This window comes from Somniosus microcephalus, chromosome 8, assembly GCF_052327205.1.
Source record: "Somniosus microcephalus isolate GS21.2 chromosome 8, FLI_Smic_1.0, whole genome shotgun sequence".
Taxonomy (NCBI): domain Eukaryota; kingdom Metazoa; phylum Chordata; class Chondrichthyes; order Squaliformes; family Somniosidae; genus Somniosus; species Somniosus microcephalus.
This window is the reverse complement of record NC_140994.1, coordinates 260,175,930-260,248,018: the sequence shown is the minus strand read 5'-3', so window position 1 is coordinate 260,248,018 and position 72,089 is coordinate 260,175,930. Positions and strand designations below refer to the sequence as shown.

General features: G+C 43.8%; 1 protein-coding gene, 1 long non-coding RNA gene and 3 pseudogenes across 2 annotated transcripts in view; all 5 read left to right on the top strand.

Annotated features, from left to right (window-relative positions):
• Nucleotides 1–5,178, top strand: part of LOC147114336 (uncharacterized) — a 29,321-nt gene extending 24,143 nt beyond the window's left edge. Inside the window, exon 2 of the long non-coding RNA XR_015079167.1 lies at nt 3,790–5,178. This is a non-coding gene — a long non-coding RNA (uncharacterized LOC147114336). The remainder of the gene's footprint in view (nt 1–3,789) is intronic.
• Nucleotides 5,179–33,330: 28,152 nt separating this feature from the next.
• Nucleotides 33,331–35,719, top strand: LOC147114335 (protocadherin alpha-C2 pseudogene; annotated as a pseudogene).
• A 4,553-nt stretch (nt 35,720–40,272) lies between these two features.
• LOC147114334 (protocadherin-10 pseudogene) lies at nt 40,273–42,856 on the top strand (annotated as a pseudogene).
• A 4,685-nt stretch (nt 42,857–47,541) lies between these two features.
• Nucleotides 47,542–49,925, top strand: LOC147114333 (protocadherin-10 pseudogene; annotated as a pseudogene).
• Nucleotides 49,926–50,730: 805 nt separating this feature from the next.
• On the top strand, nt 50,731–53,702 carry LOC147114332 (protocadherin gamma-C5-like). Its single transcript, XM_085995986.1, has one exon. It carries the CDS (start codon nt 51,148–51,150, stop codon nt 53,521–53,523), a length of 2,376 nt encoding a protein of 791 aa, XP_085852112.1. The 5' UTR covers nt 50,731–51,147; the 3' UTR covers nt 53,524–53,702.
• Nucleotides 53,703–72,089: the final 18,387 nt, after the last annotated feature.

Sequence of the window (72,089 nt, the reverse complement as noted above, 5' to 3'; positions counted from 1 at the left end):
GCTGGAATTTTTTGAGGAAGTAACTGGTAAAATAGATGGGGGAGAGCCAGTGGATGTGGTGTACCTTGACTTCCAGAAAGCCTTCGATAAGGTTCCACACAAAAGATTATCATGCAAAATTAAGGCTCATGGGATTGGGGGCAAAGTATTAACGTGGATAGAGAACTGGCTGGCGGATAGAAAACAGAGAGTTGGAATAAACGGCTCGTTTTCGGAGTGGCAGGCAGTGACCAGCGGGGTGCCGCAAGGATCTGTCCTGGGACCCCAGCTGTTCACAATATATATAAATGATCTGGATCAGGGAATTGGATGCAATATTTCCAAATTCGCTGACGACACTAAACTAGGAGGAGGGGTGGGCTCTGATGAGGATGTCAGGAGGCTACAGTGCGATTTGGACAGGTTGGGGGAATGGGCGGATACGTGGCAGATGCACTATAATGTGGATAAATGCGAGGTTATCCACTTTGGGGGTAAAAACAGGAGGGTAGATTATTATCTAAATGGCAATAGATTGGGAGATGGGGAAGTGCAGAGGGACCTGGGTGTTCTTGTGCACCAGTCACTGAAGGAGAGCATGCAGGTGCAACAGGCGATTAAGAAGGCAAATGGTATGTTGGCCTTCATATCAAGGGGGTTCGAGTATAGGAATAGGGATACCTTACTACAGCTGTACAAGGTGCTGGTGAGACCGCATCTGGAGTATTGTGTACAGTTTTGGTCGCCCCATCTGCGGAAGGATGTTCTTGCCATGGAAAGAGTGCAACGGCGATTCACCAGGCTGATACCTGGAATGGCGGGAATGACCTACGAAGAGAGATTAAATAGTTTGGGCTTGTACTCACTGGAGTTTAGAAGATTGAGAGGGGATCTCATCGAAACATATAAAATTATGGCAGGCCTGGACAGGCTGAATTCAGAGAGAATGTTTCCAATGGCCGGGGAGCACAGAACCAGGGGCCACAGTCTAAAAATAGCGGGCAAATCATTTAAAACAGAGATGAGGAAGAATTTCTTCACTCAAAGAGTGGTGAGCCTGTGGAATTCCCTGCCACAGAGGGCTGTGAAGGCTAATTCAATAAATATTTTCAAGAGAGAATTGGATATATTTCTGAAGGCTAAGGGGATTAAGGGTTACGGAGAAAAGGCGGGGACGGGGTACTGAACTGGTAAGATCAGCTATGATCTCAGACGAAGATCAGCCATGATCTCATTGAATGGCGGAGCAGGCTCGAAGGGCCGAATGGCCTACTCCTGTTCCTATCTCTCTATGTTTCTCTATGTTTCTCTATGAATGTTTAAAATAGGGCTGCTCTGGCCCAGACACAGTGTAAACAAACCTAGATTTGGATTATTTTACAAATGATTATGTTAAATTGATATAATCTGTTGATGATAATACCTATTTCACAAATGTGCAATAAATGCCTCAATCTTCTCGAGCCATAAAATAAAATATTCCTTATTAATTGAGTTGGCTACTGAATTGATCCATGGGTCTGTTTTATGCAATTTTGAAGAACTCACATTCAAAATAGTTAGTGGAGTACTTTAAAATGTACATTTAAAAATCCAGAATCTTGCCAGCCCTGTGGAGGCGGGTTTGGAGGCGGGGCTGTCGGGAAAATGGCAGAATCTGGGGATGGGTGCCCATCCTGCCCCCAACCCGCTTCCGCGCCATCTTCCCAGGAGGCGGGAAGCCAACAGGTAGTTAACAGGCAGATAAGAGGATTATCCCCATTTTACCCACACAAGTGTGGGCTTCCCGAAGGCTGTGAACCCCGCCAGGGTCACCGAGGTGAGCAGTGGGTCTGCGGGGGTCTGAGGGGTGCAAAAGAGCGCTGTGAAGGTAAGTAATTGGTGAAAGTGTGGAGAGGTAAGTATGTGAGTGGAAAGTGATAGAAAATGTTTACTTACCTTTGTCTCTTCCTGCAGGCTTCAAACGTTGGGGATGCGGAGAGTCTTGCATCTCCGCGGCAGAGATGACAGATGGCTGCTGCATTCTCCAGTGCAACAACCATCTAATTTCTGCTCACAAAAGATGTTTGATGAGCCTTGAATACAAGAACTCATCAAAGATTCATCTGTCAAAAATCTTTGACAGATGAAACATCATATGCTGATGTTCTCTGTAACCGACTTCCCCTTAATTGGCCTGCTAAACCCGCTGGGCGAGCTTAACAAGGTCAACCAAGAGAAAATAGCGTGGGTTGGCCAGAAGTTGATGGAGGCGGGACTAAAACCCGACAAGTGGGAGTCCCGCCTCCAAAAGCTCCCCATTGGCAAAATCCAGCCCCAAGTAATTTCGATTTGTATTGCTTGAAGTGTGGAGCAGCGTGACATCCTGATCTAGGAGTAAAAGGTAATAATTATGTTAAATCCTACTTGGGGTTCTTGAGCACAAAATCTAGGCTGTTACTTAGGTGTAGTACTGAGTGTTAGCTATACTGTTGGAAATGTGTTTTTCAAATGCATATCTGCCCTCTCAGGTGGACATAAAAGATCCCATGGCACTATTTGAAGAAGAGCAGGGGCATTCTACCCGGTGTGCTGCCAATATTTATCACTCAACCAACATCACTGACACAGATTATCTAGTTATTACCTCATTGTTGTTTGTGGGACCTTGCTGTGTGCAAATTGGCTGCCAGGTTAGCTACATTACAACACTGACTACATTTCAAAAGTACGTAATTGGCTGTAAAGTGCTTTGGGATGTCCTAGGGTCATGCAAAGCACCATATAAATGCAAGTTCTTTATTTCTTATGTATTTAAATATATTAAAGGCAGCTGTTAGTTAAGTGGAAAGCAACATTTTTGAAAAATATTTTACCATATAAATTAAGTACTATTAGTTGCCACTATTACCTAGGTATTAGAGCAATGTTCTGAGTATTAGATAATAATTGTATTGCATCTGTAGGTTTTCTTGTAAAACACAACAGATTATGGCCCAGAAATTCGGGTCTCCACAGGTGAGTACGCACGAGGTACTCACCCGTAGGCCCAATGGAAGTGCCGATTTCCTGCATGCACTGCGCATGCACGGGAAACCGGCACTTCCGTTCCCCTGAAAGAAGGGGTTCAGAGTTCGAACACGTGCGCAGGAGAGGCTGCGCATGCGCATCGAACTTGCGTTTTTTTTGCAAGTTTTCCCGGGAGGGTAAGTCTGCAGAAGTTACACATTTAAAAAGCAGGTGTAAGGCCTGCTTTTTACAAGGTAAGTGGTGAATTAATTAAAATTAAAACATTTTTTCCACAGGTTTATTATTTTTAAATACTTTAAAGCAGGGTAAGTTTATTTTTAGCCCCGTTAGAAAATAAAATTATATTTTTCAAAAATTTAAATTATTGTTTAAAATAGTTATTTCATGTAATTTATAGTTTATTTAAAAAATGTGATTTAAAAGAAATGTATTTGAAGATTTAGTGATGTTTTGGGGCCCGTAGTATTTCTAAGTTTTGACAGCACTTCCTGTCAAACTTATGAATGGAGCATTCCCTGCTCCGATTGGCTCCCCATGGCCCACGTGATCCCAGGGGACGCATCGAACTAACTGTGCCCCTGGGATACGCAAGCACTGCACGCCGGCAGCTGGAGCAGGCCCCGGATCGGAATTCCACGGGGGCCCAAAACTCAATGGCCGGCGCGCAAGGTAAGTGCAGGTTGGGGGCTTGCACCCGCGGGAAGCCCATAACCCGAATTTCTGGGCCAATATCAATTTAACATAAGCATTTGTAAGATAATCCATTACTAATGTTGTAATACACTATTAAAATTGTTTCAGACCACGGTAGCGCATCATTATCTCTAGGAGCGGACAGTCAAGGCCAGACTTCCAGGTGTGGACCACGTTACAATCACGATCGACCAAATGAGCACAAATATAATAATACAGGAGACGTCTCCATGCTTACCTCCCCACAAGACCAACTAATGCATGGAACCTACAACTTCAAGCAATGGGGAGAAGAATGAAATGTATTAAAGATACTACCGAGAAAGCGAATGAAACTACGAGTTCAGTGGGATCCTACTTTGAGGACAGCGTTCATGGGAGAATGGTTGATGATAATACAAAAAAAATGAATGAAATTGGGAATCAGGGTCCTTCGAATATTTTTGTCTTGTTGGACTTTATTTTTTTATTAATTCTCGGGATGTGGGCGTCGCTGGCAAGGCCGGCATTTATTGCCTATCCCTAGTTGTCCTTGAGAAGGTGGTGGTGGGCCGCCTTCTTGAACCACTGCAGTCCGTGTGGTGAAGGTACTCCCACTATTTCCGGACTGACGCCTTTGTGAGCCAAACTGTTGCAAGGATATTGTGAAATAATCTCTCCAACTCCACCCTATAATATGAAACATTAGAAATTTACCAAGATGTGTTTAAACCGACCTAAGAACATCTACACATATTTGGAGAACTATCTTTTTCAGAGTTCAGCAATTTACATGTACCTAAGTTCTTAGTAACGCGCTATTGGTCATTGATATATTTTTCATCAAATTAAAATGCTATTGAAATGTAACATCACTACCGTAACATGATCTTTATAGAATGCTGTGAATTGTACAAATGGTATATTGAAAACTAAATAACCAATACTGGCTTCAGAAATATAATTATTTACCAGCCTACAATTTAGCCTCGATCGAACTGATTGTTTTTTTTTACACATTGCTGGCTCACTGAAACAAACTGAGGTTAAGTCTTCGTTATTTTGTGATCATGTTTCAGGAGATATCAATGAAGAATTTGCACTGTTACACTGATACGGAACAGACGGACTGGTTTTAAGCTTTGAAGCCTTTATGTTTTCACTGGGAGATAAACGCGTTTAAGTTCACCCAACTTTCACATTTGGGAATTGTTTTAAACAAATGGTTTAACATGAGCAACGTCAAGTTGCAAATGAATACTTGAACTAAATCATTCTATCTATCCGTCTCTCTATCGCTTTTGATTAGAAATCGAGGTTGAAGAAAGTGAAGATGACTGATTCTACAAATTAATTAGAAAAAAATAAAATTGTCGCAGTTTCTTTGCAAGATATTATTTGTGCACTGCTTTTAAGTTCTATGTTCTGCAACCAAAATAAGATGGAATTGTGGCAAGTGCTATTTTGTATGTGAGGTGCATTTTGATTCTGCTTCAATAAATGTATTCTATAACTGTGTACTTTGCTTCTTTATTTCGTGTGGCCGTAATTATTGATGGCTATAATTGGCACTACCAATACATGTGGCTAACAGTCCATTGCTCTCACAGTTTAATTTAGCCTTGTCAAATGGATCTTTGTATTGACTTTTGTGGCTTTGACTGCAACTTGTCTAACGAGCAAAACCTTGCTCTTGATCAAAATCTCTCCATCCGGCTATATTTTTCACCCTGCCCAAACTGCCACGGTGACAGGTTCCATATTGTCAAGTCACATATAGTCTGTGAACCTCCTCCTCCTTCGAGCTCCTCACTTTGTCGCCTCCTTATTCAAATCATTATTTTCTATTGTTGCCCACCCTCCACCCACAAAATTCATCCCGAGTTTCTCATCGAGACATGCTCCCTTCTTTCGTGTCTCAGCTTGTGAACTGTGACTCCTCATCATCAGTTATTTGAATCAGCTCCCCTTACCTTCTCACTTTAGAATTTTAGACCATCCTATCCTCCCGAAACACTTCCCTGAACAACAACTTGCATTTATATAGCACATTTAATGTAGAAAAATGCTTCAACAATGGATAATCAGACAAAAATTGACACCGAGCCAAAGAAGGAAATTTTAGAAGCTTGATCAAAGAGGTAGGTTTTAATGAGGGTCTTAAAACAGAGAGTTTGAGAGGCTTAAAGCTTTAGGGAGAGAAATCTAGAGCTTGGAGCCTAACCGTCTGAATGTACGCCCGCTAATCAGGGGGCAAAGGGATTGAATAGAAATGTCATTCAATATGATCATGGCTGACCTCTATCTCAATACCATATTCCTGCTCTCTCCCCATACCCCTTGATGCCTTTTGTGTCTAGAAATCTATTTATCTCCTTAAATATATTCAGTGAATTGGCCTCCACAGCATTTTGTGGTAGAGAATTCCACAGGTTTACCACCCTCTGAGTGAAGAAATTTCTCCTCATCTCATTCCCAAATGTTCTACCTCATATCCTGAGACTGTGACCCCTGGTTCTAGACCCCCCAGCCAGGGGAATCATCCTCCCTGTATCCAACCTGTCTAGCCCTGTCAGAATATTATACGTTTCAATGAGGTTCCCTCTCATTCTTCTAAACTCTAGTGAATACAGGCCTAATCGACCCAATCTCTCCTCATACGACAGTCTTGCCATCCCAGGAATCAGTCTGGTGAACCTTCGCTGCACTCCCTCTATAGCAAGTATATCCTTTCTTAGGTACATAAGAACATAAGAAGTAGGAGCAGGAGTAGGCCATACGGCCCCTCGGGCCTGCTCCGCCATTCAATAGGATCATGGCTGATCCGAATCTAGACTCACGTCCACTTCCCTGCCCTCTCCCCGTAACCCCTAATTCCCTTATCTGCTAGGAAACTGTCTATTTCCATTTTAAATTTATTTAATGTTGCAGCTTCCACAGCTCTCTGGGGTAGCAAATTCCATAGATTTACTATCCTCTGAGTGAAGAAGTTTCTCCTCATCTCAGTTTGAAAGGGCAGCCCCTTATTCTAAGATTATGCCCCCTAGTTCTAGTCTCACCCATCAGTGGAAACATTCTCACCGCATCCACCCGATCAAGCCCCCTCACAATCTTATATGTTTCGATAAGATCGCCTCTCATTCTTCTGAACTCCAATGAGTAGAGTCCCAACCTACTCAACCTTTCCTCATACGTCAACCCCCTCATCTCCGGAATCAACCGAGTGAACCTTCTCTGAACCGCCTCGAGAGCAAGTATATCTTTTCTTAAATATGGAAACCAAAACTGCACGCAGTATTCCAGGTGTGGCCTCACCAATACCCTGTATAACTGAAGCAAGACTTCCCTGTTTTTATACTCCATCCCCCTTGCAATAAAAGCCAAGATTCCATTGGCCTTGCTGATCACCTGCTGCACCTGCATACTAACTTTTTGTGTTTCATGCACCAGGACCCCCAGATCCCTTTGTAGTGTAGCACTTTGCAGTTTCTCTCCATTTAGATAATAACTTGCTCTTTGATTTTTTCTGCCAAAGTGCATAACCTCACACTTTCCAACATTATATTGCATCTGCCAAATCTCTGCCCACTCACTTAGCCTGTCTATGTCCTTTTGCAGGTTTTTTATGTCCTCCTCACTCACTGCTTTCCCTCCCATCTTTGTATCGTCGGCAAACTTGGATATGTTGCACTCGGTCCCTTCCTCCAAATCATTAATATAGATTGTAAAGAGTTGGGGTCCCAGCACTGACCCCTGCGGAACACCACTGGTTACTGACTGCCAGCCCGAGAACGAACCATTTATCCCAACTCTTCGTTTTCTGTTAGATAGCCAATCTTCCACCCATGCCAATATATTAGCCCCAATCCCGTGATTTTTTTTATCTTGATCAGTAATCTTTTATGTGGAACCTTGTCAAATGCCTTTTGGAAGTCCAAATATACTACATCCACTGGTTTCCCTTTATCCACCCTATATGTTATGTCCTCAAAGAATTTGAGCAAATTTGTCAAACATGACTTCCCCTTCATAAAACCAAGCTGAATCTGTCCTATTCAATTATGTTTATCCAAATGCTCTGTTACTGTTTCCTTAATAATGGACTCCAACATTTTGCCAACCACAGATGTTAGGCTAACTGGTCTATCGTTTCCGGCCTTTTGTCTACTTCCCTTCTTAAATAAGGGTGTTACATTAGCAGTTTTCCAATCTGCCGGGACCTTTCCTGAGTCCAGGGAGTTTTGGAAAATAATCACCAATGCATCCACAATCCCTACCGCCACTTCTCTCAAGACCCTAGGATGTAGGCCATCAGGTCCGGGGGATTTATCCGCCTTAAGTCCCATTATTTTACCGAGTACCATCTCCTTAGTGATTTTAATCGTGTTTAGCTCCTCCCCCCCCCATTGCCCCCTGTTTGTCCAGTGTTGGGATATTTTTAGTGTCCTCTACTGTAAAGAATGATGCAAAATATTTGTTCAGCGTCTTTGCCATCTCCATGTTCCCCACCACTAGCTTCCCGGTCCCATCCTCTAAGGGACCAACATTCACTTTAGCCACCCTTTTTCTTTTTATATAGCTGTAGAAACTCTTGCTGTCTGTTTTTATATTTTTTGCTAGTTTACTTTCATAATCTATCTTCCCTTTCTTAATTAATCTTTTAGTTATTGTTTGCTGGCTTTTAAATGCTTCCCAATCTTCTATCCTCCCACTAGATTTGGCTACTTTATATGCCCTCATTTTCAGTCGGATACTATCCTTTATTACTTTTACTAAGCCACAGATGGCTGTCTTTTCTTTTACTCCCCTTTTTCCTCAGTGGAATATATTTATCTTGAAAGATGTGAAATATCTCCTTGAATGTAGACCACTGCTCTTGTACCGTCTTACACTTTAATCTGTTTTCCCAGTCCACTTTAGTCAATTCTACTCTCATACCTTCATAGTCTCCTTTATTTAAGCTCAGTACGCTGGTTTGAGATCCAACTCTCTCACCCTCAAACTGAATTTGGAATTCAACCATATTATGGTCACTCATTCCAAGGGGATCCTTTACTAGGACATTTTTTTATTAATCCTGTCTCATTACACAGGACCAGATCTAAGATTGCCTGCCCCCTGGTTGGTTCAGTTACATACTGCTCAAGGAACCCATCCCTAATACACTCTATGAACTCTTCCTCAAGGCTGCCATGCCCAATTTGATTAGTCCAGTCAATATGAAAGTTAAAATCCCCCATGATTATAGCTGTTCCCTTATTACAAGCCCCAACTATTTCCTGATTTATACACCGACCAACAGAGTTGCAACTGTTAGGAGGCCTATAGACTACACCCACTAGTGACTTTTTCCCCTTATTATTCCTTATCTCCATCCAAACTGTTTCACTATCCTGATCCTTTGACCCAATATCATTTCTGACTATTGCAGTGATTCCATCCTTGATTAACATAGCAACCCCACCTCCCTTTCCTTCCTGTCTGTCCTTCCTAATTGTCAAATACCCTTGTATGTTTAGTTCCCAGTCATGAACATCTTGCAGCCATGTTTCCATAATGGCCACCAGATCATACCCATGTGTAGTTATTTGTACCGTCAACTCGTCTATTTTGTTACGAATGTTGCGTGCATTCAGATAAAGAACTTTCAAATATGTTTTCTGACAATGTATTCCTGTTTTACCCCCTTTACTACTTTACCATTATACATTCTGTCCCTTCCTGACACGCTCTGGTTTTTAATTCCCCCACTGCTACCTTGCTCTATTGCCTTCTCTGCTGTCATTTTTATTTTTCGCTCTCTTAAAACCTCCACCCCACTAATTAGTTTAAAGCCCTCTCTACAGCCCTAGTTATTCGATTCACCAGGACTCTAGTCCCAGCAGTGGCCAAGTGAAGTCCGTCCCAATGGAACAGCTCTCTCCTGTCCCAGTACTGATGCCAGTGTCCCAAGAAGCAAAACCCATTTCTCCCAAACCAGTCTTTGAGCCACACATTTAACTCTCTAATTTTATTTACCCTAGCCAAATTTGCACATGGCTCAGGTAGTAATCCAGAGATTATTACCCTTGTGGTTCTGCTTTTTAATTTGGCCCCTAGCTGCTCAAACTCCCTCAGCAGAACCTCTTTCCTTGTCCTATCTATGTCATTGGTACCAACATGGGCCACGACAACTGGATCCTTCCCCTCCCACTCCAAGTTTCTCTCCAGCCCAGAGGAGATGTCATTAACCCTGGCACCGGGCAGGCAACACAGCCTTCGGGACTCTCGCTCTCGGCTGCAAAGAATCCTATCTATCCCCCTAACGATACTATCCCCTACCACTACAACATTTCTTTTAATTCCCCCCACTCGAATGGCCCCCCGCTCCATGGTGCTGTGGCCAGGTTGCTCATCCTCCCCGCAGTCCCCGTTCCCATCCTCACAGGGAGTAAGAGCCTCAAACCTGTTGGCCAAGAGCAAGGGCTGCGGCTCCTCCAACACGACCTCCTGGATCCTCGTACCTGCCTCACTTCTAGTCACACCATCCTGACCCTGGCCACGGACTACATCTGAATTAATTACTCTAATTGGTGTGACTACCTCCTGAAACACAGAGGCCAGGTAACCCTCCCCCTCACTGATGTGTCTCAGTGTTTGAAGCTCGGACTCCAGCTCTTCAACACGGAGCCGGAATTCCTCGAGCAGCCAACACTTACTGCAAATGTGATCACCGTGAGCATCAATGGTGTCCACCAGCTCCCACATATTGCAGCAGCAACACATCACCTGATCTCCCATTCTATGTAATTAATTAAATTTATTAATATTATTTTTAAATACCCACTGCCCCAAAACTGCACACAGTACTCCCGGTGTGATCTCACCAATGCCCTGTATAACTGTAGTAAGACATCCTTGCTCCTGTACTCAAATCCTCTTGCAATGAAGGCCAACATACCATTTGCCTTCCTAACTGTTTGCTGCACCTGCATGTTTGCTTTCAGTGACTGGTGTACAACGGCACCCAGGTCCCTTTGTACATCAACATTTCCCAATCTATCACCAATTAAAAATAGTCTACCTTTCTGTTTTTCCTATCGAAGTGGATAACTTCACATTTATCCACGTTATACAGCATCTGCCATGTATTTGTCCACTCACTCAACTTGTCTAAATCACCTTGAAGCCTCTTTGCATCTTCCTCACAACTCACAATCTCACGTAGTTTCGTGTCATCAGCAAACTTGGAAATATTACATTTGGTTCACAATAACCCTGAGTTGGAGATGCATTGTAGGGCTGGAAGAGGTTACAGAGATATGGAGGGGCGAGGCCATGAAGGGATTTGAATATCATGATGAGAATTTTAATTTGGTGCTATTGAGGGAGTTCAATGAGCAGAAGGGTGATGGGTGAATGAGATTTGATGCAGCTTAGCAAATAGCAGAATTTGGGATGAGCTAAAGTTATGGAGATGGGAGGATGTGACCAACTAGGAGAGCATTGAAATCATAGAACCATGGAATAGTGCAGCGCAGAAGGAGGCCATTTGGCCCATTGCGTCTGCACCAGCTCTTTCAAATAGAAATCCAGTTAGTCCCACTCCCCCGCCCTTTCCCCATATCTCTGCATTTTTTACTTTTGAAGTATTTAACCAATTACCCTTTGGAGGCTGCTATTGAATCTGTATCCACCATCATATCATTCCAAATCCTAACCACTTGTTGCATAAAAAAGTTTTTGCTCATGTCACCTCTAGTTCTTTTGCCAATCACCTTAAATCTGTGCCATCTTGTCAACGACCCTTCAGTCATTGGAAACAATTTATCTTTATTTACTCTATCTAAACCATTCATGATTTTAAACACCTCTATCAAATGTTCTCTTACCCTTCGCTGCTCCATCTGGAGGTGACAAGGGATGGATGGAGGATTTGGGGCAGGTGGCTTGAGGCTGGAGTGGAGACGGGTGATGGAAGTGGAGGGCTTTGTAATAGAAAAGATATGGGGTTGGAAACTCAGCTTGGGCAATAAACAGTGTCAGTATGATTTTATGAAAGGGAAATCATGTTTGACAAATTTGCTTGAGTTCTTTGATGATGTAACGAGCAGGGTGGATAAAGGGGATCCAGTGGATGTGGTGTATTTGGATTTCCAGAAGGCATTCGATAATGTGCCACATAAAAGGTTACTGCACAAGATAAGAGCTCATGGGGTTGGGGGTAATATATTAGCATGGATAGAGGATTGGCTAACTAACAGAAAACAGAGAGTTGAGATAAATGGGTCATTTTCAGGTTGGCAAACTATAACTAGTGGGGTGTCACAGGAATCAGTGCTGGGGTCTCAACTGTTTACAATCTATATTAATGACTTGGATGAAGGGACCGAGTGTACTGTAGCCACATTTGCTGATGATACAAAGATAGGTGGGAAAGCAAGTTGTGAAGAGGACAAAAAGAATCTAGATAGGCTAAATGAGTGAGCAAAAATTTGGCAGATGGAGTATAATATGGGAAAATGTGAGGTTGTGGCTGAGCCACCAAGAGACACTGGGCAATTAGTAATCATCCCTTTAACTACCCTGTAGTGCAGCTGTGGACTGCACATTTAAACTGTATGTAGTTTCTTGCATTTTTGCGTGATGACGTCATGACGCCGATCACGTGACCCCCAGTTGGTGCGGCGAACGTGATGACGTCATGACGTCAGCTTCCAGTACTTAGTAGCAGTCTTAGAGAGGCTGTGAGGCTGCACAGACCTGTTTACATCTGCTCCTGTAGTTTTACCAGTTAAGTTGTTTGTTTATTAAACTTTGTTATTTTGTTTCACTGCGTCGAACTTCATTATTCGGATAGGAACTTCCGTTCCTACATTGGTGACCCCGATCTCGTCGGACAACTTTCGTCGAGATACTTATAATGAACACGAATGCCATTGCCCTTAAATTGCCGCAGTTCTGGGAACAGCAACCAGCAGCATGGTTTTTCCAGGCAGAAGCCCAGTTTGCACTCCGGGACATTACAACGGATTCGACCCATTATTATTACGTGGTCTCCGCTCTCGACAGCGCCACTGTCTCGCGGGTCGTCAGCCTCCTGGGCAATCCACTGGCAGAGGGCAAGTATGAAGCTCTAAAAACTCGTTTACTACAGGTGTTTGGTTTAAATAAGTCAGAGCGTGCACGCAGGCTTATTGCTATGCCCGGCCTCGGGGACTCAAAACCATCGGAATTGATGAGCCAAATGCTCACGCTTTTGGGTTCGGAGCCCCAATGTTTTTTGTGTCGAGAACTCTTCCTCTGCCAGCTACCTGAACCAGTTCAGGCAGCCTTGGCCAGTTCTACGATTACGGACTGTGCCGAGCTTGCTGCAGAGGCAGACAAGATTTTTACGGTCACACAGCAGAGTTGTGCAGCCATGAGGCGCCTTTCCCCTATGCGAGCAAAGTCCAGCCCTCCTCCAGCAGGCTGGTGTGTGTACCACGCCCGTTTTGGCGCCAAGGCTCGATGCTGCCGTCCTCCCTGCAGTTTCGCTGAAAAAAAATCTCCAGCAGGCCTGCAAACTTCGATGAGGATGACAGGGTCTGACAAACACACCCAGTTCACCATGGCAGTCGGTTCAGCAGGAAAACTCCTCTACATTACGGATTCCAGGACAGGGCGACGATTCTTGTGTGACACTGGTTCTCAGTGCAGTATTTTGCCAGTTTCAAAGCTAGATCTACAATCCGGCGGTTACGGTCCTTCCCTCGAGGCAGCCAATGGTGCGGCCATTCGCACGTTCGGTTAAATGCCTTCTACACACACTATTAAAATTGTTTCAGACCACGTTAGCGCATCATTATCTCTAGGAGTGGACAGTCAAGGCCAGACTTCCAGGTGTGGACCACGTTACAATCACGATCGACCAAATGAGCACAAATATAATAATACAGGAGACGTCTCCATGCTTACCTCCCCACAAGGCCAACTAATGCATGGAACCTACAACTTCAAGCGATGGGGAGAAGAATGAAATGTATTAAAGATACTACTGAGAAAGCGAATGAAACTACGAGTTCAATGGGATCCTACTTTGAGGACAGCGTTCATGGGAGAATGGTTGATGATAATACAAAAAAAAATGAATGAAATTGGGAATCAGGGTCCTTCGAATATTTTTGTCTTGGACTTTATTTTTTTATTAATTCTCGGGATGTGGGCGTCGCTGGCAAGGCCGGCATTTATTGCCCATCCCTAGTTGTCCTTGAGAAGGTGGTGGTGGGCCGCCTTCTTGAACCACTGCAGTCCGTGTGGTGAAGGTACTCCCACTATTTCCGGACGGACGCCTTTGTGAGCCGAACTGTTGCAAGGATATTGTGAAATAATCTCTCCAACTCCACCCTATAATATGAAACATTAGAAACTTACCAAGATGTGTTTAAACCGACCTTTGAACATCTACACGTATTTGGAGAACTATCTTTTTCAGAGCTCAGCAATTTACATGTACCTAAGTTCTTAGTAATGCGCCATTGGTCATCGATATATTTTTCATCAAATTAAAATGCTATTGAAATGTAACAACATCACTACCGTAACATGATCTTTATAGAATGCTGTGAATTGTACAAATGGTATATTGAAAACGAAATAACCAATACTGGCTTCAGAAATATAATTATTTACCAGCCTACAATTTAGCCTCGATCGAACTGATTTTTTTTTTACACATTGCTGGCTCACTGTAACAAGCTGAGGTTAAATCTTCATTATTTTGTGATCATGTTTCAGGAGATATCAATGAAGAATTTGCACTGTTACACTGATACGGAACAGACGGACTGGTTTTAAGCTTTGAAGCCTTTATGTTTTCACTGGGAGATAAACGCGTTTAAGTTCACCCAACTTTCACATTTGGGAATTGTCTTAAAGAAATGGTTTAACATGAGCAACGTCAAGTTGCAAATGAATACTTGAACTAAATCACTCTATCTATCCGTCTCTCTATCGCTTTTGATTAGAAATTGAGGTTGAAGAAAGTGAAGATGACTGATTCTACAAATTAATTAGAAAAAAATAAAATTGTCGTAGTTTCTTTGCAAGATATTATTTGTGCACTGCTTTTAAGTTCTATGTTCTGCAACCAAAATAAGATGGAATTGTGGCAAGTGCTATTTTGTATGTGAGGTGCATTTTGATTCTGCTTTAATAAATGTATTCTATAATTGTGTACTTTGCTTCTTTATTTCGTGTGGCCGTAATTATTGATGGCTATAATTGGCACTACCAATACATGTGGCTAACAGTCCATTGCTCTCACACTTTAATTTAGCCTTGTCAAATGGATCTTTGTATTGACTTTTGTGGCTTTGACTGCAACTTGTCTAACGATGAGCAAAACCTTGCTCTTGATCAAAATCTCTCCATCTGGCTATATTTTTCACCCTGCCCAAACCGCCACGGTGACAGCAGGTTCCATATTGTCAAGTCACATATAGTCTGTGTAACTCCTCCTCCTTCGAGCTCCTCACTTTGTCGCCTCCTTATTCAAATCATTATTTTCTATTGTTGCCCACCCTCCACCCACAAAATTCATCCCGAGTTTCTCATCGAGACATGCTCCCTTCTTTCGTGTCTCAGCTTGTGAACTGTGACTCCTCATCATCAGTTATTTGAATCAGCTCCCCTTACCTTCTCACTTTAGAATTTTAGACCATCCTGTCCTCCCGAAACACTTCCCTGAACAACAACTTGCATTTATATAGCACCTTTAATGTAGAAAAATGCTTCAACAATGGATAATCAGACAAAAATTGACACCGAGCCAAAGAAGGAAACTTTAGAAGCTTGATCAAAGAGGTAGGTAGGTTTTAATGAGGTTCTTAAAACAGCGAGGTTGAGAGGCTTAAAGCTTTAGAGAGAGAAATCTAGAGCTTGGAGCCTAACCGTCTGAATGTACGCCCGCTAATCAGGGGGCAAAGGGATTGAATAGAAATGTCATTCAATATGATCATGGCTGATCCTCTATCTCAATACCATATTCCTGCTCTCTCCCCATACCCCTTGATGCCTTTTGTGTCTAGAAATCTATTTATCTCCTTAAATATATTCAGTGAATTGGCCTCCACAGCCTTCTGTGGTGGAGAATTCCACAGGTTTACCACCCTCTGAGTGAAGAAATTTCTCCTCATCTCATTCCCAAATGTTCTACCTCATATCCTGAGACTGTGACCCCTGGTTCTAGACCCCCCAGCCAGGTGAATCACCCTCCCTGTATCCAGTCTGTCTAGCCCTGTCAGAATATTATACGTTTCAATGAGGTTCCCTCTCATTCTTCTAAACTCTAGTGAATACAGGCCTAATTGACCCAATCTCTCCTCATACGACAGTCTTGCCATCCCAGGAATCAGTCTGGTGAACCTTCGCTGCACTCCCTCTATAGCAAGTATATCCTTTCTTAGGTAAAGGGACCAAAACTGCACACAGTACTCCCGGTGTGATCTCACCAATGCCCTGTATAACTGTAGTAAGACATCCTTGCTCCTGTACTCAAATCCTCTTGCAATGAAGGCCAACATACCATTTGCCTTCCTAACTGTTTGCTGCACCTGCATGTTTGCTTTCAGTGACTGGTGTACAAGGGCACCCAGGTCCCTTTGTACATCAACATTTCCCAATCTATCACCAATTCAATAATAGTCTACCTTTCTGTTTTTCCTATCGAAGTGGATAACTTCACATTTACCCACGTTATACAGCATCTGCCATGTATTTGTCCACTCACTCAACTTGTCTAAATCACCTTGAAGCCTCTTTGCATCTTCCTCACAACTCACAATCTCACGTAGTTTCGTGTCATCAGCAAACTTGGAAATATTACATTTGGTTCACAATAACCCTGAGTTGGAGATGCATTGTAGGGCTGGAAGAGGTTACAGAGATATGGAGGGGTGAGGTCATGAAGGGATTTGAACATCATGATGAGATTTTTAATTTGGTGCTATTGAGGGAGTTCAATGAGCAGAAGGGTGATGGGTGAATGAGATTTGATGCAGCTTAGCATATAGCAGAATTTGGGATGAGCTAAAGTTATGGAGATGGGAGGATGTGACCAACTTGGAGAGCATTGAAATCATAGAACCATGGAATAGTGCAGCACAGAAGGAGGCCATTTGGCCCATTGAGTCTGCACCAGCTCTTTCGAATAGAAATCCAATTAGTCCCACTCCCCCGCCCTTTCCCCATATCTCTGCATTTTTTACTTTTGAAGTATTTAACCAATTACCCTTTGGAGGCTGCTATTGAATCTGTATCCACCATCATATCATTCCAAATCCTAACCACTTGTTGCATAAAAAAGTTTCTGCTCATGTCACCTCTAGTTCTTTTGCCAATCACCTTAAATCTGTGCCATCTTGTCAACGACCCTTCAGTCATTGGAAACAATTTATCTTTAACCCCGTTAGAAAATAAAATTATTTTTTTCAAAAACGTAAGTTATTGTTTAAAATAGTTATTTCATGTAATTTATAGTTTATTTAAAAATGTGATGATTTTTGAAAATTTATTTGAAGATTTAGTGATGTTTTGGAGCTCATAGTATTTATAGGTTTGACAGCCCTTCCTGTCAAACTTATGAATGAAGCATTCCCTGCTTCGGTTGGCTCTCCATGACCCACATGATCCCAGGGGACGCATCAAACTAACTGCACCCCTGGGATACGCAAGCACTGCGCGCCGGCAGTTGGAGGAGGCCCAGGATCGGAATTCCATGGGGGCCCACAGCTCAACGGCCGGCGCGCTAGGTAACTGCAGGTTGGGGGCTTGCACCCGCGGGAAGCACCCGACCCGAATTTCTGGGCCATTATATTCTGAAACTTCCCTTGCAGGGGAAAAACTTTCCCCTCAAGTCACTTACAAGTAGACACACACAAACTCTCAACTGCCTAGCTTTGGCCCACCATTCACCACAATAACTCTGAAGCTGTTGATTTGCTCAATCACTCTTTCACCGACATTGTCAATACCCTCATCCCGAGGAAAACCTTCAGTCTCCCATCGCTATTGTTTCCCCAAAGCAGCTCCTAACAACAATCATTCAGTCCAAGGTGCACAAATTGAGCATACCTGGTGCACAGCTGATTTAGCCACCATTGCTATATTTGGCTGAAACACATCAAGTTATATTGGACTTTGCTCTCCTCCAACAAAACTGTCCATTCCTCGACAATAATATTGGAAAACAGAGATAACACCTCGTCCCCTTTCAGTTCTACCAGTTGCTGCCTCAAGACCTTCTCTCTTGCCCCCTCCACTCTCATCTCTAACTACAAGTGCAAGAAGCCACAGATAGAGACCATCCATTCAGCTGCATTTGCTGCTTCCCCTTCCCTATGTCCTCCAAGCCAAAGCTTGCTCCAATCTTCCTCCTACCTTAGTCTTGAACTACCATATCTTTAATTTCTCCCCATTTCCTCCTTGCTCTCTCCAAGTTCGTCTTGGGCATAAGACCTATCTCCTGCTCTCTTAATCCCATTCCAACTAGATTCCTGACCACCTAACTTATATTCTTGACACACATGCTAGCTGGCATTGTAATTGGTTTGTCTGCCCAAACATTAACCCCCTCCCTTTGTAAACCACTGTCACCAAAGGCCTTCATGAAATAAGCACCCTAACCTCTCTGTGTTTGCTAGCTACTGCCCAATTTCTAACCTCCCATTCTTTGTCAAGGTTCTTGAATGTGTCATTGCCGCCTAGATCCATGCCCATTTCTTCTGCAAATCCCAGTTTAAATCCCTCCAATTAGGTTTCCACTGCTCTGATAGCACCAAAATGGCCCTAACCAAAGTCATGAACAACACTCTCTGTTATTCTGAGTATGATGCATTATCCTTCCTGATCCTCCTTAATCTTTCTACAGCCTTTGACATGTTTGATCACACCATTCTCCTCCAACACATCTTCTTTGCCGTGCAGCTTGATGGAACTGCCATAGCTTGGTTTCACTTTTACCTATCTGATCACACCTTTATTGCAAGGGGGATGGAGTACAAAAGTCTTGCTACAATGGTACAGGGCACTGGTGAGACCAAACCTGGAGTACTGCGTGCAATTTTGGTCTCTTTATTTAAGGAGGGATATACTTATATTGGAGGCAGTTCAGAGAAGGTTCACCAGGTTAATTCCTGAGATGAAGGGGTTGTCTCATGAAGAAAGGTTGAGCAGGTTGGGCCTATACTCGTTGGAGTTTAGAAGAATGAGAGGTGATCTTAAAGAAACATATAAAATTCTGAGGGGTCTTGACGGTAGATGCAGGGAGGATGTTTCCCCTCATGGGGAATCTAGAACTAGGGGGCATAATTGGATAAGGGGTCACCCATTTAAAACAGAGATGAGGAGGAATTTCTTCTCTCAGAGAGTCGTGAATCTTTGGAATTCTCTACCCCAGAGAGCTGTGGAGGCGGAGTCATTGAATCTATTCAAAGTGGAGATAGACATATATTTGAGCTACAGGGAAGTCAAGGGTTATGGGGAGTGGACGGGAAAGTGGCATTGAGGCCAAGATCAGATCAGCCATGATCTTATTGAATGGTGGGGCAGGCTCGAGGGGCCGAATGGCCTACTCCTGCTCCTATTTCTTATGTTCTTATACCCAGAACTTCTCTAGCAATGGCTTGTTTCCTTCTCTTCTTCATCTACATGCTGCCCCTTAGTAATATCATCTGCCGACATGGGGTCAGCTTGCACAGGTATGATGATGATGTTCAGCTCTATGTCTCCAACATCTCTCTTGACCTCTCCACTGCCTCTGCACTATCAGGCTGCTTTTCTAATATCTAATGATATATTTTCTCCCTTAAGTTCGTGCTGTCGTGTTTATACTTGCCACTCTGGTTCATGCTGGTAGCCTTCTTCCTCTCAGTGAGTTTACATTGGCACACTTCTCTCTGCCCTGTTTGTTCTGACACTCTTTTCTCCCCAGTGGATGTTGGCACTGCTCCCTTCTCCATTCGATTCAAACAGGCATTTTTATCTCCATCCTCAGTTCTTGTTGCAAATTCCCTCCCTTTCTTTGATCAAATGTTGGCAGTCTTCTCCCCTCCCCCCATGCAAACCGACACTCTTATTCAAGGTGATACTTCAAGGTCCTCTCCCCTCTGCAGATGTTAACACTCTTGCTCCCTGATTTCTGTTGGCAATTTCCCCCTCTCATGCCAGCACTCTTCTCACACCACCAATCTTTTCACCTCTCTTTCCAATTCACTTCACATTGGCAAGCTTCTGTCTTTTCCCATTTCTTTCCAGTATTCAGCTCCCCTTCCCCATTCCAATCAGTTTATTCTGCATTCATGTCTTCTTTCTCATCTTTTCTCTAAGTTCACACTCCTTTATTGTTTATGCTGGGATGCTCCTCCCCTTCTAGTTTATGTGGCCAAGTTTATTCCTGGTCCATTTCATGTTGGCAATGCTCATCTCCCTCACTGGCATGATACACCCCTCCGAGTTCACATTGACACTCTTCTCTTTTCCCCTTCACTGACATTCCATGATCCTGCTTGAAGCTGCTCCTGTTCTTGGCGATGGAAATCTGATGCGTACTATCAACAGGGATTCCTGATGCCATAAAACTAAAACCAACAACAGCAACAACAACTTGTATTTATATAGCACCTTTAATGTAGTAAAACGTTCTAAGGCGCTGCACAGGAGTATTGTAAGACAAAAAAATTAACACCGAGCCACATAAGGAGAAGTTCGGGCAGGTGACTAAAAGCTTGGTCAAAGAGGTAGGTTTTAAGGAGCGTCTTAAAGGAGGAAAGAGAGGCAGAGAGGTGGAGAGGTTTAGGTAGGGAATTCCAGAGCTTAGGGCATAGGCAACAGAAGGCACGGCCACCAAAGGTTGAGCGATTATAAACAGGGATGCTCAAGAGTGTAGTATTAGAGGAGTGCAGATATCTCGGAGACTGTGTTGGAACAGTTAAGTCTAGAGGTAATAAAGGCATGGATGATGGTTTCAGCAGCTGAGGCAAGGGCAGAGACAGGTGATGTTAGAGGTGGAAATAGGCGGTCTTAGTTATGGTGCGGATATGTGGTTGGAAGCCCATTTCAGGGTCAAATATGACACCAAAGTTGCCAACAGTGTGGTTCCGCCTCCGACAGATGTTAGGGAGAGGGATGGATGGAGTCGGTGACTAGGGAAAGGAGTACCAAAAGCAATGGCTTTGGTCTTCCCAATATTTAATAGGTGAAAATTTGTGCTCATCCAGAACTGGATATTGGACAAGCAGTCTGACAATTTAGAAACCGTGGAGGGGTCGAGAGAAGTGGTGGTGAGGTAGAGCTGGGTGTCATCAGCATCCATGTGGAAACTGACGCTGTGTTTTCAGATGATGTTTCCAAGGGGCAGCATATAGATGAGAAATAGCAGGGAGCCAAAGATAGACCCTTGGGGGGCACTAGAGGTAACTATATGGGAGTGGCAAGAGAAGCCATTGCAGGTGTTTCTGTGGCTACGATTAGATAGATAAGAATGGAACCAGGCAAGTGTAGTCCCACCCAGCTGGATGACGGTGGATAGGCATTGGAGGAGGATGGAGTGGTCAACCACATCAAAGGCTGCAGACAATTCAAGAAGGACAAGGAGTGATAGTTCAACCTTTGTCACAGTCACAAAGGATGTCATTTGTGACTTTGATGAGGGGCGTTTCAGTACTGTGGCAGGGGCAGAAACCTGATTGGAGGGATTCAAACATGGAGTTGCAGGAAAAGTGGGCAGGGATTTGGGAGGTGACAACATGTTCAAGGACTTTGGAGAGGAAAGGGAGGTTGGAGATAGGGCGGTAGTTTGCAAGGACGGAGGGGTCAAGGGTTGGTTTTCTGAGGAGAGGAGTGATGATGGCAGATTTGAGGGAGAGGGGGACCGTACCTAAGGAGAAAGAACCGTTAACAATGTCAGCTATCATGGGAGCCAGAAAAGGAAGTTGGGTGGTCAGCAGTTTGGTAACACAGATCCGCACCCACAGTGTATAGCAGAGATCTATCCCCAGAGCAGCAGCAACATTAGGAAGGTCCTGCAACTAGCAGTGAAGGATACAGTTGGGGGTGGTGGTGAGGGACAGTGCTAGGAGTTGCGCTGGTTTCCAACTATGAATGTGGATAAGTGGATACTGATGACATAACATAGTGCATAGTTGAGCAAAATGCCTGAGATTTTTAACGTGCATATTGTGTTTTTAGTTCTATTTTTTACCCTTCTTCTCCCTAGGCACTTTGGCTTTTGTATTTTGTATTGCTCACTGACGAAAATGAAAGAAAGTGAAAATTCAAACCTTGGTATAAGATTACTTTATATTGCATTTCAGAGCGTATTAAGAGTCCACTCCATTGTTAGACCTTTTCTTTTACAGTTCCTTTACTATTTGAATAGAAATAGCAAAGAGAAGAACTCTTCAGGAATACATTTAACATGTCACTACAAGTAATGATCAGAGGGAGATGTTCCCCACAAAGAATCCAACCATTTCACTGCAAACTGTTGCTGTTATTTATTTATGTCTACTTTGCATAGCACTTTGCCACGTTTGCTGCCAATATGAACATTCATTGATGATGCGTGTCATCATGTTGACGTCAACAAGTAGACCAAGGTCACTGGTAAGCGCATGCCCATGAAATGAGTAGCATGTTTCGGAGTGCAACATGTTCACGTGAATAAAGGGTCAGTATAACTCTGCACTCTCTTAAGTATGTACAGTGGTGAGGCATAGCTAACAGCTAAAAGGGGAATGGATAGGTTTTGATAAAGATAATGCTTACCAGATCTATATTCTAAATCATGGTAGCAGCAAGTGGGTGACTGAATAATGCTGGCAAATGTTTTAGTGCAAATTAATTATGTGTACCCCAATGTTTCCAAAGTAGTAGTATCGACCATGTTGCAGGAGCCCACTCTCCTTGGGATTGATGCGTTTGAATAATGTCACTGCATGGGATCTAGATTGTCATGACATTTTACTCATTAATTTTTGTTGAATTATCATTAAGAAGAAAGAAAGACTTGCACTTATATAGCGCCTTTCACGATCACCGGATGTCCCAAAGCGCTTTACAGCCAATGAATGACCTTTTCTGAAGTGTAGCCACAGTTGTAATGTAGAATACATGGCAACCAATTTGCGCACAGCAAGCCCCCACAAACAGCAATGTGATAATAAGAACATAAGAACATAAGAAATAAGAGCAGGCGTAAGCCATGCGGCCCCTCGAGTCTGCTCTGCCATTCGATAAGTTCATGGCTGATCATCGCCCTCAACTCCACTTTCCCAGATAATCTGTTTTAATGATGTTGGTTGAGGGATAAATATTGGCCAGGACATATAGAAGTCTATATAGTAAATTGAAAATAATGCTTTTGCGATTCCTTTCATTGTAAATCATGAAGATATTAGACCGGATTTTCCGATCGGAGACTTCCCGTGTGCGGATGCCTCTGATCTGGAAAAATCTATGAACTGCTGTCTCCGTAGGTCCCGAGATATCCACTCCTGGGCCTCTCCGGGTCCACGCGCGCAGAGGCCCAGGTATCCTGGGGGCGCAGGTGGTTCGTAAGCGTCCCTAGGATCACGTGGGCCATGGGGAACCAATCAAAGAAGGGAATCCCCCTGCACACTTTTGGCAGGTCTCTGCGTATAGATGTTAAAATTATGAATGGAGATCACTTAAAAACAGTTAAACATTAAATAAAGTTAAAAAAAATTACATATTTAAAATTAGTTAAAATTACATTAAATTACATTTTTTGAAAAAAATTAAAGTTTTTTATGGATCTAAAAATAAACTTAACTATTTTAAAGGTATTTTTAAATTATACATGAGTGAAATTGTTTTACTTTTTTAAACACTTATGTTGGTAAAATTAGGCCTTATGCCTGCTTTTACCAGGCGTAAAATGTTTTAAAGTTTTCAGCGGGCGGAGGTTGTGCAGAAAGCAGAACTCTCTACCCACAGAGGCCCTTCTCCCCGGCAGGCGGATGGTCTGTCAAGCGGATTCTTGACAGATCGGAAGTGCTGGGTTTCAGCGCATGCGCTTCACATGCCTGAAACCGGCACTTGCGAGGCCCTTACTACGGGTGCGTACACATCTCGTACCCACCCGTGAGGGGTCGGAATATCCGGCCCCATTAATGGTTCATTTTGCAGATTTCGATTGATGGAATTAATTATCTTTGGGTGGTTTATCAGACTGGGGGGAATATCTGTGGACCTCAGCTGAGGTCATGAAGAAATCACTAGCACCTATTTCTGAATGACAAGAAAGTGGACTCAAGCAATACAAGTCAATTAGTCTAACAAAAATAGCAGGTACAATAATGTATAGTATTCTAAAAGTTAAGAGATAGGAACTCCTATATAGCCAGCATATATTAGCTGGAGATGGTCGTGTAATAGGATGGAAATCCTGAGATTGTGAGTTTAAATTCCACCATTATAAAGCAAGTCTGGGGAATAGGCTCAGAGGACATAACTTTAAACTGTAAAACAATTTAAAACAGATATTAGGAAGATCATCTTTGCACAAAGATGCATATGTATTTGGAACAATGTACTGGGTAGCATAATAGAGGCAAATCATTGGACCCGTTAAAATGCATCTGAGTGCCTTTGTGGGAGATTAGTGTATTAGAAGAATGATCCCTCCGTTAGCTTTGCTCTATTAGCCTTTTTCTTGGGCATTTTTTTGCATGTTCTTAAGCTATAAGCATTATATCATAAGAATTGTTTCACTGGGAAGAGCAAAGTTCTGAGGCATGACATTCTAATTGAATTTGTCCCCTCCCCGGTAAGAGGAGGCCACAAACTAAGTGAGTGATGACAGCAGATTGTGCGGCCACACATATTTCTACTCGCACTGTTCGAATCCTTCTCCTCTGATTTGCTGAGCAATGCTGATACAGGGGATGTATGTCCGAGACTCTGTGCAGCCACCGAGTTCTGGGCAATACTTAAATCTTTGCAAGAAGGGACAACAAGATCCCCGAGAGTCGCGGGACTGCTGCAGGTCCTTCAGATGTGTTTGCGCATGGAGGCAATAACCCTCTTCAGCTGGAGAGCGTCAGGCTACAACACATTTAACACCTGCTGTGGTTACATCCTCGGCAGAGGCAGAGGAAAATCGAATACCCTTAGAAGGAGTGAACACAACACAAAGTGAGCACAGGTTGACACCTCACATGAAATCCTTTGGATATGCTGGAGCCTGCATTCACACTATAGTGACGAGACGTGTGATATATTGCAGGCTGGGTTTCTTGAACAGACAGATTGGTACACATATCCTCATAGAAACATAGAAGGTAGGAGGAGTAGGCCATTCAGCCCCTCGAGCCCGCTCCGCCATTTAATGAGATCATGGCTGATCATCCAAATTCAGTACCCTGTCCCTGCTTTCTCCCCATATCCCTTGATCCGTTTAGCCTCAAGAAATATATCCAACTCCTTCTTGAATATATTTAATGAATTGGCCTCAACTGCCCTGTGTGGCAGAGAATTCCACAGGTTCACCACTCTCTGGGTGAAGAAATTCCTCCTCATCTCAGTCCTAAATGGCTTACCCCTTATCCTTAGACTTTGACCCCTGGTTCTGGACTCCCCCGCCATCGGGAACATCCTTCCTGCATCTAGTCTGTCCAGACCTGTTGGAATTTTATAAGTTTCAATGAGATCCCCTCTCATTCTTATAAACTCCAGTGAATATAAGCCTAATCGACCCAATCTCTCCTCATACGTCATTCCTGCCATCCCAGGTATCAGTCTGGTGAATCTTCGCTGCACTCCCTCCATGGCAAGAACATCCTTCCTCAGATAAGGCGACCAAAACTGCACACAATACTCAAGGTGTGGTCTCACCAAGGCCCTGTACAACTGCAGCAAGACATCCTTGCTCCTGTACTCATAGACAGTAGGATCTTTAGCCGTTTATTGTCAGGACACATTTACATCAGTACCATACCTAGGTGAATGCACCAATTAGGACAATTTCCTTTCCTGCAACGATAGAACAGCACCAGTCTGCGACTGGTGAAAGGTCTACAGCCGTATGTGTTCAATTCCGAGCCCTGATCCGTGGTCGTCTCCTGCCCTGAGACCTATGCACTATCAAACGTCCTGCGCAAGCCCCAATAAATAACTTGTGGAAACTTGAAATGTTTGAATCAATCACAAATTAAATGTGAGGGAAATAGAAGAAGTCAAGAGGAATTTTAAATTGGGGACATAGATATGAAAAAAAGTGCAATAGAAACCATCATTTTTAATCGTTAACTAAGCTTGTAACTGTAATTGGAGGGTTTTCTGCAATTAATCCAATCAAGCTGGCATGCTTGTCTTTCTGTTACCCGTCAAAACTGAAGATAATAGACCAATGTCAAGAGCCACCTGCATCAATAGAAAGCTCACCAGGATGAACGATCCTGTAATGATGAACGAACGTTAGGGCCGAAATTATGTGAAACAACATTACTAGAGGTCGCATCACCAGACACGCAGGACCAGGGAGGGAGCAAAATAGGGCAGCTGGTGCACGAAATGTATTTTTCTAACTATGCATCTGCTGTTTCATCATGCTCATCCGATGGAGGGTGTAGCTTTTAGATATCCTGCCTGCTGTCCCTCACTTAAAGGTGATATTATGAAATAATGCAGCTCGCCAAGGACTGGCTTGAATACATGGATTAACGGAAACTCCTCGACACCACGGTATCAGCCGTGGCTCAGTGCTAACACTCTAGCCTCTGAAGTTCGAAGGTTGTAGGTTCATATATTAAAACAGTAACTAGACTTCAAAAGTTCTTAATTGAGCGTAAAGCGCTTTGGGACGTCTTGTAGTCGCGAAAGGCGCCATATAAATGCAAGTTCTTTCTTTAATGTTTGGATTGACATCATAAACAGATTATCCGGTCATTTATCTCATGGCTGTTCGTGGGAGCTTGCTGTGTAAAAATTGGCAGCTGCATAGCCCTAAATTGGAACATTGACTACACTTCAGAAGTGATTGGTTGGTTGTAAATCATGTGGTAACGCACTGAGGCCGTGAAAGGCGCCATATAAATGCAAGTCTTTTCCGTTCCTTTATCATACATTGTCTGCACATGGAATGGTATCAGTTTAGAAATTATTGCGGGCGATATTAGCAAATCAAGCTTTACCGTGTTTGTCTGGCATTCTTCTATCTGCTACTTTGACAAATAAGTCAATTAATTAAAAATAAATGGATAGTGCCGCCATTAAAATAGTGAACCGAGGAATGCCATATTAATTTATTAAATGTACATCTGCCAATTTCCAGCCTATCCTTTTCTACTTCTATAAAAATAAAAACAATGTTCGTTTATATAGCACTTTATCACGTCGATTCGAAACGCCTCAAACCCATACAGTTAGTTACTTTGAACTGCAACCACTGTTATGGGGTAGGCAAAGGAAACAGTCGAAAGTCCCATAAGCAGCAGTGAGATGAATGCCCACGCTGTGTATGCTGTAGCTCAGTGGGTATCAACTCTCGCCGTCAGGAGGTTGTTGGTTCAAGTCGCACTCCCGACACTTGAGCACGAAAATCTAGGCTGACACTCCAGTGGAGTGCTGCATTGTCAGAGGGGCCATCTTTCGGATGCGACGAGGCCCGTCTGCTCTACCAGGTGGACGTAAAAGATCCCATGGCACTATTTCGAAGAAGTACAGGGGAGTTCTCCCCATCTCAATATTTATCCCTCAAGCAACATCACTAAAACAGATTATCTGGTCATTATCACATTGCTGTTTGTGGGATCTTGCTGTGCACAGATTGGCTGCCGCGTTTCTTAGATTACAACAGTGACTACACTTCAAAAAGTACTTCATTGGCTGTAAAGTGCTTGGGACGTCCGGTGGTCATGAAAGGCGCGATATAAATAAAGTATATATTTTTTAAATAACAGCAGAAAAAGCTGGAAAAAGCCAGCTGGCCAGGCAGCATCCGTGGAGAAAGATAAAGAGTTAATGTTTCTGGTCTGGGACCCTTCATCAGAACTGGAAAAAGCTGGAGATGTAACAGATATTAAGCAGGTGCAGAGAGGGGGGAGGAATTGAAGGAACAATCTGTACTTTTGTAGGAGGTAAGAAAGATAAAATATTGCAAATGGGAATGGAAAAATCATACAGCATGAAAAATGGGGGCAGGGGTTATAGTTTGAAATTATTGAATCAATGTTGAGTCCAAAGGACTGTAAAGTGCCTAATCGAAAGATGAGGTGCTGTTCCTCGAGCTTACGTTGAGCTGCATTGGAACAGTGTAAGTGGCCGAAAACAGAGAGATCAGAGTGGGAGTGGAGCGGAGAATTAAAGTGACAAGCGACCGGAAGCTCAGGGTCACCCTTACGGACTGAACGGAGGTGTTCTGCAAAGCAGTCACCCAATCGGTGTTTGGTCTCCCCAATGTAGAGGAGACCACATCGTGAGCAGCGAATACAGTATACTAGATTGCAAGAAGTACAAGTAATTCACTGTTTTACCTGGACGGGGTGTTTGGGGCCCTGGACAGTGGGAAGGGAGGAGGTAAAAGGGCATGTGTTGCATCTCCTGCGCTTGCATGGGAAGGTGCCAGGTGAAGGGGAAGGGCTGTTAGGGGTGATTGAGGAATGGACCAGGGTGTTGTGGAGGGAGTGGTCCCTTCGGAATGCTGGAAGGGGAGGTGAGGGGAAGAAGCGTTTGGTGGTGGGATCACGTTGGAAGTGGCGGAAATTGCGGAGGATGATCCGTTGAATGTGGAGGCTGGTGGGGTGAACGGTGAGGACAAGGGGAACCCTATTGTGGTTCTGGGAGGGAGGGGAAGGAGTGAGTGCAGAAGTGCGGGAAATGGAACTGACACGGTCAAGGGCCATGTCAACCACAGTAGAGGGGAAACCTCGGTTGAGGAAAAAGGAAGACATGTCGGAAGCACTGGTGTGGAAGGTGGCATCGTCAGAACAGACGTGCCGGAGATGGAGAAACTGGGAGAATGGAATAGAGTCCTTACAGGAAGCAAGGTGGGTGGAAGTGTAGTCCAGGTAGCTGTGGGAGTCAGTGGGCTTTTGTGGATGTTTGTCAAAAGCGGATCGCCAAAAATGGAGACGGAGAAGTCAAGGAAGGGAAGAGAAGAGTCGGAGATGGACCAGGTGAAGGTGAGGGAAGGGTGGAAATTGGAAGTAAAGTGAATGAGCTTATCTAGCTCAGGGCAGGAGCAGGAAATGGCACCGATACAGTCATCGAGGTACCAGAAAAAGAGGTGAGGGAGGGGACCTGAGTAGGACTGGAACAAAGAATGTTCCACATATCCCATGAAAAGGCAGGCATAGCTAGGACTCATGCGGGTTCCCATAGCAACACCTTTAATTTGGAGGAAGTGAGTGGAGTCAAAGGAGAAGTTGTTCAATGTGAGAACAAGTTCAGCCAGGCGGAGGAGGGTGGTGGTGGATGGGGACTGGTTGGGCCTCTGTTCAAGGAAGAAGCGGAGTGCCCTCAGGCCATCCTGGTGGGGGATGGAGGTGTCGAGGGATTGTACTTCTTGCAATTTAGTATACAGTATTCGCTGCTCACGATGTGGTCTCCTCTACATTGGGGAGACCAAACGCAGATTGGGTGACCGCTTTGCGGAACACCTCTGTTCAGTCCATAAGGTTGACCCTGAGCTTCCGGTCGCCTGTCACTTTAATTCACCGCTTCACTCCCACTCTGATCTCTCTGTCTTCGGCCTCTTACTCTGTACCAATGCAGTTCAACGTAAGCTCGAGGAACAGCACCTCATCTTTCGATTAGACACTTTACAGCCCTCTGGACTCAACATTGAGTACAACAATTTGAAGCTGTAACTCCTGCCCCCATTTTTCATGCTGTATGATTTTGCCATTCCCATTTGCAACATTTTATCTTTCCTGCCTCCTACAAAAGTACAGATTGTTCCTTCAATTCCCCCCTCCCAACTCCCCCCCTGTCTCTGCACCTGCTTAATATCTGTTACATCTCCAGCTTTTTCCAGTTCTGATGAAGGGTCCCAGACCAGAAACGTTAACTCTATATCTCTCTCCACGGATGCTGTTGGGGCTGCTGAGTTTTTCCAGCTTTTTCTGTTGTTATTTCAGATTTCCAGCATCGCAGTATTTTGCTATTGTCTTCCTTTTTGAAGCTATTTATGGTGGTGTTGGCCGTGAGAAAAGTACTGACCAGGGGCAACTAGTGTTCCCTGCTTTCTGTTAAAATAAATTATGCCATATCAGCTTTAACGACGACCTTAACAGGCAGCCACGGGGGTCAGTTTCACAACTCTCCCAACAGATGGCGCACTTGATTATACCTCGCTCCCACATTACTGCACGGAAGAGTTAGTCGAGATTTTTTGCTCAAATTCTGGAGTCTGGTATGAGTCCACAGATTTCAGAATCAGAGGACAAAGTACGACCAGGTGAGCCAAGGCGCCACGTAACATTGCACGTCTGTTATCTGACACTATGATGGTTTATTGTGAGGTTACATGACACCAAAATAAAACCAAATACGTAAAATTAATCCCATCCCTTGGACAATGATGCTTTCACCCACCAGACAGGACAGAGAACTGCTCTTTCAACTGACTCTACTGTTTCCACAAAAGAAGGTGAACAATATACGAAATGATAATTGGTACAAATGAAATGAACTGGTAGCAAATAAAACATTACAGAACAAAATATGTGTGAAAGACACAATTGCTGGATAAGTGATTGAATTGATGCACTCAGGTCTGAATTTTCCTTGATCTAGTTGTCATCAGCTCTACATTTCTCACCTTTTCCAGTGTTTTACTCATTTTTAAAATTCATTCATGGGATGTGGGCGTCGCCTGTAAGGCCGGCATTTATTGCCCATCCCTAATTGCCCTTGAGAAGGTGGTGGTGAGCCGCCTTCTTGAACTGCTGCAGTCCGTGTGGTGAAGGTGCTCCCGCAGTGCTGTTAGGGAGGGAGTTCCAGGATTTTAACCCAGCGACGATGAAGGATCGGTGATATATTTCCAAGTCAGGATGGTGCATGACTTGGAGGGGAACTTGGAGGTGGTGGTGTTCCCATGCGCCTGCTGCCCTTGTCCTTCTAGGTGGTAGAGGTTGTGGGTTTGGGAGGTGCTGTTGAAGAAGCCTTGGTGAGTTGCTGCAGAGCATCTTGTAGATAACTTTATGTTCAGTGCATTGTCGGCATAGTTGTCTAGTGCTAAAGCTAGGTGGGTCTCAAATTCCTTAAAATAGATGGCATATTCGAATTCTATCCACATTGACTATCATCCTCAAAATGGGTGCCTCCAACCTCACCTGTGCCTTATTCCAGCACTCCAGCTTCTCCCACTCCTAGTTCACCGTTCCTTTATCCTGGCAACGTGTCCTTGTTCATTCTGACTAAGAAAGATGATTTATTTTACCCTTCTAATCTTCGCCCTTTGATCCCACATATACCTTTTAAAATTATGGAATTCCCATTAACTTGAAATTATTCACCAACTTTGAAAGTTTTGACCTAAATCATGGCGGCCGCCATATTTTGTTATTGTAATAGCTTTCAGTATAGCCGGCCAATGGCGATCTTCCTGTCTGTGTTAAACATCTTCGGAACTCTGCAGTTGAGCACTTTGTTGGCCCTTCGCAATCTTGGCTGTCTGCAGTACCTCGCCCCATGCACTTGGAAATTGCAACTTGATTGTTTTCTGCCACAGTTATGTTGGTGACTGCCAGGCTTCCGTCAACGTGAGCTGAAGTTGACTCATCCTCTGACTTACTATCTATCAACTCAGGTTTCCTAAAGACCGCGTTATTTCTCCTGCCCTGTTCGACCAGCTTCCTTCATCATCCTAGTCTATCTCTTCTTGTGCCAAGGTACAATGCACCCATTGATTTCCTTTCCATCGATATGTCTGCAAAGCACACAACCTTCATTTGTTTGGTAGCGCAATGGTGAGACACATCTTGATCGTCTCCATGCTCTTCCACGGGACAACAAGAGTCTAATTTCAATTCTACGAAGACAGATATCTTCAGCTGTTCTGCTCGTTCAACAGACTGGTACCTCTGATGACACCTATTTCTTCATCTTATGCTGTCTTGCATCACTAACTCCTCTGAGCTCAAACAATGCTTCAAGTTCAGTTCCATTTTCAACACATCATCTAAGAAGCTTGCTTTCGTCTTTCTTTCGAAACAGTTCTTTCCATTCCAACAATGTTTAATTTTCTAAAGAGCCGAATTATGTTCAAGATTTGAACAGTGCTCCCATATCTGCGAAATCTCTTCTAGACAATCTCTGCCACTCCTGAACAGGGTACAAGAAATATTTGTCGTTTGGTATGACATATTTAGCATTCAATATCTCTCTTCAGCATGACTTTGCCTTGCCCTATTTTATCGATGCTAATATGTTCATTTCTTCATTGAATTTTCATATTTTCCTCTTCCTAAGTTACAGAAATACAATGGCAGTCATTATTCTTCCTCGTTCCCATTTAATTGCAAAACTCGCTATCTTACTCAGTCTTCACTTTATCGTACAAACTATTGTTTTTTGACTCGCAAGCTTAGCTAACCATTACTTCTTAATTTAACTGCCATTCTCTCCTCTTTATAGCCATGTGTTGTACTTTAAGCTTTGTCTCTTCAGCTAGCATTATTGATTGAACTATAAGCATGGCAAGGGAGAAGGTTTATAAAAAAATAGGCAGTATTTACAACCTTTTAAACGATATTAAAAACAACGATTGCTAAATTCAATGCCGCGTTGAATTTCCATAGTTAGATAAAGGAAACCTATGAGTTATTTAGAAACCACAGTTCGTTCTGATATTAAGTAATAGAAATTCTCTGCCCCAAAAGGTCGTGGATGCTGGGATAATTAGACTGAGATCATAGATTTGTGTTAGATAAGTGTATCAAGGGATATGGAGCTAAGGTGGGTAAATGGCATTGAGGTACAGATCAGCCAGGATCTACTTGAATGACGGAGCAAGCGCGAAGGGTTTAATGGCCAACTCCTGTTCCTATGTTCCTAAAAGCTGGACTTGATTTTGAAATCATCCAAATACGAAAATCATTAATACATAGACATAGACGTTAAGATGTTACCTTTGCATATCAAGATCTCCTAAATAATACCTGGGTGGGGAAAAGTACTTTTGTTGCTACCAAGGTCACCAAATTTACCTGAAACACTTTTTGCTTTTGATTATTTGGAAAATGAAAGCAGAAGAACATCAAAATACTAATCGAGAAAATACCAAACCTTTGAAGTGTTTGTACAAATTCTGAAATATATATTTCAAAACATACATATGTCAATATCTACCTATTCTGGTTGCACACCAATAAATCGCCCGTTCCTGAACAGTCCAGCTTTAAGAGTTGCAATATGTAGTTATTGACAGGGATTCGCCGTGTCGCTCTCCACCAATAAGGAGCTCAGAAGCAGCGAGAGATCCATTGCCCCTCCCCAACTGAGAACGAGCAGACTGAAAGATAACAGTCGGTTGCGTCCATTTAGGTCGTGGAGACGAATTCGGAGGGATAAAGATCGATTCTCTGTGCATTCGGCGGTTAGATATACTGAACAACGCATTTTGTGGGCAAGCCAGCTCTTGCGCTGAAACGATTTTGTAGATTTGCACAATAATCCGGCGCGGGTACAATGGCGAACTCACAGAGCAACAACGCCTTGTCAATTATGATGTTGGCTGTTATTTTCCTGGCTTGTACGTTGAACCTGGGTTTGGGAGAGATTCGCTATTCTATTCCCGAGGAATTGGAATATGGTACCTTTGTTGGGAATGTTGCTGAAGATTTGGGACTAAACGTTCGACAACTATCAGGTCGAAAATGTCGTCTGGTCTCTGCTGACGGAAGGCAGTATTTGGAGGTAAATTTGGAGACCGGCGTCTTACTTGTAAACGAAAGAATAGACAGAGAACAGCTCTGTGCACCAGCCCCTACGTGTATCCTTGCTTTCCAAATAATACTAGAAAACCCTCTCGAAATGTATCGCGGTAAAGTGGAGATTCTCGATGTAAATGATAATTCTCCCGGTTTCCCGAAGAGCGCCATTCTCTTACAGATGGCCGAGTCCATTGCACCAGGCTCTCGCTTTCCGCTAGAGAGCGCGCTCGATCCAGACGTGGGGACAAACACAGTCACCAATTACAAGATCAGTCCTAATGAGCACTTCGGTCTAAAAGTACAGACCAGAGAGGACAGCACTACAATTGCAGAGCTGCTGTTGGAGAAACAATTGGACCGCGAACGGCAGTCATCCTTTCAGTTGGTGCTGGCGGCCGTTGATGGCGGGATTCCTCACAGATCTGGGACGATTCAAATCAGCATTAGTTTGCTGGACAGCAATGATAACGCGCCTCTATTCGAGCGTGAAGTATACAGGGCCAGCCTGGTGGAAAACGCACCTCTAGGCGCCTTGGTGATCAAAGTCAACGCTGTGGATCTGGGCCAAGGCAGCAATGCTGAGCTGAAATATTCTTTCATTAATCTTGTCTCGCGGAGAGCGCGTGAATTGTTCAGTTTGGACCCGGAAACTGGAGAGGTCAGAGTTCAAGAGCTGCTGGATTTTGAAGAGGCAAACAGTTATGAACTTGATGTTCAAGCTGTGGATAATGGTTCGCCAGCAATTGCAGGACATTGCAAAGTGCTAATCAAACTAATTGATATGAATGATAACGCCCCTGAGATAAAAGTGACCTCGTTGTCTAGCAAGGTCCCCGAGGATGCTGCGCCCGGGACAGTGATAGCTTTGATCGATGTAATGGATCGCGATTCTGGAGCGAACGGACAGGTTCACTGTCAGATCCCAATGGAGAGCCCCTTTAAGCTTCAATCCTCTTTGAACGACCATTATAAATTGATTACCAGTGGTTTGTTGGATCGTGAAACCGCCCCTCTATATACCATACCTATCTTAGCCAGGGACTCGGGGGCTCCTCCATTGTCAACCAATAAAACCATCCAGATTTCGGTTTCTGATGTAAATGATAACGCCCTGCGGTTCTCCCGACCCTCGTACACCGTGTATGTGATGGAGAACAACGCTCCGGGTGCTTCTATTTTCGCAGTGACTGCGTTCGATCCTGATCTGGACCAGAATTCCTATGTTTCTTATTCTTTCAAAGGGAATCTTCAAAACTCGCCAGTGTCCACCTACCTCAATATTAATTCCATGAACGGGACCATTTACGCGCTGTTTTGACTACGAGCATCTCAAAAACTTTCAGATCCGAGTCCAAGCCCGTGACGCTGGAATCCCCCCGCTGAGCAGCAGCGCTACAGTGAACGTGATTATCCTGGATCGAAATGACAACGCTCCCGTAATTGTTTCACCTTCAGCTCGGAGCGGATCAGCAGCGGCGGAGATCGTGCCGCAGCCAGCGGGTCAGGGCTACTTGATCACCAAGATAATCGCGACTGATGCGGATTCTGGTCAGAACGCACGGCTCTCCTACCAGATGGTTCAAGCAACTGATTCCAGTCTGTTCACTGCGGCGCGCAATTCGGGGGAAATCAGAACAATGCGAAGCATTTTGGAGCAGGATGACACCACGCAAGGTCTAGTCATCTTGGTGAGGGATAATGGACAGCCGAGTCTCTCCAGCACGGTTACAATCCTCTTGTCAATCTTGGCCAATGTTACTGAAAAAATCTCTGAAACTAGCAATTTAGTCAGCAATCCTGGATATTCCTCCGATCTAAATCTTTACTTAATCGTCGCTTTCGGCTCCACTTCGTTTATATTTCTTGTAACAATCGTTTTGTTGGTTGGCGTGAAGCGCAGACAGGACAGAGACAGTATTCAAGGTTACTGGGCCCCAGCCTGCTGTTGCAGGCGAAGGAATTCGAAGGATGTCTTTACTCGGGCTCCTGCGCCAACAGATTCTTCAAACTACACTGGAACTGGTCAGAATATACCCTTCCCTGAGACTTATCATTACTCAGTCTGTTTGTCTCCTGAATCATCGAAGAGTGAATTTCTATTCCTGAAGCCCTACAATCCACCCATGCCTCAAGGGCAATGCTGAGTTACAAAAATGTGGTACATTCGACGCAATCCTTTCGTCCTGTTGATAAAATGTTCTGATTTACTGAAATTCGGCTGGAACTACTACATTTTATTTCCCTTCAACCCCCTCTGTTGCTTTGCAAAAAAAGGTTGATGCTGTAATAAAGCGGGAAGTGTTATAAAGAAAAGAAAATGGTAGCCAATAAAATGGTCCAGTTACGTGACAACTATCGGTGCGTTGAAATTGCAATGCGTAGCCAGTAGACCGGAGAAATACCGCTCATTGTGAATCAGTCCAGGTGGTAATTAGGTCGCTAAAGCAGTGCTCTGAATGTGTTGCCTGGACGGGTGACCAGAGCTCTCATTCCTAGCCACTATTTTTTAATGTTAGGAAATAACTGTTGGAATGTCACTTCTCTCTTGATATTAAAAATATCCTATAGAAAGTTTTTAAAGTTACAGGCAGTTCAATGGATTTATATTGGCCGCTTTGCATTAACGGGGACGTCTGAATGCTTAGTTGGAACAATAACGTGGACGTATAAATGGAGGCAAAGATACATTATAAACTATTCCGAGCAGAAGGCCTTTAATATGGTATTGATAGTAATTCATATTCTCCGACCGTTATTTCCTTTCACCTCAGTTGTTACATCGAGTTACATCGATTCTACCGCACAGAAACAGGCCATTCTCCCAACTGATCTTTACCGGCGTCAATGTTCCACACCAGCCTCCTCCTAGCACTCTTCATCAAACCCTATCAGAATATCCTTCTATTGCTTTCTCGCTCGTGGTTATCTAGCTTCCCCTTAAATGCATCTATGCTATTTACCCCAACTACTCATTAGGGCAGCGCGTTCCACATTCTTACCATTCTTTGGGTAAAGAAGTTTCTCCTGAATTCCCAATTGGATTTATTGTGACTATTATATTGATGATCTCTAGTTTTGGACTCCCCACAAGTGGAAACTTTTTCTCTGCGTCTTCCCTGTCAAACCCTTCCATTATCAAGTAACATCTCAGCCTTCTCTTTTCTAGGGAAAAGAACCCCAGACTGTTCAGCTTTTCCTGATGATTATATCCTCTCCTACTAAAGCAAAATACTGTGGATGCTGGAAATCTGAAGTAAAAAGTTGCTGAGTATTTCCAGCTTTTTCTGCTTTTATTTCAGTATATCCTCTCAGTTTTGGTGAATCTTTGTGAATCTTTTTTGCACCTTCTCCAGTGCCTCCATACCTTTTCTATAACATAGTGACTATAACTTTTCACAGTACGATTACTAACCAAAGTTCTATAAAACACATCTCTGCTTTTCAATTCTATCCCTCTAGAAATAAACCCCAGTGCTTGGTTTGCTTTTTCATGGCCTTATTAATGTACAACGCTACTTTTAGTGATTTGTCTATCTGTACCCCTAGATAACTTTGCTACTCTACCCCATTCAGACTCTTGTTATCCAAGCAGTATGTGGCCTCCTTATGCTTCCTAGCAAAATGCAGCACCTCACACTTATCTATATTGAAATTCATTTACCAATAACACACCCATTCTGCAAGTTTATTAATGTCTTCCTGTATTTTGTCACATTCTTCCTCTCTATTAACTACACATCCCATTCTGGTGTCATCAGCAAATTTTGAAACTGTACTTCCAATTCCTGAGTCCAAATCATTGATGTAAATTGTGAACAACAGTTGTCCCAGCGATCCCTGTGGAACATCACTTCCCATCTTTTGCCAGTCTGAGTAGCTGCCCTTAACCACTTCTCTGTTTTCTCTTTTGTATCCAGCTTGCTGTCCATTCTGCTACCTGTCCCCTGACTCCACCTGCTCAGACCTTAGTCATGAGTCTACTATGCAGTGCCTTATCAAAGGCCTTTTGAAAATCCAAATATATAACATCTACTACATTACCCTTGTCTACTCATTTGAGTATTTCTTCAATGAATTCAATAAGGTTGGTCTAGCACGAACTTCCCTTTTGAAATCCGTGCTGACTACTCTTTATCTTTTTGGTTTCTAGATGTTTTTCTATTGCATTTTTGAGTAAAGATTCCATTATCTTTCTTACCACTGATATTAAGTTTAGGGGTGTATAGTTCCCTGGACTTGTTCTAAGTCCCATTTTAGATATAGGAATAACATTATCTGTCCACCAGTCCTCTGGCAGTATTCCCTTTTCTAATATATGTAATAATGCCTCTGCTATCTCTTCCCTAACCTCTCTTATTATGCACAGATGCAATCTATCCAGCCCAGAGGTTTTATCCTCTCTAATTTTGATTAGATTCTCAATTATCTCCCCTTTCTATTTTAAATGCCTTTACAACTTTTTGGATTTCTTATAACGTCACCCCCCACCCTATTAGTCTCCCTTGTAAATACTGAGGCAAAGTAACTGTTAAATATTTACTGCCATTTCGTTGTCATTATCTGTGGGTTTATCTTATGCATCTATTAGTGATCTTTTGCTAATTATGTGTCTGTCGAAGACTTTACTATTTATTTTTATATTCCACAGTAATTTAACTTCGTAGTTCCTTTTCACTTCCATATTTTTTTACTTTGTTTCTAACCTCCCCATATTCACATTTGTCATCATCTCTTTATTATCTTACTGTATGCCTTTTTCTTTAGTTTCAATTTTACATTTATTTATTTATTCAGCCATGGTGTTTCATTAGTGGCTGGTATGTTTTTATGTTTAACAGAATATATTTCTCCTGGACTCTATTGAACAAAGTTTAAAATATTTCCCACTGCTATTCTATCTCTTTGCCTGTCAATATTTATTTCTAGTTATGTTCCCTACTTCCATTCTCATACGCTGAAAAATAGCTTTTTCCCAATCTATTCAAATATATTGGTCTTTATCTTATTTATGTCTTTCTCAATCATTATTTTAACCTTATTATATTTGGATCGCTATGTCCTACATGTTCCCCTATGCTTACTTCTCTTATCTGTTCTGGTTCATTTTCATTACTAGATCCAGTAATGATTCCTCTCTTGTTGGGCTTCTTAGTACTGGGTAAGAAGAGTCCTGAGCATAATGTGAAAACCCCATTCTCTTTTCTGCTTTCCATACTATTTCTTGCCAGTTTATTTGGGAAGTAGTTGACATCTCCCATGATTATTGTTCTATCTATTTTACTCATTTCATAGATTTGCCTACATATTTCTTTCTCCACTTCTCTTCCACTATTAGGTGATCAGTTGTCATGAGTCAATTTTTTATACGTCTCTTGGTCTGTTCATCCACTTTCAGCCCTGTTTATCATCATGATACTGGGATAATATAAACCACGCGCACATTGGAATTTCTGAAATTTTATGGCTGAGTTGCACTGACCTTTTTAAAAAACTGTTTCCATTTTGTACTGGTTCTCAAATGAAAGCATTACTCCAATCCTGATAGCCAATGCTACAGTATGGGTCCAAGCTGGCAATACCTTTTGCATTCTGCTTGTCTGCTGTCTGGTTTCGATTCATATTCTCTTGGCCTGTGGAGAGTTCAGTGGATGCACACATATGTGCATGTGCACAGCTCTGCTTAATGTTTTATGATCACAGATATGATCATCCACATTGGCAATACATGCAAGAATATTATGGGTAAGCTCTAAGATTCCATGGGATCCGCTCAGCACTTTTCAAACGAGATTCCGCACCTATGTGGTGTCAAACACAAGCGGTGTGAGATGCTACTACTCAAGGAAATCTCACAGTTCTACACTCCACAGCCAGGTTGGGACTCGAACAGACTAACACTAACATTAATATAAAGTGGAAACTAAATTATATGCCTCCATAACACAAAATGATTCCCCAAATACTAATTTATACTAGCACTATGACAACGAATATGATGACATGGTTTGAATGCTGCTTATGTGGCGTAGGAATGGAGTATGAAAGCATACCTCTACACAGAAAGAAATCAATAGTTGGGTTTATAGGAAGAGTAATTGAGGGCAAGACACTAGACTCATTTAAAAATCAGTTAAATGCTGTAATGCAGAGACTATACACTTGCTATCCAGAAGGATGAGACCAAATAGGCATTTTTAAAAAATATGGATTTGCCTTGTGATCTAGTGGGTAGGGACACTCAAAATCTCAACCTAAGTCATATTGCAAAGCATTGGCGAAGACCTTGAAGAGAAATATTACAAAATAAATTGAGCAGCGGCGTGAGTAATTGCGTGGATATTATGGTTGCACAACATTAAAAGGCTCATTGCGATCGCCATCATTCCGGGAACAGCCCAGCTTTAAGAATTTCTGCTGTCATTATTGACAGGGACTCGCTGTGTCGCTGTCCACCAATAAGGATCTCAATTGCAGCGAGAGATCCATTGCTCCTCCCCCATCACGGAACCAGAGCAGAATCACAGAGAAAGGGAAGAGGTGCCTGCGTTTAGATTGTGCGACTGACTAATGAGGGACAGAGTCTTTGTAAGTTCGACACTTCGAGGTATTGGTCGTCATATTGGCAATACTGGTTCGTGAGGTTAACCGACTGCTGCGTTAAATTTGTGCTTCTGCGAAATAATCCAGTCCGGCAACAATGGCGTATTCACAGAGCAACAGCGCCTTGCAATTCATGGGGCTGGTTTTCATTCTCCTGAACTGTGCATTGGATGCGGTTTCCGCACAGATTCGCTACTCGGTTCCCGAAGAACTGGAGCAGGGCGCTGTAATTGGTAATATCGCTGAAGATTTGGGACTGAACGTTCGCACCTTGTCAGCTCGGAAAGGTCGGCTGGTCGCTGACTACAAAAAGCGGTATTTGGAGGTAAATTTGGAAAACGGGATTTTATTTGTCAATGAGAAGATAGACAGAGACCAGCTATGTGGACCAACCCCTACCTGTATTCTGTCCTTCCAAATAGTGATTGAAAATTCTCCAGAGATGTACCGCGGTGAAGTGGAGATTCTCGATGTAAATGATAATTCGCCCGGTTTCCTGGAGAGCGCCATTCTCTTACAGATGGCCGAGTCCATTGCACCAGGCTCTCGCTTTCCGCTAGAGAGCGCGCTCGATGCAGACGTGGGGACAAACACAGTCACCAATTACAAGATCAGTCCTAATGAGCACTTCGGCCTAAAAGTGGAGACTGCAGACGACGGGACTAAAACTGCCGAGTTACTGTTGGAGAAACCACTGGACCGCGAACGGCAGTCGTCCTTTCAGCTGGTGCTGACGGCCACAGACGGAGGGGATCCTCAAAGATCTGGGACAGCTCAGATTGTCATTACTGTGCTGGACACCAACGATAATGCGCCCGCATTCGATCACGAGGTCTACAAGGTCAACCTGGCAGAAAACTCACCCGGGGGCACGCCGGTGGTTACAGTCCATGCCGCGGACCCAGACCAAGGTCCGAATGCTGAGGTAACATATTCTTTCAGTAACCGTGCTTCACAAAGAGTGCAAGAATTGTTCAGTTTGGATCCGCGAACAGGAGAGATCAGAGTTCAAGGAATGCTCGATTTCGAAGAAGCAAGCAGCTATTCACTTGATGTTCAAGCTATGGACAACGGCTCACCAGCAATTGCAGGACATTCCAAGGTTCTGATCAAGGTAATTGATGTGAATGATAACGCCCCTGAGATAAAAGTGACCTTAGTGTCTAGCAGGGTCCCAGAAGATGCAGCCCGCGGGACAGTGATAGCCTTGATCAATGTAATCGATCGCGATTCTGGAGACAACGGACAAGTTCACTGTCAGATTCCCCATGATGTTCCCTTTAAGCTTCAAACATCTTTGAGAAATCATTATAAATTGATTACTAGCGCCTTGTTGGATCGTGAAACTGCGCCTCTTTATAAAATACACGTTTTAGCCTGGGACTCGGGGTCTCCTCCACTGTCAACAAATAAAACCATCCAGATTTCGGTTTCTGATGTAAATGATAACGTCCCGCGGTTCTCCCGACCCTCGTACACCGTGTATGTGATGGAGAACAACGCTCCGGGAGCTTCTATTTTCGCAGTGACGGCGTTCGATCCTGATCTGGACCAGAATTCCTATGTTTCTTACTCCTTCACAGAAAACCTTATCCGAAACTCGCCAGTGTCCACCTACCTCAATATTAATTCCATGAACGGGACCATTTACGCGCTGCGCTCTTTTGACTACGAGCATCTCAAAAACTTTCAGATCCGAGTCCAAGCCCGTGACGCTGGAGTCCCCCCGCTGAGCAGCAGCGCTACAGTGAACCTGATTATCCTGGATCAAAATGACAACGCTCCAGTAATTGTTTCACCTTCAGCAGGGAGCGGATCAGCAGCGGCGGAGATCGTGCCGCAGTCAGCGGGTCAGGGCTACTTGGTCACCAAGATAATCGCGACTGATGGTGATTCTGGTCAGAACGCACGGCTCTCCTACCAGATGGTTCAAGCAACTGATTCCAGTTTGTTCAACGTTGGACTGAACTCTGGCGAAGTCAGAACAGCCCGAAGCATTTTCGAGCAAGATTCCACCACACAAAGTCTGGTGATCTTGGTGAAGGACAATGGACAGCCGAGCCTCTCCAGCACGGCTACAATCCTCTTTTCAATTCTGGATAATGTTACTGAAAGCTTCTCTGAAAGTAGCAACTTGGTGACAACTCCTGAATATGTGTCTGATCTAAATCTTTATTTAATCGTCATTTTAGGTTCTACTTCCTGTATCTTTCTTGTAACCATCATTTTGCTGATCGGCATCAAGTGTAAGCAGGACACAAATATCACCCAAGACTATAACTCCCCAAGTTGTTGCTACAGACTGGGCGATTCTAGCGATACCTTTAATCGGAGACCTGCACTGAAGGAATCTTTAAACTATACTGGGGCTGGTGAGATTGTTCGCATCCCTGAAACCTATCATTACTCTGTTTGTCTATCTCCAGAATCAGCGAAGAGCGATTTTCTGTTTTTGAAGCCCTGTACCCCGCCCATGTCTCAAGACCAATGTTAAATTGCAAAGATTTGGTAACATCGAGGCAGGGAGATGTTATTGGCAGTCTTTTGGTATCTACGTACATGCGGCAGTTCCGGTTGAAGTACTAGAATTCGTCCCCTTTAAGGATTTGGTTTGGAAAAAGGCGATGCTTTTTTGTAATATAACTGCCAGTGTTGTTAATCAAAGGAAATGCTGCAAAATAAAGGGCTCCATGGTGCTACAGCGACACGTCTGCTACTGGTATCTGTTCACTGTGAAGGGAAGCCGGCAGACGAGTCATTCTACGAGCTACACAATTCAGTTTGTTGTAGGGTCAGCTACACATAGGACCTTGGGGCTTGGGCAGAATTCCGCTTCAAAGTCTCTAAATTTTATGTCTCTAAAAGAGCTGACAGAGGCCCCTATTCCCCCGTAACATTGAAAAGGGTGGAGTTTTAAAAGTTCATAGCTGGTCCAACTGAGTTTTATCGTGATTTCCGCACTGATGCGCACCCGAAACTGCTTAGCAAAGACACGAAATTGGCAGTATAACTGCTGCCAAAATTTAAAATATTAGTATAATAAAGTATAAAATATTTTGGGAAGTTGGAAAGAAGAACGTTAGGGATGAGTAGGGATGAATAGTAAAGGATGAGAAAAGACTATTTGGCCTACATAAGTCAGCCCATTTATTACCCCACATTAACACTGGTTAGTGCATTCATAGATTACACAGAATTACATAGCTTACTTAGAATGGACAGCACAGAAACAGACCATTCGGCCCAATAGATGCATGCCGGTGTTTATGCTCCACATGAGCCTCCTCCTACCCTTCATCATGTAACCCCATCAGTGTTACGTTTTATAAGCATTGTTGGGGAGCGGGTTGGTTTGGGACTGACACTAGCCTGATTGTAAATCGGGGTTTAAGACAAAACGCCAGCAAAGACTCAATGAGACTTATCGCCTCCAAAATAATTTCAAAAAAGCCAACCGAAATGCTGAGGTATATTGCCAGAACAAAGCTGGGAGTTTCGACTTCTGCTCTCCAGCCCGCGATTTTCTGCCAATTAAAACGAGTTGGCCCAAAATCACGCCGGCTGGCGCAGAAGCAGAAAACCGAGGGCCCAATGGTTATCTGTGCAATTCACTGGACAAAACACGCGAGTCAAAACTTACTGTTTGCGACAAAAACAGGCAAGGCTGGAAATGCTCAGCAGGCCTGGCAGCATCTGTGGAGAGCGAAACATCAGGTCCATGACCTTTCGTTAGAAGTGATTGCGACCTTATTGGACGTGTGTTTGGCACGTTCGTGTGACATTTATCTGGTTATTACTTTAATGGATGTGTTAACGCCTTTATATTAGGTAGGGCGGTGCCTCGGTTTGAGTGGTCACCAGATGAATATTGTGCGAGGGTGTTGAGCATTTGCGGACTGCTGCTGGACGGAGTGGGCTCTAGACTTGAAGTATGGAAAATACGAAGTTGATGGGTAATGAGGTATCCGTACAGACACGTCAGGTTTACAGAAAGAAGCCGGTTATAGGAGAAAACAAAATGCACAAAGGCATAGATCAAACAGAGGATTACTTTACGATAGCAAAATACTGCGGATGTTGGAAATCCGAAATAACAACAGAAAATGCTGGAAAAACTCAGCAGGTCAGGCCACTCCTCTATCACCCCAAACAGCCCTTCCCCTTCGCCTGGCACCTTCCCGTGCAAACGGAGGAGATGTAACACCTGCCCCTATACCTCCCCCCTTCCCACTGTCCAGGGCCCCAAACACCCCTTCCAGGTGAAACAGCGATTTACTTGCACTTCTCACAATCTAGTATACTGTATTCACTGCTCACGATGCGGTCTCCTCTACATTGGGGAGACCAAATGCAGATTGGGTGACCGCTTTGCGGAACACCTCCATTCAGTCCGTAAGGGTGATCCTGAGCTTCCGGTCACCTGTCATTTTAATTCACCGCTCCATTCCCACTCGGACCTCACCGTCCTTGGCCTCTTGTATTGTTCCACGGAAGCTCAACGTAAACTCGAGGAACAGCACCTCATCTTCCGATTAGGCACTTTGCAGACTTCCGGACTCAATATCGAGTTCAACAATTTCAGATCATAACCTCGGCCCCTATTTCATTTTTTCTTGTAATTTTTCCACTCCTTTCCCCCCCCCTTTCCTTTTGTTTCGCTCTCACACCTGGCAGCTATCCCTTGCCCTGCCAGTACACTTTACACCCAATCTCAGCCTATTACCATCTCGTCTAGCTTCTAACACCTTTTATTGTCTCTTTTTTACTTCTTTTGTTTCTTTTATTCTTTTGTCCGATCGCAGCCCTGCCTCCGATCTATCTTTTCTTTCCAGTTTTGAAGAAGGGGTCGACCCGAAACGTCAACTCAAATTTCTGTCCATGGATGTTGCCTGACCTGCTGAGTTTTTCCAGCATTTTCTGTTGTTATAGAGGATTACTTTAAATTGAACCAGCAAAGTAACAGCAGGGGACAGACATTTGAACTAGTGTGAAATTGTTTTAAGATTCTTAGTAGAACGGATTTTAGCCAAGCAACCGTAGCATGGGTGTGAAGCGGGTTTGATTCACCCAGAGGGTGAGTGCAGGCTGAAATCCATTAGGGATCCCACCTTCAATTTCATGGTACTCTTACTTAATAACTAGGGTAGCAGCTTGCAAAACTATCAAACCGATGCTACTGTTCTTTAATGAAGAAATACTTCCTAATATCTTTTAAAAATTACTTCATATTAATTTACAGTTCTTTGCAGGTTTAATTGCCGTTGCATATTTTGATTTTCTGTAAAACCTCATTTTTTCTAGACTGTGGATTAAGCTTCTGTAATCTTGTTTCATAGCTCATTCCCTTAATATTTTGTTGCTCTTTCCGCCTTCATTATGGTAGTATATGCTCGTCATGGGTTGTGATCAGATATAAACACATCCAGAATCGAGAAATGACCATTTGCAGCAACAGTCCATAAATTGTCGACACACTCACACAACATTCCTCTGTAACAAGTGACCGACCTACCTGAGATAATTTGGTTAATATTACAATCAAAGTAACCGGCGGGGAAATACCACAAGGAAGTGCCAATCACTCGTGCACCAACATCGGAAATAACATTCTTTAAGGATCAAATGTGTTCTGACCAGTACATTGTAAAGTTGGAGCTTAACTGCTAGAAACCATGCTTTGTTTGCTTACCTTATCATCCTTTTTACTTTTATAAAGAAAAGTATTTTGCAAGTATACACGATTCCATATCTGACTTGCGTTGACATAGTGATGATTCATATTCTCATTTTTATTTTTCCATATCAGTTGCCATTATAGACTTATGGTTGCACACGCCCACATGTCAAATCCGTTGATGTGCAGCTGAATTCTACTAGAAGACTTATCACTGGCACGCTTTTATCGACACCAACACCTTGGCTGCCGGTGCTTGCAAACATCGCACCACCACATCTACGCCGTGAATATGCAGTCTCCAGAGAATACAACCATTACACAAGCCGATCCAGGCCGACTTGACCAATGTAGCACAAACCTGTCTCAAATCTAGGAGGCCATTTTGGAATATCGCTGAAGAACTTCAGCAATCTCCCCTCAGCCTTGATGACTGATGGCGAAATGTTTGGAAGAACTGCGTTATAGAGGAACCTACAGCACAACCTGAAATATCAAACTTTCCTCGCAGACAGCGGACAACCATCAACCGCCTCAGAACCGGTCATGGTAGATGCTGCCACCTATCCATAGATGGAAGATTAAAGCATCCCTATCACGACTGTGGAGCTCCTAATCATGCCCTGGAGCACATCATTGTGCACTGCCCTCAGAGGAAATTCGCAGGCAGCCTACAAGATATCCACGCTGTTACAACTTTGGCCTGGATATCTGACTCAGATAATGATATTCAATTTGTTTTTTGTTACTACAATACGAAAGAAGAAGTTATACAATTCACCTCCTGTTTATAATCGCGATACTTGGCTAAAGCTATAAATCAGGTATACTCGGAGCATCTGAAATTAGCTCACATATGTGTGTCATAGAGCAGATGCCTGTTTGCAGAATCAGCTATTTCACAAGACAGAAGATAACTGGTCTACTATTCTTGAAAGAAGCTTAAAATGTTTTCATCAAAATAATTAAGGTTAGATTCAAAAGAATTTTCGATTTCAGTATCTGGGAAAGAAATACTGAAAGCATTTCAAAACAATGTTCTTTTCGGTAGCAGTTGAAAAATCGGTCATAGTTTGAAAATAATTAAGCTAAGACAGTCATTGATTATTATTATAGGTACAGAACCTCTTCCCTCAAAAACCAAGAAGATCACCTTGTGATACATGGAAATATACTTACGCTGCTGAGGTGACAACAATTGAAATGGTTTCGTCGCAGATTATATGCAAGAGAAACGGGTGGAAAGTTTCAACATTATAATCTAAGTTGCACTTTAAAGGATTAGAGACGACCTTTAGGAGAAAGGTTGCGGAAGGAAATGGACAGTTGCTTATGCCAATGTGTGAGTATTATGGTTGCACACTCTTAAAAGGCTCATTGTGGTCGATGGCCCTCACATCGGGAACAATTCAGCTTTAAGAATAACTGGTGTAGTTATTGGCAGGGACTCGTTGCGTCGCTGTGGACCAATGGGGATCCTAATACAAGGAGAGATCTGTTGCTCCTCCTCCAGCACAGAACGACAACGGAAACAGAAAGACAATCGTTGCCTGCGTTCAGATTGTGGAGACAACTGTATCAATTTTCTCGACATTTGGATATTTCGGCAGATGTATTTTGTTACCGGGCAGCTTAATAGACTGCGGGTTTAATTTTGTATGTCTCCAAAAATAACTCGGTTCGTTAGTAAAAATGGCGAATTCACGGAGCACCAACGCCTTAAAATTCAAGCTGTTGGATATGATTTTTCTACTTTCCGTGTCGGGACTGGTTTTCGGACAAATTCACTATTCTATTCCCGAAGAAATGGATCCTGGCACTTTTGTGGGCAATGTCGCCGAAGATTTGGGATTGAACATTCGACAATTGTCATCGCGAAAATTCCGACTGGCTCCTGTTGCTGACAGAAGGCCGTCTTTGGAGGTGAATGTAGAAAAGGGGCTTTTATTTGCTAATGAAAGAATTGATAGAGAACGGCTCTGTGGACCGATGCCCGCTTGTGTCCTTTCTTTCGAAATTGTAGTAGAAGAGCCTTTGGAGATGTATCGCGGCGAGGTGGAGATTCTCGATATAAATGACAATTCGCCCGGTTTCCCGGAGAGCGCCATTCTCTTACAGATGGCCGAGTCCATTGCACCAGGCTCTCGCTTTCCGCTAGAGAGCGCGCTCGATCCAGACATGGGAACAAACACAGTCATCAATTACAAGATCAGTCCGAATGAACACTTCGGCCTAAAAGTGGAGACTGCAGACGACGGTATTAAAACTGCTGAGTTGCTGTTGGAGAAACCGCTGGACCGCGAACGGCAATCATCCTTTCAGCTGGTCCTGACGGCCACAGACGGAGGAGATCCTCAAAGATCTGGGACAGCTCAGCTTGTCATTACTGTGCTGGACAGCAACGATAATGCGCCCGCATTCGACCACAAGGTCTACAAGGTCAACCTGGCAGAAAACTCACCCGGAGGCACGCCGGTGGTTACAGTCCATGCCGCGGACCCAGACCAAGGTCCAAATGCTGAGGTAACATATTCTTTCAGTAACCGTGCTTCACAAAGAGTGCAAGAATTCTTCAGTTTGGATCCGCGAACAGGAGAGATCAGAGTTCAAGGAACGCTTGATTACGAAGAAGCAAGCAGTCATTCACTTGATGTTCAAGCTATGGACAATGGGTACCCTGTAATAGCAGGACATTGCAAGGTTCTGATCAAGGTAATTGACGTGAATGATAACGTCCCTGAGATATTATTGACGTCAGTGACTAGCAGGGTCCCCGAAGATGCTGCTCCCGGGACTGTGACAGCTTTGATCAATGTAATCGATCGGGACTCTGGAGAAAACGGTCAAGTGCAATGCCAGATTCCTAAGAACGTTCCCTTTAAACTTCAAACAATTTCGAATAACCATTATAAATTGATTACCAGTGGCTTGTTGGATCGTGAAACGGTTCCAATGTATAACATACCCGTTCTAGCCTGGGATTCGGGGTCTCCTTCACTATCAACCAATAAAACCATCCAGATTTCGGTTTCTGATGTAAATGATAACGCCCCGCGGTTCTCCCGACCCTCGTACACCGTGTATGTGATGGAGAACAACGCTCCGGGAGCTTCTATTTTCGCAGTGACTGCATTCGATCCTGATCTGGACCAGAATTCCTATGTTTCTTATACTTTCAAAGGGAATTTTCAAAACTCGCCAGTGTCCACCTACCTCAATATTAATTCCATGAACGGGACCAATTACGCGCTGCGCTCTTTTGACTACGAGCATCTCAAAACTTTCAGATCCGAGTTGAAGCCCGTGACGCTGGAGTCCCCCCGCTGAGCAGCAGCGCTACAGTGAACCTGATTATCCTGGATCAAAATGACAACGCTCCCGTAATTGTTTCACCTTCAGCGCGGAGCGGGTCAGCAGCAGCGGCTATCGTGCCGCAGTCAGCGGGTCAGGGCTACTTGATCACCAAGATAATCGCGACTGATGGTGATTCTGGTCAGAACGCACGGCTCTCCTACCAGATGGTTCAAGCAACTGATTCCAGTTTGTTCAACGTTGGACTGAATTCTGGCGAAGTCAGAACGGCCCGAAGTATTCTGCAGCAAGATTCCTTCACACAAAGTCTGGTGATCTTGGTGAAGGATAATGGACAGCCGAGCCTCTCCAGCACGGTTACAATCCTCTTTTCAATCTTGGCCAATGTTACTGAAAGCTTCTCTGAAAGTAGTAACTTGGTCAGAAATCTTGAACATGTCTCCGATTTAAATCTTTATTTAATCATTGCTTTGGGGTCAACCTCCTTCATATTTCTTGCAATCATCATTTTCCTGGTTGGCATCAAGTGTAAACAGGACAGAAACATCACTGAAGGTTACAACTCCCCAATATGTTGCTACAGTCAAGAAGATTCGCATGATGTCTTTACTCGGAGATCGGTGGCAAAGGATTCTTCAAATTACTGTGGTCAAACTGTCCCCGATACCTATCGTTATACAGTCTGTCTGTCACCAGAATCATCCAAGAGCGATTTTTTATTTCTAAAGCCTTGCAATCCCCCCTTGCCTCAGGAGCAACGCTAATTTGTTTGAAAGTGGAAAATGGAGAACGGAAGTTATTTATAATAATTTAAGTTTTAAGTACGTTTTTGTGCGCCTTAAGCGCAAATTCCTGAAAAAACTGCAGCCTGTCGGTGTTACAGTCAAACTAAGAGGCGCAAATGCAATATTGCATTATAAAGGATTTTGGGGAAGAGATAGGAACTCATATTATCAGACATTAATTAATTTCATTTCAGTTATCATTTATTACAAATTTTTATTTAGTTTAACTTTTACAGACATGACTTCAGATTGTGTTTATAATCTTGATATTTGGCTAATGATAGACTCGGGCGCACTCCAATTATCTTTAATTAGATTCTATCATTGTTTTGCAGATTTCCTTTGTCCTTGGTAGACAAAAGACGTCCTTCCTTCACGCCCTCGTTAATAGCCTTTAGTACCTGACCCGGCAGCTACTAGTTCGAGGAATGGTTTTAGATTTTTAAAAAATTGCTTTAAGAATGGGTGACATCAAATTCGGAAAAATGTTTAATTTCGATTTCAATATCTGGAAATTGAAACGGACACATTTCAAAAACACGGTTCTTTTTTTCGTTACGGAGGTCTCCGTGGTGTGAAAACGTGTTTATTAATAATACCCATAATGTCTGTGACTCTCTTTTATTAACAATTCCCTTAACTGAGATTCACAGGCTCCAAAATCTGTGCCGTCACAAGTCAAGAAGGTGGCCTACACGATCCGTTGCGTCACAGAAACGTTGATGAACTATTTTCGTTGCTTATTACGATGAATCGATGGGTAGTCTCAATAGTTTAGCTTAAATTACACTCTAAAGTGGTCGTAACGAGTTTGGAAGAGAAATGTTGCAAAAAAACCTTACAGTTGAGTTTTTCAATGACTAGGTTTTATGGTTGTACACTATTAAACATCTACGAGCACAGTCTAGCTTTAAGAATTGCTGATGTAATTATTGAAGAGGACTGCTTGTGTCGCTGTGTACCAATAAGAAGCTCAACTGCAGCGATAGATCCATTGCCCCGCCCCCTTCACAGACAGAGCTCTGAATGAACGAGGAAGGCGAGCAGTGCCTGCGTTTAGCTTGTGGAGATAAGTTCAGTAGGATAGATATCGCGTCTTTGTAAATTCGGCATTTGGTGCACGTATTTCGAGGTGAGGCCAGCTCTGCGGTTTAATCGACTACAGGCCTGGTTTTGGAAAAAAATAATTTAGTCCGGAACAATGGCGAACTCGCAGAGCAACAACGCCTTAGCAGTCAAGACGTTCGCTTTTATTTTTCTGGTATGTACAACGGATCTGATTTCAGGACAAATTCGCTATTCTATTCCCGAGGAAATGGAGCAGGGCGCTTTTGTCGGGAATATCGCTCGAGATTTGGGACTGAATGTACGGCAATTGTCAGCTCGCAAATTTCGGCTAGCCTCTGATGACGGAAGGCAGTACCTGAAGGTTAGTTTGGATAATGGGATCTTATCTATTCGTGAAAGAATCGACAGGGAACACATTTGCGGACCAGTAGCTACGTGTGTTCTTCCTTTCGAAATAATAATAGAAAATCCTTTGGAGATGTATCGCGGTGAAGTGGAGATTCTGGATATAAATGACAATTCCCCCAGTTTCTCGGACAGCACTATTTCCTTACAGATGGCCGAATCAATTGCACCAGGGGTACGCTTCCCTCTCGAGAGCGCGCAGGACCCGGACGTTGGAATTAACACCGTCGCAGTCTACACAATCAGTTCCAACGGGCACTTCGGCCTAAAAATGCAGACAACGGAAGATGGTATCAAAACCGCCGAGTTGTTGTTGGAGAAAGCTTTGGACCGCGAGCAGCAGCCGTCCTTTCAGCTGGTGCTGACGGCGACTGATGGTGGGATCCCTCCCAGATCCGGCACCGCTCAGATTCTCATTACCGTGCTGGACAGCAACGATCACCCACCGGTATTCGATCGTGCGATTTACAGGAGCAGCTTAGCAGAAAACGCACCCCGAGGTACCTTGGCGGTCAAAGTCAGCGCCAATGATTTGGACGAAGGTTCGAATGCCGAGGTAACATATTCTTTCAGCAAACTTGCTTCGCCAAGAGTGCGTGAATTGTTCAGTTTGGACCCACACACAGGGGAGATTAGAGTTGAAACAACGTTAGATTTCGAAGAAGCAAGCAGTTATTCACTTGATGTACAAGCTGTGGATCATGGGTCACCTGCAATTGCAGGACATTCCAAAGTACTGATCAAGGTAATTGATGTAAACGACAACGCCCCCGAGATAAAAGCGACATCAGTGTCGAGTATGGTTCGCGAAGATGTTCCGCCTGGAACTTTGATAAATTTGATCAATGTAAACGATCGGGATTCTGGAGAAAACGGACAGGTTCACTGTCAGATTCCAAAGACCCTACCCTTTAAGCTTAAAAAATCTTCGAATAACCATTATAAATTGATTACCAGTGGCTTGTTGGATCGTGAAACGGTCCCTAGGTATAACATACCCGTTTTAGCCAGGGACTCGGGGTCTCCTTCACTATCAACCAATAAAACCATTCAGATATCGGTTTCTGACGTAAATGATAACGCGCCACGATTTGCCCAAATGTCGTATACCGTGTATGTGATGGAGAACAACGCTCCTGGTGCTTCTATTTTTGCAGTCACTGCTTTGGATCCAGATACGGATCAGAATTCCTATGTTTCCTATGCCCTGATGGCCAACCTGATCCAAGATCTGCCAGCGTCTACTTGCGTCAACCTTAACTCCAAAAACGGGGACATTTACGCGCTGCGCTCTTTTGACTACGAGCAACTGAAGACCTTTCAGATCCGAGTTCAAGCCCGTGACGCTGGAGTCCCCCCGCTGAGCAGCAGCGCTGCAGTGAACGTGATTATCCTGGATCAAAATGACAACGCTCCCCTAATTGTTTCACCTGCAGCGCGGAGCGGATCAGCAGCGGCGGAGATCGTGCCGCAGTCAGCGGGTCAGGGCTACTTGATCACCAAGATAATCGCGACTGATGCTGATTCTGGTCAGAACGCACGGCTCTCCTACCAGGTGCTGAAAGCAACTGATCCCAGTTTCTTCAACGTGGGGCTTAACTCTGGAGAAATCAGAACAGCCCGAGGCATTTTGGAGCAAGATGCCACCACACAAAGTCTGGTGATCTTGGTGAAGGACAATGGACAGCCGAGCCTCTCCAGCACGGTTACAATCCTCTTTTCAATTCTGGATAATGTTACTGAAAGCTTCTCTGAAATTAGCAACTTGGTCAGAAATCCTGAATATGTCTCTGATCTAAATCTCTACTTAATCATCGGTTTGGGTTCAACGACCTTAATATTTCTTGTAACCATAACTTTCCTGGTTGGCATCAAGTGTAAACAGGACAGAAACATCACTGAAGACTACAACTCCCCAATATGTTGCTGCAGACGGGAGGATTCCAATTATACCTATACCGGAAGACCTACACCGACAGAACCTGTAAATTATCCCAACACTGAACCTTATCATTATACCGTTTGTTTATCCCCGGAATCATCAAAGACTGATTTTTTGTTCTTGAAGCCCTATATTTCACCGTTGCCTCAAGAGCAATATTAGGTATCGCCACTGTGGTCTAAAAGAAGAGGCCGAATAAATTAGTTCTGCTGTTGATATATACCGGTTTACTTCCATGGGAAACTGAATTGGAATACAAAGTCTTGTTATAACGTAAATTGTATGGATGTTGATAAATAAGCACTCAAGCACAAAATAATGAATAAATAAATAGTGAAATATCTGGGTTTAACCTCTTTTTGTTTAATTTTACGAATGGGTTGCCACTTATTTAACATGTTCTAAGGTTGAAACAAGCGGACCTTCACAGATTACTGCAACACCTCAACATGATATTGACGTCAAATATGGCGTATTAATTTGTAGTGCTAACATTACAGGTAAATTTTGAGATTCACTAACAATTTTCGTTCACTGACTCTTGCAGCATAGTTTTCACTCTTTAAGGAAATGGACTTTCGAAATAATTGTAATATACAACTAAACTGTAATATAAAACTGAATTAATTGTACCGAGGTCTTACTCCCGATCTGACAGGTTGTTGGACAGCAGGGTTTTAAGCGGTTCGCATGATTCAGATGAGCTGGATTTCATGCCATGCCTAAGCAAGAAAACAAACCTCTTTCACTTATAATATATTTCGAGAATAATTTTTTAGACAATGATCCCACAGCAGGTATCTATGGGAGACAGTTACCTACAGAGTTACTGGAAAAAATGTTCGATGAAGCAATGAGGTACGTTTGATAGCCAGGGAGCACCATTAAGGTTAAATTGCCCTATGCGTTATCAGTAAACAGGACATGTTAACGATGGATATGCCAATATCACACAATGCAATGTAATTCCCAGTTCTGACGAAAGGTCATCGACCTGAAACGTTAACTCTGTTTCTCTCTCCACAGGTGCTGTCTGACCTGCTGAGTGTTTCCAGCATTTTCTGCTTTTAAATCAGATTTTCAGCATCCAAAGTATTTTGCTTTTGTATGCAATGTATTTCCCTCACTCCCTAATACCTATTGATTTCTCATAATTTGTTAAGAAATTTGATTCCAATCTGTCTCGATTTCTGAATAGAACACCGCATTGGATAATATAAGTGAAAATACCAATTAACAGGGCGAATGCGAGTCACTGCTGTACATCTGATTTACAATTTCAATACTTGACCCGAAATGTTAACATTCGTGCATTCTTCTGACTTTACATTATTGCTGTTGGCCACTTTTACGCCAATCAAACATAAACATTTTAAAAGATCTCTTTATTTAATGGCGCTAACAGTCATCTGAAATAAACTATATTCTGTCAGCCACACTCGATTTTGTTGATCTGTTGGCTACACCGCACTGTAAATAGGGAAGGGTACAGATTACTTAACGTGTTTGCCGACTCTAATGCTTTTCCTGCCATGTATCAGACAGCTCAACTTGATAAATGTAAAACTTTGAAACGACACAAGGCAGTTGGATTTATGAAGAATTTCAATACTACAACGGCCCAATGAACTGCTATAAAATGCACAGAATAGCTGAAATCATTTTATTTTCATGAAAGAATAGTGAGAATAATTATAACACCACAAACGGTGTTTAGCTATGAGAATTGTTACATTGTTGAATAAAACATGAGACAAATAACCACTGCATCTAGTGCCTAACCTAAAGCTAACACAAGATTGGGAGGATGTTTTGTAAGAATGTTAATACCAAAAACTACATTTTGGTGGTACAAGGCTTTGCAAGATAACCCAAAAAGGTTTTGGACTCTGCAGCAATTGAATCCATTAAAGGATAACTTGAGTAGAACGATTACAGGTGACCAGGATGTGGTAGATATATTAAAATTACTTTTGGCATCAGTTATCACAAAAGAGGACTGCACACTAATTTCAGTCATAGTAAATTGGGATAAGCTACCGATAAATATATGGAAGTTGGTGAAGAGTGAGGTATGCAGAAATTGGAAGGATTAAACATCCACAAGGTTCCTGAGCCAAATGAGATACAGTCTAGCATCTTCAAAGAATTAACGGAAGAAATTGATGATACCTTCGTATATATTTCAGAATTCTGTATATATCAGAGAAGCACAGGAGGGGTGTGATATAGGCTTGTGTAGTTGCAAGATTCAGCAAAGGACTCATACATACACATTTTTAAAAATTCGTTCTCGGGGCATGGGCATCGCTAGCAAGGCCAGCATTTATTGTCCATTCCTAATTGCCCTTGAGTCAGTGTTGGTGAGCTTCATCTTTTACCGCTGCAGTCTATGTTTTTTTATTCATTCACTGGATGTGGGCGTCGCTGGCAAGGCCAGCACTTATTGCCCATCCCTAGTTGCCCTTGAGAAGATGGTGGTGAGACACCTTCTTGAACCGTTGCCGTCCGTGTGGTGAAGGCACTCCCACAGTGCTGTTAGGTAGGGAGTTCCAGGATTTTGACCCAGCGACGATGAAGGAACAGCGATATATTTCCAAGTCAGCATGGTGTGTGACTTGGAGGGGAAGTTGCAGGTAGTTCCCATGGGCTGTTGCCCTTATTCTTCTAGTTGGTAGGTGTCGTGAGTTTGGGGGGTGCTTTTGAAGAAGTGTTGGTGAGTTGCTGCAGTGCATCTTGTAGATGGTACACGCTGCAGCCAAGGTGCGCCGGTGGTGGAGGGAGTGAATGCTTAAGGTGGTGGAGAATGGGTGGGGGGGCAATTAAGCGGGCTACCTTGTCTTGGATGGTGTCCAGCTGCTTAACTGTTGTTGGAGCTGCACAGAACCAGGCAAGTGGAGAGTATTGCATCACACTCCTGACTTGTGCCTTGTACATGGTGGAAAAGCTTTGGGGAATCAGGAGGCGAATCACTTGCCGCAGAATTACCCAGCCTCTGACCTGCTCTTGTAGCCGCAGTATTTATGTGGCTGGTCCAGTTAAGTTTCTCGTCAATGGTGACCCCCAGGATATTGATGGGAATGGGAATGCTATTGAATGTCAAGGGGAGGTGGTTATACTCTCTTATGTTGGAGATAGTCATTGCCTGGCAACTGTGTGGCGCAAATGTTACTTGCCACTTCTCAGCCCAAGCCTGAATGTCATCCAGGTCTTGCTCCATGCGGGCATGGACTACATCATTATCTGAAGAGTTGTGAATGGAACTGAAAACTATGCAGTCATCAGCGAACATCCCCACTTCTGACCTTATGATGGAGGGAAGTTCATTGATGAAGCAGCTGAAGATGGTTGGGCTTAGGACAATGCCTTGATGTCCAGGGGCTGAGATGATTGGCCTCCAACAACCACAGCCATCTCCCTTTGTGCTAGGCATGATTCCAGCCAGTGGAAAGTTTTTCCCCAATTCCCATTGACTTCAATTTTGCTAGGGCCATGTATGTGTATGAAGAAAATAAGTATTAATAGACAAATTTACAAGTAAATTTATAATTTTACAGAAGTCCTGGATGCCACACTCGGTCAAATGCAGCCTTGATGGTAAGGACAGTCACTCTCACTTCACCTCTGGAATTCAGCTCCTTTGTCCATGTTTGGACCAAGGCTGTAATGAGGTCTGGAGCTGAGTGTTCCTGGCAGAAAACAAACTGAGCATCGGTGAGCCAGTTATTGGTGAATATGTGCCGCTTGATAGCACTGTGAAGACTCCTTCCATCAATTTGCTGATGATTGAGAGTAGGCTAACGGGGTGGTAATTGGCTGGATTAGATTTGTCCTACTTTTTGTGGACAGGACATAACTGGGTAATTTTTCACGTTGTCGGGTAGGTGCGACTGTTGTAACTGTACTAGAACAGCTTGGCTAGAGGCGCGGCTAGTTCTGGAACACAAGTCTTCAGTAATGCAGCTGGGAGGTTGTCGGGGCTCATAGCCTTTTCTGTATCCAGTGCGTTGAGCTGCTTGTTGATATAATGTGGAGTGATTCGAATTGGTTAAAGACTGGCTTCTGTGATGGTGGGGAACTCAGGATGAGGCCGAAATGAATTATCCACTCGGCACTTCTGGCTGAAGATGTTTGCAAATGCTTCAGCTTTTTCTTTTGCACTTGCGGGCTAGGCTCCGCCATCCTTGAAATAAGGATGCTCGTGGAGCCTCCTCCTCCTGTTAGTTGTTTAATGATCCACCACAATTCATGACTGGATGTAGCAGGTCTGCAGATCTTTAATCTGATCTGTTGGTTGTGGGATCGCTTAACTCTGTCTATAGCATGCTGCTTTCGCTCTTTATCATTCATATAGTCCAATGCTGCAGCATCCCCAGGCTGACATCTCAGTTTTAGGTACACCTAGTGCTGCTCCTAGCATGCTCTTCTACACTCCTGATTAAATGAGGGTTGGCCTTCTGGTAATGGTAGAGTGAGGGATATGCCGGGCCATGGGATCACAGATTGTGGTGGAATACAATGCTGCTACTGTTGATGGTCCACAATGCGTCATGGATGCCCTGTTTTGAGCTGCTAGATTTGGTCTGAATCTATCCCATTTAGCATGGTGGTAGTGCCATACAACACGATGGAGGGTGTCCTGAGTGTGAAGACTGGACTTTGTCTCCACAAGGAGTTGAGGACTTAAAAGTGGATAAATCCCCAGGCCCAGACGAGATGTATCCCAGGCTGCTGTGTGAGGCAAGGGAGGAGATTGCAGGGGCTCTGACACAAATTTTCAGAACCTCTCTGGCCACAGGGATGGTAGCAGAGGACTGGAGGACAGCTAACGTAGTACCATTAGTCAGGAAGGGATGTAGGAATAAACCAGGGAATTACAGGCAAGTGAGCCTAACATCAGTGGTAGGGAAATTATTGGAAAAAATTCTGAGGGACAGAATTAGTCTCCACTTGGAGAGGCAAGGATTAATCAAGTATAGTCAGCATGGCTTTGTCAGGGGGAGATTACGTCTAACCAATTTGATTGAATATTTCGATGGGGTGACTAGGTGTGTGGATGAGGGTAGTGCAGTTGATGTAGTCTACATGGACTTCAGTAAGGGTTTTGACAAAGTCCCGCATGGGAGACTGATCAAGAAGGTAAGAGCCCATTGGATCCAGGGCAATTTTGAACATTGGATCCAAAATTGTCTTAGTGGCAGGTGGCAGAGGGTGATGGTTGAAGGTTATTTTTGTGACTGGAAGCCTGTGTCCAGTGGTGTACCACAGGGATCGGTCCTGGGTCCCTTGCTATATGTAGCGTACATTCATGATTTAGATATGTTCACAGATGACACGAAAATTGGTGGAGAGATAACTAGAGAGGAGGGACGCCTCAGGCTACAGGACGATATAGACGGGTTGGTCAGTTGGACAGAACAGTGGCAAATGGAATTTAACCCTGAAAAGTGTGAGGTGATGCATTTTGGGAGGATTAACAAGGCAAAGGAATACACAATGAATGGTAGAACCCTAGGAAGGACAAAGGATCAGAGGGACCTAGGTGTGCATGTACATAGATCCCTGAAGGCAGCAGGACATGTAGATAAGGTGGTTAAGAAGGCATATGGGATACTTGCCTTCATTAGCCGAGGCATAGAATATAAGAGCAGGGAAGTTATGATGGAGCTGTACAAAATGCTAGTTAGGCCACAGCTGGAATACTGTGTGCAGTTCTGGTCGCCACACTATAGGAAGGACGTGATTACATTGGAGAGGGTGCAGAGGAGATTCACCAGGATGTTACCTGGGCTGGAGCATTTCAGCTATGAAGGGAGACTGGACAGGTTGGAGTTGTTTTCGTTAAAGCAGAGAAGGCTGAGGGGGTACCTGATTGAGGTGTACAAAATTATGAGGGGCATAGATGGTGTAGATAGAAAGGAACTTTTCCCCTTAGTAGAGCGGCCAATAACCAGGGGGCATAGTTTCAAGGTAAAGGGCAGGAGGTTTAGAGGGGATTTGAGGAAAAGCTTTTTCACCCATAGGGTGGTTAGAATCTGGAACTCACTGCCTGAAAGGGTGGTAGAGGCAGGAAACCTCACAACATTCAAGAAGCATTTAGATGAGCACCTGAAACACCATAGCATACAAGGCTATGGACCAAGTGCTGGAAAATGGGATTAGAATAGACAGGGCTTGATGGTCGCTGTGGACACGATGGGCCAAAGGGCCTCTTTCTATGCGGCATCGGCAGCGGGTGGAGGCGGAGCAGCGCGGCAGAGTGACTACAAGAGGCCCCAGAGGCTCAGGCAGGCCTCAGTGTGGCATCGGCAGCGGGTGGAGGCGGAGCAGCACGGCAGAGCGACTACAAGAGGCCCCAGAGGCTCAGGTAGGCCTCCGTGCGGCATCGGCAGCAGTTGGAGGCGGAGCAGCGCGGCAGAGCGACTACAAGAGGCCGCAGAGGCTCAGGTAGGCCTCAGTGCGGCAGCGGGTGGAGGCGGAGCAGCGCGGCAGAGCGACTACAAGAGGCCCCGGAGGCTCAGGTAGGCCTCAGTGCGGCATCGGCAGCGGGTGGATGCGGAGCAGCGCGGCAGAGCGACTACAAGAGGCCCCAGAGGCTCAGGTAGGCCTCACCAATCTCCAATCTCAGGCAAGGAGAGAGGTAAAAAGTATTCACAGAATCACACAGTGCAGATAGAGGCCATTTCGGCCCATCGAGCCTGCACCGACACATATCCCACCCGATCCCCGTAACCCCTACACCAACACATATCCCAGTAACCCTACTTATTTAATCCCCCTAACACTAAGGGTCAATTTTTATCATAGCCAATCAACCTAACCCGCACATCTTTGGACTGTGGGAGGAAACCGGAGCACCCGGAGGAAACCCACGCAAACACGGGGAGAATGTGCAAACTCCACACAGACAGTCACCCGAGGCCGGATTCGAACCTGGCTCCCTGGCGCTGTGAGGCAACAGTGCTAACCACTATGCCACCGTGCTGGTGTGACGTCACCACAAAACAGGTAGGTGATTGGTTGGAGTATTTCTCTCGTTTTAAAACTTTAAGTCTGTGGTTTATAGTTTTCAAGGTTGCTGTGGTGTACCAAGGCCTTTCTGGTGCAGAGTGACTGTTGGTAAACCATTTAACTGGTGTAACTAGAGGGATTGATTTAATTTAAATCCAATTAATTAAAGGGGATACTAGCATCTAAAATCGGGCAGAGGGTGCCCATAACTAACAATGAAAAATTTAATTAATTAAATAGAATGGAGCAGGTGATGTGTTACTGTTGCGAGATGTGGGAGCCGGTGAACCCCATTGAGGCTCACAGTGATTAAGTCTGTGACAAGTGTCTGCTGCTACAGGAACTCCAGCTCCGTGTTGATGAGCTGGAGTCTGAGCTTCAGACACTGTGACACATCAGGGAGGGGGAGAAGTACCAGGACTCTGTGTATCAGGAGGTGGTCACACCTATGAAGTTAAGTAATTCAGATGTAGCCCATGGTCAGGGGCAGGACAGTGTGACTACGAGTGAGGCAGGTACGGGGATCCAGGAGGTAGAGCTGGAGGAGCTGCAGCCATTGCCCTTGACCAACAGGTTCGAGGTTCTTACTCCCTGTGGGGACAGGAGCAGGGACTGCAGGGAGGATGAGAAACCTGGCCACAGCACCATGGAACGGGGGGCCATTCAAGAGGGGGGAGTAAAAAGAAATGTTGTAGTGGTAGGGGATAGTATTATTAGGGGGATAGATAGAGTTCTCTGCAGCCGAGAGTGAGAGTCCCGAAGGCTGTGTTGCCTACCCGGTGCCAGGGTTAAGGACATCTCCTCTGGGCTGGAAAGAAACTTGCAGTGGGAGGGGGTGGATCCAGTTGCTGTGGTCCATGTTGGTACAAACGACGTAGATAGGACTAGGAAGCCAGTTCTGTTAAAGGAGTATGAGCAGCTAGGGGTCAAATTAAAAAACAGAACCTCAAGGGTACGTGAGCCACGAGCAAATTTGGCTAGGACAAATAAAATTAGAGAGTTAAATGCGTGGCTGAAAGACTGGTGTGGGAGAAATGGGTTTTGCTTCCTGGGACACTGGCACCAGTACTGGGGCAGGAGGGAGCTGTTCTGTTGGGACGGGCTTCACTTGGCCAGTGCTGGGACTAGAGTCCTGGCGGATCATATAACTAGGGCTGTAGAGAGGGCTTTAAACTAACTAGTGGGGGGAGGTTCCTAGAGAGCAAATAATAAAAATGACAACAGATAAGGTCATAGACTTAGGTAGCAGTGGGGAAATTAAAAACCAGAGTGTGTCAGGAAGGGGCAGAAAGTATGGAGTAAAAGGTAAAGTAATAAAAAGGGCAAAAGCAGGAACTAAGTGTCACAAAACATATTTGAAAGTTCTCTATCTGAATGCACGTAGCATTCGTAACAAAATAGACGAGTTAATGGCACAAATAACTACATATGGGTATGATCTTGTGGCCATTACAGCAACATGGCTGCAGGGTGACAATGCCTGGGAATTAAACATACCAGGTTATTTAACGATCAGGAATGACAGGCAGGAAGGAAGGGGAGGTGGGGTGGCTATGTTAATAAAGGAAGGAATCACTGTAATACAGAGAAATGATATTGGGTCAAAAGATCAGGATAATGAAACAGTTTGGGTGGAGGTAAGGAATAATAAGGGGAAAAAACACTAGTGGGCGTAGTCTATAGGCCTCCAAACAGTTGCAAATCTGTTGGATGGAGTATCAATCAGGAAATAGTTGAGGCTTGTAATAAGGGAACATGTATAATTATGGGGGATTTTAACTATCATATTAATTGGACAAATCAAATTGGGCAGGGCTGCCTTGAGGATGAGTTCATTGAGTGTATTAGGGATGGGTGTCCTGAGCAGTATGTAACTGAACCGACCAGGGGGCAAGCAACCTTAGATCTGGTCCTGTGTAACGAGACAGGATTAATTGAAAATGTCCTAGTAAAGGATCCCCTTGGAATGAGTGACCATAACATGGTTGAATTCCATGTTCAATTAGAGGGTGAGAAGGTTGGATCTCAAACAAGCGTGCTAAGCTTGAATAAAGGAGACTATGAAGGTATGAGAGCAGAATTGAGTAGAGTGGATTGGGAAAATAGATTAAAGGGAAGACGATACATGATCAGTGGTGTACATTTAAGGAGTTATTTTACAACTTCCAAAAAATATATATTCCACTGAGAAGAAAAGGGTGTAAAAGAAAAGACAGCCATCCGTGGCTAAGTAAAGAAATTAAGGATAGTATTCAACTAAAAACAAGGGCATATAAGGTAGCCAAATCTAGTGGGAGGATAGAGGATTGGGAAAACTTTAAAAGACAGCAAAAAGTAACAAAAAGATTGATTAAGAAAGGGAAGATAGATTATGAAAGTAAATTAGCAAAAAATATAAAAACAGATAGTAAGAGTTTTTATAGTTATATAAAAAGAAAAACGGTGGCTAAAGTAAATGTTGGTCCCTTAGAGGATGAGACCGGGAAATTAATGGTGGGAAATATGGAGATGGCAAAAACACTGAATGAATATTTTGTATCAGTCTTTACAGTAGAAGACACTAAGAATATCCCAACACTGGAGAAACAGGGGACTATAGGGGGGGGGGGAGGAGCTAAAAACGATCAAAATCACTAAGGAAGTGGTACTCGGTAAAATAATGGGACTCAAGGCAGATAAATCACCTGGACCCGATGGCTTACATCCTAGGGTCTTGAGGGAAGTGGCGGTAGGGATTGTGGATGCATTGGTAATAATTTTCCAAAACTCCCTGGATTCAGCAAAGGTCCCGGCAGACTGGAAAACTGCTAATGTAACGCCCTTATTTAAAAAGGGCAGTAGACAGAAGGCTGGAAACTATAGGCCGGTTACCCTAACATCTGTGGTAGGTAAAATATTGGAGTCCATTATTAAGGAGACAGTAACAGGACATTTGGATAATCATAATTTAATAGGACAAAGTCAGCATGGTTTTATGAAGGGGAAGTCATGTTTGACAAATTTGCTGGAGTTCTTTGAGGAAGTAACATATAGGGTGGACAAAGGGGAACCAGTGGACGTAATGCATTTAGACTTCCAAAAGGCACTTGACAAGGTGCCACACAAAAGATTATTGCTTAAGATAAAAAATCACGGGATTGGGGGTAATATTCTGGCATGGATAGAGGATTGGCTATCGAACAGAAAGCAGAGAGTTGGGATAAATGGTTCATTCTCGGAGTGGCAATCAGTAACTAGTGGTGTTCCGCAGGGGTCAGTGCTGGGTCCCCAACTCTTTACAATCTATATTAACGATTTGAAGGAGGGGACCGAGTGTAACATATCAAAGCTTGCAGATGATACTAAGATGGGAGGGAAAGTACTGAGTGAGGAGGACATAAAAAACCTGCAAGGGGACATAGACAGGCTAAGTAAGTGGGCAGAGATTTGGCAGATGGAATACAATACTGGAAAGTGTGAGGTTATGCACTTTGGCAGGAAAAATCGTAGAGCAAGTTATTATCTTAATGGCAAGAAACTGGAAAGTACTGAAGTACAAAGGGATCTGGGGGTCCTCGTGCACGAAACTCAAAAGGTTAGTATGCAGGTGCAGCAAGTGATTAAGAAGGCCAATGGAATGTTGGCTTTCATTGCTAGGGGGATAGAATATAAAAATAGGGAGGTATTGCTTCAGTTGTACAAGGTATTGGTGAGACTGCACCTGGAATACTGCATACAGTTTTGGTGTCCATACTTAAGAGAAGACATACTTCCTCTCGAGTCAGTACAAAGAAGGTTCACTCGGTTAATCCCGGGGATGAGGGGATGGACATATGAGAAAAGGTTGAGTAGTTTGGGACTCTACTCATTGGAGTTCAGAAGAATGAGAGGCGGTCTTATTGAAACATATAAGATTGTGAAGGGGTTGGATCGGGTGGATGCGGGGAGGGTGTTCCCGATGATGGGTGAAACTAGAACTAGGGGGCATAGTCTTAGAATAAGGGGCTGCTCTTTCAAAACTGAGATGAGGAGGATTTACTTCACTCAGAGGGTGATAGGTCCATGGAATATGCTGCCCCAAAAAGCTGTAGAAGCTACATCATTACGTAAATTTAAAACAGAAATAGACAGTTTCCTAGAAGTAAAGGGAATAAAGGGTTATGGGGAACGGGCAGGAATTTGGACATGAGTCTAGGTTCGGATCGGTCATGGCCCTGTGGATAGCGGAGCGGGCCGAGGGGCCATGTAGCCTGATCCTGCTCCTATTTCATGTGTCTAATTCTGTTAGATTCAGGAGATGGTTCCGTGATAGTAGATTGGCGGTTATGTTCAGATCAGCCATGATCTTATTGAATGGCGGAGCAGGCTCGAGGGGCCGATTGGCCTACTCCTGCTCCTATTTCTTATGTTCTTATGTATAAGTCTACCACTCTATGACTATGACTATGACTCCTACCAATACTGTCATGGACAGATGCATCTGCGACAGGTGGATTGGTCAAGTAGTTTTTGTCCTCGTGTTGGTTCTCTTACCAACTGCCACAAGTCCAGGCTGGCAGCTATATCATTCAGGACTTAGCCAGCTCTGTCAGTAGTGGTGCTACCAACCGCTTTTGGTGTTGGACACTGAAGTCCCCCACCCAGAGTACATTCTGTGCCCTGTGGTGAAAGTGCTCCCACAGTGCTCCTAGGTACGGGGATTCCAGGATCTTGACACAAATACAATGAATGAATGGCGTTATATGTCCAAGTCGGCTTAATGTGTGACTTGAAGGGGAACTTGGAGGTGATGGTGTTCCCATGAACCTGCTGCCCTTTACATTCTAGGTGGTGGACGTGCCGACCAGTTGCTGCACTGCATCCTGTATATAGTATAAACTGCAGCCACGCTATACTGATGGTGGATGGAGGTGATGAAGGGGATGACACAATGATAATGGAGTTATTGACTAATTATATCAATCAATCTCTATCAAGCAGAGCCTAACATGACACGAGAAAAACCCCAGTGGCGGAAAGCTTTGGCAACCATAGCTCCAAACTCACATTTTAGCTCCCAAGCATGCTACACTTACCACATATCATGTCTTAAATTACTCACGCACTATATCCCAAAACCTTATTTTATTTCGTCCCAGCAGCAAATATATCAGCTATGTATCTACTGTTGTATCCATGTGTTAATAGAGACACTGAAGGCAGGAGTTCGTTTCACAGGTGTTTACTGAACAAAGTCTGGAGGTGAACTAACTGATACAACACAATATACAGGCTTATATAGCCCGAGTGGCCATTACCGGCATTACAGTACACAGGGGGCTCTTAAAGGCACATACACTACATCTACCTTACCCCAAACACATTTAAACCCATTTATGAGTTGGTCACAGAGCAATTTTAATACATTTTAATAATCCTGCCACTGTTTTCTAGTAAAATCTGGGGACTTGTGCCAAAATTGGGAGCGCTGTCGCACAGACTAGTCAAGCAACAGCCTGACATAGTCCTACTTACAGAATCATACCTTTCAGCCAATGTCCCAAGTTCCTACATCACCATCCCTGGGTATGTCCTGTCCCAGTGGTGGCACCGTGGTATATAGTCGAGAAGGAGTGGCCCTGGGAGTCCTCAACATTGACTTCAGACCCCTTGAAGCCTCATGGCTTCAGGTCAAGCATGGGCAATGAAACCTCCTGCTGATTACCATCTATCGCCCTCCCTCAGCTAATGAATCAGTACTCCTCCATGTTGAACACCACTTGGAAGAAGCACTGAGAGGAGCAAGGGCACAGAATGTACTCTGGGTGGGGGTCTTCAATGTCCGTCACCAAGAGTGGCTCGGTAGCACCACTACTGATGGAGCTGGCCGAGACCTGAAGGAGATAACTGCCAGTCTGGGCCTGCAACAGGTGGTGAGTGAACCAACACGAGGGAAAAACCTACTTGACCACCGCACAGTCATTGTGGAGACAAAGGCCCGTCTTCACACTGAGGACACCCTCCATCGTGCTGTGTGGCAGTGAGTTTCAGAGGTGGCGAGGCTCGAGAGGCCCCACAGTGGTGGCGGCGGCGGACCTGATTGGAGTGAGGCAGCGGTGGTGAATTTAAGAGGCGGCAAGGCTCAAGAGGCCCGACAGCAGCGGCGGACCTGATTGGAGCGAGGCAGTGCCGGTGAGTTTAAGAGGCAGCGAGGCTCGAGAGGCCCCACAGCGGCGGCGGACCTGATTGGAGCGAGGCAGCGGCGGTGAGTTTAAGGGTCGGCGAGGCTCAAGAGGCCCCACAGTGGCGGCGCCGGACCGGATTGGAGCAAGGCAGCGGCAGTGAGTTTAAGAGGCAGCGAGGCTTGAGAGGCCCCACAGCGGCGGCGGCGGTGGACCTGATTGGAGCGAGGCAGCCGCGGTGAGTTTAAGAGTCGGCGAGGCTCAAGAGGCCCCACAGTGGCAGCGGCAGACCTGATTGGAGCGAGGCAGCAGCAGTGAGTTTAAGAGGTGGCGAGGCTTGAGAGGCCCCACAGTGGTGGTGGCGGACCTGATTGGAGCAAGGCAGTGCCGGTGAGTTTAAGAGGCAGCGAGGCTCGAGAGGCCCCACAGCGGCGGCGGACCTGATTTGAGCGAGGCAGCGGCAGTGAGTTTAAGAGGTGGCAAGGCTCGAGAGGCTCACCAATCTCAGAGCTCAGAGGGAGGGAGAGAAGGAAAAAGTAATCGAAGTGTGACGTCACCAGAAAGCAGGTAAGTGATTGGTTGGTGAGTATTTCTCTCTTTTTCCAAACTTAAACTCTGTGGTTTATAGTTTCTAAGCTCTCTGTGGTGTAGCGGGGACTGTTGGTTAACCAGGGCCCTTAAGTATATCATTTAATTGTAGTGTGATTGGTGGGATTGATTTGATTTAATTTAATTTGAATTAATTAAAGGGTAAGTCATAGCAGTAGAGCTCTGCCCCATGGAATGCTCCTCCTGCGCTATGTGGGAACTCAGAAACACTTCCTGTGTCCGTGACGACCATGTGTGCAGGAAGTGTATCCAGCTGCAGCTACTGGCAGACCGCACTGCGGTGCTGGAGCTGCGATTGGATACATGAAATGAAGAATAGATTTGCCTTTCTAATTTAGGCTTTATTAACTTAAAAATCCTGTAGCACATCTTTCAACACCCAGTCCCAACTAAAGGCTGGAAAGAACTGAATTTAAGATGGCCACCACAAATCACATGACATCAACTACCAATGAGATTACAGCATATATCCCAAGGCAGGAAACAAACAACCAATCACAATACTTCTTACTAAACATAAAGAATAATCACCACATTCACCCCTCCTTTTAAAATATACTCCAACCTAAATAACCTTTACAATTTATAATTAATTATTTACAACTAAACCTATGCACAGACAAAATAAAACTATTCAACATGACACAATACTAAGTGAGCAACAACAAATAGTAACATTGCACATAAGTATTAAGTATCTCTCAACTAAAACAATATAATATAATATTTCAACAATTTTAAAACATTACTATCAATTTAAAAGTCCATTTTCAATCGGTCGACCGGATATCTTGTTCGTGTCGACCTTCTTAACCTTGGTGAAATTCCTTGCCCTCCCACACCAGGAGACACAGAAGTATCTTCTGCAGGAAGGCTATCCATATCCCGATTTTCAACGGTTTCCGGATTAGAAATTCCATCAGGAGGTAAACTGGGATGGTCATGAACATCCATTGAGGGCTGACTAATAGAAGTATAATTATCTGCAGTCGGATTGGAAATATTCGTAGTATCTGTAACAGCATCCACATTATCTGAATCATGACTATTGTTAATATCCTCAGAAGAGGGCTGGCCACCACAAGGAGCCAAGTCTTTAATTGAAACGGTACTTTCTTTCCCATCTTGGAATCGAATATGAGCATATTGGGAATTTGCCTCCAACAGCTCCACCTCCTCCACTAAAGGATCATATTTTGACAATCTAACATGGCGTCGAAGCAGCACAGGTCCCTGCATAGTAAGCCATGAAGGTACCGAATATCCCGTAGTAGATCTCCGTGGATAGTTAAAGAGCCTTTCATGGGGGGTCACATTAGTAGCCATTGAAAGCAATGATCTAATGGAATGCAGGGCATCAGGCAGTACCATTTCCCACTGTGTATTCTTAAGGTTCTGGGATGTCAAAGCCAACATAACTGCCTTCCAGATCTCCCCATTGTATCGTTTGCACTGTCCATTACCCTGGGGATTATACGGGATAGTTCTGCTAGTAGAAATTCCCCGACTCTGAAGGTATTCCTTCAACTGGGAAGACATAAAAGAACTTCCCTGATCCGAATGGATATACGCAGGCATCCCAAAGATGACAAAAAGTTGAGTCAGACATTTGATAACTGTAGCAGCTGATACATCTGCACAAGGAAAAGCAAAAGGGAACCTTGAAAACTCATCCACAACAGTAAATATATATCGGTTTTGAGTAGTTGAAGGAAGAGGCCCCTTAAAATCGACGCTCAAACGTTCAAAAGGAGAAGTAGCCTTTATAAGATGAGCTCGTTGAGGCTTAAAGAAATTCGGTTTACACCGAGCACAGATAGAACATGATGAAGTCATCCGCTTGACGTCTTCAACTGAAAAGGGCAAATTCTTACTGCGTACGAAGTGTATCATCCTCGTAACCCCAGGATGGCATAAGGCATTGTGAAGATTAATAAGCGTATCTCCGTGATTTACAGAACAATAAGCCCTCGACAGCGCATCAGCAGCAACATTATCCTTCCCCGGATGATAAACTATATCAAAATGGTAACATGGCAACTCAATCCTCCACCTCATTATTTTATCATTCTTAATCTTTCCAAAATGTTTGACATCAAACATAAAGGACACAGACTTTTGATCAGTTACCAACGTAAAATGTCGCCCCGATAAATAATGTCTCCACTTACGCAGTGCTTCTACTATTGCATACGCCTCTTTCTCTATTGAAGAATGCCTTTTTTCACTATTGTTCAAGGTACGTGAGAAAAAGGCCACAGGTCTTCCATTTTGGTTCAGAGTAGCCCCAATTGCAAAATCAGAAGCGTCCGTCTCAATCACAAAAGGAACCTGCTCATCAATAGAATGCACAACTGCTCCAAGGATATCCTTTTTAAAATTATCAAAACACGTCCTGGCCTCCCATGATAGAGGATATGTCATAACCCGAATAAGAGGCCGGATCTTCTGTGAAAAATTTGCAATCCAATTAGAATAGTAAGAAAACAGTCCAACAACTCGTTGCAAAGTCTTAGAATTAGTAGGGCAAGGTAAATCAATCAATGGTCGCAGACGTTCTGGGTCTGGTTTAATCTTGTTTCCCGAGATAATGTACCCCAGTAGATTTACCTCAGTGGTCGAAAAGGTACACTTCTCTTTATTGAAAGTTAAACCAACTTTTTCCGCAGCTTGAAGGAATCTTTCTAAATTAGAATCATGCTCCACCCTTGATTTGCCACACACCGTGATGTCATCTAAGTATGAAAAGGTGTCAGTGAGAGAGTTATCACTTATAAAAGCATCCATTGCCCGTTGAAAACAAGCAACACCATTAGTAACACCAAATGGTATTCGGCAAAACTGATACAGCTTTCCACCAGCCTCAAAGGCCGTATATGGTTGATCCTTCTTAACAATAGGAATCTGATGATAAGCACTCTTTAGGTCAATAGTGCTAAAAACCTTATACTGAGATACTTTATTGATAAGCTCATCAATCTTAGGCAAAGGGTACGCATCTAATTGAGTATACCTATTAATAGTTTGGGAATAGTCTATCACCATTCGTTTCTTATGTCTCTCGTTAGTCGTGACAACTACCTGTGCCCGCCAAGGCGAACAACTAGGTTCAATGATTCCTTCCAATAAGAGACGTTGAACTTCAGAATTAATAAATTCTCTATCCTGACTGCTATACCTTCTTGACTTGGTAGCAATTGGCTTACAATCCGGCATCAAATTGGAAAAAAGTGATAATGGAGAAATGGATGAAGAAGTTAATCCACAAATGGATAAGGGTGGCTTAGTCCCTCCAAACGAAAGACTAAGACTCTCGTGTAATTTAAGCACATCATGACCAATCAAAATATCCACACAAAGATTAGGCAAAACAGATAGGTGTATATCAGTATATGTATTACCTAGAAGAATCAATTTCACAAGGCAACAACCAGCTACTTGTGAAGTGAGAGTCGTCTGAGCCATACACACCTGATAGGAAACAGGCGAAATTTTCAAATGCTTCTCCTTTGCAAACTGAAGACTTATAAAACTCTCGGTACTGCCCGTATCTATAAGGGCCTTCACTTCCAACCCATTAACTTGGGCCGTAACTATAGCTTTGTTTAGGCCATGAGCAAATGCAGCAGAAATTGATGCAATAAACGCCCTATCTAAAGGCTGAATAGTCACAGAGGAGGTAATTGAACCTGATGATTTACACACACGTGTGTAATGACCTCTCTTGCCACATTTACTACACACAGCCTCCCGAGCAGAACACTTCAGACGAGGGTGCCGGACGTTCCCACAAAAATAACACTTCTGAATCCAAGAGGCAACAGCCGCTGAAGTAGAAACTGTTTCAGAATCTAGTAAACCACTCCTATTAAGCCCACATAATTCCTTTTCATCCGGAACTGCCGAAACCACAGTCGCAGGCTGATTAAAAAGAGCATAAGAATCCGAACTTCTCTGAGCCACATCCAATGTAGAAGCTTGCTCAAAAGCACTCTTAAGATCCAAAGTCTTATTTTCTAACAACCGCTGACGAATTGATCTAGACAGTAACCCATTAATAAAAGCATCCCATACCGATTCTTCCTTATATTCTTCAGCCATCACGGCCTTATAATTACAGTTAACACTAAGGCACCGAAGTGCTTGTAAATAAGTATCCAAAGATTCTCCCACCTGCTGCCTACGGGCAGATAGAAGGTGACGTGCAAATACCTCATTCTTTGGTTTAACAAAAATCTTTTCCAATGTAGAAATAGCCACTTCGTAAGTTTTACAGTCCAAAATATACTTATACACATCCGGAGCAATGTAGTTGATCAGCATATTCAGCTTATTTAGAGACTCTTGATCCAACACGCCCAAAAAGTTTTTAAATGTACAATACCAGTGTTTCCATTTATCATCCACTCCTGCAGAATTAGGGTCAGCATTGAATCGTTCTGGTTGAAGATATCGCTCCATTCTGACATAAAGTTAATAAATTGAAATGAAGAATAGATTTGCCTTTCTAATTTAGGCTTTATTAACTTAAAAATCCTTTAGCACATCTTTCAACACCCAGTCCCAACTAAAGGCTGGAAAGAATTGAATTTAAGATGGCCACCACAAATCACATGACATCAACTACCAATGAGATTACAGCATATATCCCAAGGCAGGAAACAAACAACCAATCACAATACTTCTTACTAAACATAAAGAATAATCACCACAATACATGCTGGACCATTCACGATGCTGAGGACGTCGTGGATATCATGTTTAATCCGTTGGTCACACTGCAGGTAAAGGTTGCACAGGCAGAACGGTAATGGGTGACCACCAGGCAGAGTAGTAGGCGCAGGCAGGTAGTGCAGGACTCCCCTGTGGTCATCCCCTCTCAAACAGATATACCACTTTGAATACTGTTGAGGGGGATGGCTTATCAGGGGAATGCAGCAGCAGCCAACTTCCTGGCACCAGGGGTGG

Excerpts from the sequence above, each read along its gene's own strand:
- LOC147114332 (XM_085995986.1), top strand. The coding sequence starts at position 51,148 with ATGGCGAACTCGCAGAGCAACAACGCCTTAGCAGTCAAGACGTTCGCT.